The sequence below is a fragment of the Oncorhynchus mykiss genome, chromosome 9 (genome assembly GCF_057628025.1).
Source record: "Oncorhynchus mykiss isolate SJ-2025 chromosome 9, ASM5762802v1, whole genome shotgun sequence".
Lineage (NCBI taxonomy): Eukaryota > Metazoa > Chordata > Actinopteri > Salmoniformes > Salmonidae > Oncorhynchus > Oncorhynchus mykiss.
Genome location: NC_143030.1, coordinates 60,490,838 through 60,562,305, shown reverse-complemented (window position 1 = coordinate 60,562,305; position 71,468 = coordinate 60,490,838). Strand labels below are relative to the sequence as shown.

The window sequence follows — 71,468 nt, the reverse complement described above, 5'->3', positions numbered from 1 at the left end:
GACTTGCTGCACCCTCGACAACTACTGTGATTATTATTATTTGACCATGCTGGTCATTTATGAACATTTGAACATCTTGGCCATGTTCTGTTATAATCTCCACCCGGCACAGCCAGAAGAGGACTGGCCACCCCTCATAGCCTGGTTCCTCTCTAGGTTTCTTCCTAGGTTTTGGCCTTTCTATGGAGTTTTTCCTAGCCACCGTGCTTCTACACCTACATTGCTTGCTGTTTGGGGTTTTAGGCTGGGTTTTAGGCTGTACAGCACTTTGAGATATCAGCTGATTTATGGAGGGCTATATAAATCAATTTGATTTGATTTTGATTTGATCTGAAAAGGGGGCAGTGATTCCATCTTATGTCCTGGCCATTTTCACATTGATGAAGATTCCATAAATATTTTGTTCAGGGATGCCTGGAGACTTCTGACCAGGCCGCTCAGGAAATGGACTTGAGGCTTCCGCTACTCCAGGTGGTGATTCAGGGACAGGACCGAGGGAACAACAGAACTGATTGTGACTATTTTCTCCCCCTGTGTCATACCTCTTGCTTCTCCAACTCCTTCAACTTATTCTACTCCCGTACTGTGAACAACAACTCCTTGTGCCCAGCTTTTTCTAGAACATGACTGAGCTTTCGAGGGTCACATGGGATAACTGCCTTCACTTGTCTCAGTGTGGAGTTCCATGTTGTGTTGACAGCAGCAGGGATGCCTCTTTCCCCAAATTCAGCCTCAAACACCTCTTTCAATGTTGTGCTTATATGCAGCAGTGAGCTGATTTTTGATAACTTTGAAAGAGAAGGAGTCATCACTTTTGTTTCTTTCAAGCCATCTCCCACCACCAGCTGGAGAATGTGGGCAAAACACTTGTAAGCGCTGTTTTTTTGCAATAGCAGCATCCACTGTTTGCTGGTCTTCCAGGGTTTGGCCATTCCAGAGCTCTGGGTCATCAAGGTGATCTTCGTCATGTACTTCATCTTCTTGTTCTTGTTCACACTGTGAATGCTTTTCTCATGTTTGCAGCATTGTCACTAATGATATAGTCCAATTCATCTTTAATGCTGTACTCACCACATATGGCCTCAAATTGCTCACAGATTATTTTGGCCTTGTGTGGGCATTTGAAGCGGTCACAGGCCAAGAGATTGGACTTGCGCTGTATCCTCTCTCCATCTTTCTCCATACAGTGCACAGTGACACCAAGGAACCCCCTCATCTTTCGGTTGGTTCCAAATGTCCACTGTGACTGAAACATGGTCTGTGTTGCTCAACTGAGTTTTCGGTTTTCAACGTCTCTCTGTAGCGAGGTTCTCTACTTTTGATGTCAATGTTCTACGACACACTGGGCTGTACTTACTGTCAACCACTAACAGAAAGGGACTAAAACTCTTGTTTTCCACAACAGACAGAGTTGCAATCGATAACCAGGTCGGACAGTATTGCATTGTTGATAGCTTTCTGCTGTGGATGTTTCATGCTGTACTGCCCTACACGGGTCTCCATGAACTGTGAGATTGGAGACTGTTGTGGTTCACTTGTGACACTTTTGTTCATCTGGTATTGTTCAAATCTGTAAGCATATAAAAAAAATAATTGAGCGGGGCAGTAGCACAATCTTGCCTGGTCTCAATCTTGGGTGTAATGATCACGTTCCTGCACTGACTGACTGTTTGGAGGCTCATTGATTTAACATTCTGTTAGCCTACATGCTATACTAGCAAAGTTATATATAGCTGTCGGCTATATTAGCCACGATTTACCGTTCTTTGTGCAGCTTCAACTGTCGAACAAAGTTGTAAGTTGTTGCGCCTCCATCTGTAATTTTCTTCCCTCATGTTTGGCAAGTTGCAATCTGTTTTTTTGTTGACTACAACATTGTCTGTATATCTGAAAATAATAATTTTGGGTATCATCTTTCCAATGGCTCAATCTGAATTCACCCGCCGACGTTCCTCTGCATTGCCACACACAACTTTTTCTCCGCTGGCACAATTTGATTGGCTGCTGTCCGATTCAAACTGTAATCCGTTAAATGAAGAGTTGATGCGCTGCACACTTTTTAATAGCATCATTTTTAATTTGGCCTTGGGGAGGGTATCAAGTCAGGTCGAGTCATAAGGTCCAAGTCAAGTCACGAGTCATTGGTGTTAAAGTCAAAGTCGAGTTGCAAGTCATCATATTTGTGATTCGAGTCTAACTTTAGTCCAAGTCAATTGACTCGAGTTCACTGGGATTTAGCATTATGCTATTTACACTGTCAGAACACATTTCCACCATCTACCATTTGTTGGTCACCAGTTTTTACTCATTATTTACTTACATAATTTACCATCTGATCGGTTGCTTCCCGCATTAGAATATATCCCTGAGTGGATTACCGTTTCTCTTAATCGCTTTGGAACCATTTTCACAAGTATGTGGTACATTTTCACAGCTCTTAGTACAAAACTTCAAACTGGTCACACTTGTATCGCAGCCAGTCTTTCATTCAAAACCTGTCATTGTGCATTCATTTCAATTGTAAACATCTCTCACCACACAACCACTGATTGAAAATATACACTACCGTTCAAAAGTTTGGGGTCACTTAGAAATATCCTTGTTTTTGAAAGAAAAGCAAATATTTTGTCCATTAAAATAACATCAAATGTATCCTAAATACAGTGTAGACATTGTTAATGTTGTAAATGACTATTGTAGCTGGAAATGGCAGATTTTTTTATGGAATATCTACATAGGTGTACATGGGTCCCATTATCAGCAATCATCGCTCCTGTGTTCCAATGGCACGTTGTGCTTGCGAATCAAAGTTTATCATTTTAAAAGGCTAATTGATCATTGGAAAACAATTTTTCAATTACGTTAGCACAGCTGAAAACTGTTGCAATAAGCAATAAAACTGGCCTTCTTTAGACTAGTTGAGTATCTGGAGCATCAGCATTTGTGGGTTGGATTACAGTCTTCTGAAACTCGTCAGTCTATTCTTGTTCTGAGAATGAAGGCTATTCCATGTGAGAAATTTCCAAGAAGCTGAAGATATTGTACAACGCTGTGTACTACTCCCTTCACAGAACAGCGCAAACTGGCACTAACCAGAATGGAAAGAGGAGTGGGAGGGCCCGGTGCACAACTGAGCAAGAGGACAAGGACATTAGAGTGTCTAGTTTGAGAAACAGACGCCTCACAAGTCCTTAACTGGCAGCTTCATTAAATAGTACCCGCAAAACACCCTTCTCAACGTCAATAGGCGAATCCGGGATGCTGGCCTTCTAGGTCGAGTTCCTCTGTCCAGTGTCTGTGTTATTTTTTTAACCTTTATTTAACTAGGCAGATCAGTTAGGAACAAATTCTTATTTACAGTCACAGCCTAGGAAAAGTGGGTTAATTGCCTTGTTCAGGGGTAGGACAGATTTTTACCTTGTCAGCTCGGGGATTCAATCTAGCAACCACTTGGTTCCTAGCCCAACGCTCTAACTACTAAGCTACCTTTTGCCTATCTTAATCTTCTCTTTTTATTGGCCAGTCTGAGATATGGCTATAAAAATGTAGATATTCCATGTAAAATCAGCCATTTCTAGCTACAATAGTCATTTACAACATTAACAATGTCTACACTGTATTTCCGATCAATTTTATGCTATTTTAATGGACAAAAAATGTTTTTCTTTCAAAAACAAGGACGTTTCTAAGTGACCCCAAACTTTTGAACGGTAGTGTACGTTTATTGTGAAATGTAATGAGAACATTAGTTTAATCACCAAAACACAATAATATATTTTCTAGGGGTGTACGTTTTTATCCCTTTTTCCCCCAATTGGTAGTTACAGTCTTGTCCCACTGCTGCAACACCCGTATGGCCTCAAGAGAGGCGAAGGTCGAGAGACACGCATCCTCCAAAACACAACCCTGCCAAACAGCACTGCTTCTTGACACACTAGTCGCTTAACCCAGAAGTCAGCCGCTCCAATGTGTTGGAGGAAACACTGCACAACTGGCGACCGAGTCAGCGTGCATACAACCGGCCCGCCACAGGAGTCGCTAGAGTGCATTGGGACAAGGACATCCCGGCCGGCCAAAGTCTTCCCTAACCTGGACGACACTGGGACAGTTGTGTGCTGTCTCATGGGTCTCCTGGACACAAGCCTGCGACACAGCTCAGGATCAAACCCAGATCTGTAGTGGCGCCTAAAGCACTGAAATGTAGAACCATGGACCACTGCGCCACTCGGGAGCCAATGATATTTTTTCTATTTAGCTCTTTTTTACCTTTTTTAAAAATGTGACCCCTTTTTCTCCCCAATTTCGTGGTATCCAATTGTTTAGTAGCTACTATCTTGTCTCATCGCTACAACTCCCGTACGGGCTCGGGAGAGACGAAGGTTGAAAGTCATGCGTCCTATGATACACAACCCAACCAAGCCGCACCGCTTCTTAACACAGCGCGCATCCAACCCGGAAGCCAGCCGCACCAATGTGTCGGAGGAAACACCGTGCACCTGGCAACCTTGGTTAACACGCACTGCGCCCGGCCCGTATTCTTGGGTATTCCTGTACCCAAGAATGCAAAGGTAACTGAACTAAATTACTATCGCCCCGTAGCACTCACTTCTGTCATCATGAAGTGCTTTGAGAGACTAGTCAAGGATATCACCTCCACCTTACCTGTCACTAGGCCTGGGCAAAGGTCGGCCCGGGGACCGTATGCGACCTGATTCAATACGGCCCGTGGAATCATGCTCAGATCACATAAAGAATTTGCGATAGTAAAGTTTTGAAAAAAGTATTTGTTATTCATATTAAAAGCCCAATGAATACTAGCCTTTGTATAATGATTTAACTCCCACCGCTTGTCGGACATTTATTTTGAAGGCACGTATAATTAACAACTGCAAGAGGACAGACAGTGACTGACACACACATCTCAGTTACAAATAGTAGCTAGCTAGAAATTGCGCAAAAATGTGTTTTTCAACAACAACAATAAATAAGGGAAAGTAGACAATGAATGTAGGGTGTTTTTTGGCCCTTTTGCACATCAGATGTACAGCCTTGTCAAAGCTTTCAAGGGAAAATGAATCCTCCTGACCCGCCAAGTAGAAGCCAACAATCTCACCCACCTTCCGACACTACAAGTCTGTTCCCTGTCAGATGACCAGCGGGAGAAGTATACATCGATGCTGCATGCTTTGAACGGTGAGTTTTCTAGTCATTTTGAGGATTTCAAAGTTTTGGAAAACGACATGCTGTTGATTTCCTCTCCTTTCACCTTTAATGTAGATAACGCTCCCACTGACCTGCAACTCGAACTTATCGATATTCAGTCTGATGCAGTGATTGGAGTACTATTGAAAACAATGTCACTGACGAGGTTCTATGCATCTCTCAATGAACAAAACTCTCCAAAGATTAGGAGTCATGCTCAGAAGATACGTGTATTTGTACTGTTTGGGTCAACCCATGTTCATCACAGACATTTTCAGTGATGAAATATAACAAGTCAAGGCATAGATCAACTCTTACTGACTCTCACCTCTCAACAGTCCTTCGCATAGCGACGTCAGAAACTATACCTGACTTCACAGCTATAGTCAATGCCCATCAGAGACTTCACTCCTCACACTGATTGAGTAATTTAAATGTGATGTTGAGCTCTTTCTCTTTCTTGTGTTTTTGTAAATACCCGTTAACAAGAGTTCTGTCCATGGTGTACTTTTCCCTCCGTGTAGTTCATTGCATGTTTAATAATGAAAATACCTACCAAAAGGAGAGCATGGATGTAGTTTATTTCTGTGCATGTTTAAAAAAATTAAAAAATAAATTGTAGCATATCTGGACTTGATTACAGTAGATATATCTGTCAACACAGTTCTGGCCCGCGATGGCAAAAATATTTTCTAATGTGGTCCTCCATGGAAAATAATTGCCCAGGCCTGCACTAGACCCACTTCAATTTGATTACTGCCCAAATAGGTCCACATACGATGCAATCACCATCACACTGTACACTGCCCGATCCCATCTGGACAAGAGGAATACCTATTTAAGAATGCTATTCAAGCGTCCCGGGTGGCGCAGTGGTTAAGGGTGCTGTACTGCAGCGCCAGTTGTGCCATCAGAGTCCCTGGGTTTGCGCCCAGGCTTTGTCGTAACCGGCCACGACCGGGAGGTCCGTGGGGCGACGCACAATTGGCCTAGTGTCGTCCGGGTTAGGGAGGGCTTGGTTGGTAGGGGTGTCCTTGTCTCATCGCGCACCAGCGACTCCTGTGGCGGGCCACAGTGTTTCCTCCGACACATTGGTGCGGCTGGCTTCCGGGTTGGATGCGGCAGGGCGGCTTGGTTAGGTTGTGTATATGAGGACACATGACTTTCAACCTTCGTCTCTCCCGAGCCCGTACAGGAGTTGTAGCGATGAGACAAGATAGTAGCTACTACAACAATTGGATACCATGAAATTGGGGAGAAAAAGGGGTCAAATTAAAAAAGAAAATTAAAAAAATAATAAAAAGAATGCTGTGTGACTGTTTGAGGTTGTGGACAGCTGTCTTTTATACTGATAACAAGTTCAAACAGGTGCCATTAATACAGGTAACGAGTGGAGGACAGAGGAGCCTCTTAAAGAAGAAGTTACAGGTCTGTGAGAGCCAGAAATCTTGCTTGTTTGTAGGTGACCAAATACTTATTTTCCACCATCATTTGCAAATAAATTCATTAAAAATCCTACAATTTGATTTTCTGGATTTTCTTTCTCATTTTGTCTGTCATAGTTGAAGTGTACCTATGATGAAAATTACAGGCCTCTCTCATCTTTTTAAGTGGGAGAACTTGCACAATTGGTGGCTGACAATACTTTTTTGCCCCACTGTATATACTGTATTCTATACTATCTTTTGCATCTTAGCCTATGCCGCTCTGTCATTGCTCATCCATATATTTATATTTAGATATTCTTATTCCATTCCTTTACTTAGATTTGTGTGTATTGGGTATTTGTTGTGGAATTGTTAGATATTACTTGTTAGATATTGCTGCACTGTCGGAACTAGAAGCGCAAGCATTTCGCTACACTCGCAATAACATCTGCTAACTATGTGTATGTGACCAATAATATTTGATTTGATTTGACTTCATTAGACACAACAATTCCCTGCCGAATGCCTCCATCTATGATGTCCACCTCTTTGACAGGGCCCATACCCACCTCTTTGATGGGGCTCATACCCACCTCTTTTACCACCTTGATGGGGCCCATGCCCACCTCTCTGATGGGCCCCTTGTCCACGAGCTCTTTGATTTCTTCCTCTTCCTTGCTGTCTATCCTGTTTCAATGTTCACACATACCCTTATATGGTGACCAATTGTGGCCACGACTATGTGAAATCAATTAGCGATAACGAGTAGTCATTATGTATGGTTATCATATATGATACATGTCATTTAGATGTTTATACTTTACAAACACACATATTATTTTTGTATTTCCCAAAATCCATATATAGTAGACAAGCCAGTTTAAAATCTATAGGTTTACCAAAACAGTTATGTGATTAAGCATTAAGCACAGTTTAATTAAGTGATGGTCAAGTGTATTTAAGCAAATGAGAAGATAATCATATGAAAAGTAGTATGAGCATTACATTGTAAAAGGCAATTTCTTTATATGAATGGTATTTCTATCTGAATTTGATTAGGTTTGGTGAAAAAAATGACTGTGTAATTTGGTGTGTTGTACCTAGTCAATTGAAAATGTGCTTAGAGTTGTGAAAAAAATGACCTTTTTGATTATCTGTTTAGAGTTTTGTGCTGCATTTTACCACATACAGTACATGTGAAAATAGTACCAAAGCATTAAAAAAAGGTCAAACGGTAAGCCCGTTAGAGGGAGCTACACTTTCCCTATAACCTATTACAACCAACACCAGAACTGTCCAGGTATGAGAAAATTAGTCATTTGCTTGACGAGCTCAGCTAAATATTATCCATCCTTTTCTATTTCCATTACATATCTTCCATCCCTCCAATGGTCCCCCACTGTACTGCTTTTTCTCTGTTCCTTGCCAGCTGTTGCTGTCCGTATCTCTCCACTAGGACTGCCCCTGTGCAACAAGTTATAAATAAAATGCCAAGAAGTGCATCCCAGTAAGACATTCAGCCGTTGTGTTGTTTAAGCAGCTGCACACTGTCAGTCCAATCGTTCTATTAGAGAAGGAGGAGAACAGCTAGGGGTGGGGGAGAGGAGAGAAGGAGGCCAGGGTGAGTCAGGGAGGAGACCTGCCCTGGCAGCCTCCACAGAGTGCATGCTGGGAGAGCCAGACAATGAATGTGTGTGGGGATGAGACCACCAGCAGGGTTGGCAGTCTATATGATCCATGGGTCATATTAGATTTAGTTTCGGGTACATGAGGAGGGTTGGGGTCACAGTGACGCCTTATTACCAGCAGACTCTCCATGCTGTTAAAATGTGATTGGGTTGTCCATGGGTGAGTCATAATAGGGAGGGCATCATTAGAGATACCCTGGAGGACATGTATGAGTCAAAAACAAGGCTCCATGTCAATTAGCCTGAAGGAAGACAGTGATGACTCATAGTTACCTTGAAGTAAATTGTCTTCTAATTCAACATGGATTCTTCATTCATCAGTAACCCCTGTATAGATAAAGGGTTATTGTCATGTTGTGTCTTGTCTCTGTCCTTTCCCTTCACCCTGTCTCCCTCTGCTGGTCGTTGTTATGTTACCTTTTCTCCCCCGCTTTCCCCCAGCTGTCCCTTGTCTCCTCTAACTACCCGTTCCCCACCTGTTCCCTGTTTCCCTCTGATTAGGTCCCTATATCTCTCTCTGTTTCTGCTCCTGTCCTTGTCGGATTCTTGTTTGTTTGTGTTTCATGCCTGAGCCAGACTATCGTCATGTTTGCTGTAACCTTGTCCTGTCCTGTCGGAATCTGCCGGTCTATCTGAGCTTACCTAAGTTTGGTTATTAAAGAAGCTCTGTTTAAGTTAGTTCGCTTTTGGGTCCTCATTCACTCACCTTAACAGAAGAATCCGACCAAGAATGGACCCAGCGACTTCGGATCCTCTCCACTCAGCCGTCGGAATCCAGGGAGCGATGCTAGGCAGACACGAGCAGGAAGTGTCTGCTGCTCGACATGCCGTTGAGACCCTGGCCACCCAAGTCTCCAACCTCACAGAACAGGTTCACCATCTCCGCCTCGATCCACCGGCCACTTCCAGGGCTTTCGAATCTCCGGAGCCCAGAATCAATAACCCGCCGTGTTACTCTGGGGAGCCCACTGAATGCCGCTCGTTCCTCACCCAGTGTGATATTGTGTTTTCTCTCCAGCCCAACACTTACTCCAGGAGCACTGCTCGTGTCGCCTACGTCATATCTCTCCTTATTGGACGGGCTCGTGAGTGGGGCACGGCAATCTGGGAGGCAAGGGCTGAGTGTACTAACCAGTATCAGGACTTTAAGGAGGAGATGATACGGGTTTTTGATCGATCTGTTTTTGGGGAGGAGGCTTCCAGGGCCCTGTCTTCCCTATGTCAAGGTAATCGATCCATAACAGACTACTTTATTGAGTTTCGCACTCTTGCTGCCTCCAGTGGCTGGAACGAGCCGGCTTTGCTCGCTCGTTTTCTGGAGGGTCTCCGCGCAGAGGTAAAGGATGAGATTCTCTCCCGGGAGGTCCCTTCCAGCGTGGATTCCCTGATTGAACTCGCTATTCGCATTGAGCGACGGGTTGATCTGCGTCACCGAGCTCGTGGAAAGGAGCTCGCGTTCTCCGTTGCTCCCCTCTCCGCATCACTACCATCTTCCTCTGCCGGCTCGGGAGCTGAGCCTATGCAGCTGGGAGGTATCCGCATCTCGACTAAGGAGAGGGAACGGAGAATCACCAACCGCCTCTGTCTCTATTGCGGTTCTGCTGGTCATTTTGTCACTTCATGTCCAGTAAAAGCCAGAGCTCATCAGTAAGCGGAGGGCTACTGGTGAGCGCTACTACTCCTGTCTCTCCTTCAAGATCCTGCACTACCTTGTCGGTCCATCTACGCTGGACCGGTTCGTCAGCTTCCTGCAGTGCCTTAATAGACTCTGGGGCGGAGGGCTGTTTTATGGACGAGACCTGGGCTCGGGAACATGACATTCCTCTCAGACAGTTAAGGGAGTCCACGGCCTTGTTCGCCCTGGATGGTAGTCCTCTCCCCAGGATTCAGCGTGAGACGCTACCTTTAACCCTCACTGTTTCTGGTAATCATAGCGAAACCATTTCTTTTTTGATTTTTCGTTCACCTTTTACACCTGTTGTTTTGGGCCATCCCTGGCTAGTTTGTCATAATCCTTCCATTAATTGGTCTAGTAATTCTATCCTCTCCTGGAACGTCTCTTGTCATGTGAAATGTTTAATGTCTGCTATCCCTCCTGTTTCCTCTGTCTCTTCTTCACAGGAGGAGCCTGGTGATTTGACAGGGGTGCCGGAGGAATATCACGATCTGCGCACGGTGTTCAGTCGGTCCAGGGCCACCTCTCTTCCTCCACACCGGTCGTATGATTGTAGTATTGATCTCCTTCCGGGAACCACTCCCCCCCGGGGTAGACTATACTCTCTGTCGGCTCCCGAACGTAAGGCTCTCGAGGATTATTTGTCTGTAGCTCTTGACGCCGGTACCATAGTCCCCTCCTCCTCTCCCGCCGGAGCGGGGTTTTTTTTTGTCAAGAAGAAGGACGGGTCTCTGCGCCCCTGCATAGATTATCGAGGGCTGAATGACATAACAGTTAAGAATCGTTATCCGCTTCCTCTTATGTCTTCAGCCTTCGAGATCCTGCAGGGAGCCAGGTTTTTCACTAAGTTGGACCTTCGTAACGCTTACCATCTCGTGCGCATCAGGGAGGGGGACGAGTGGAAGACGGCGTTTAACACTCCGTTAGGGCACTTTGAATACCGGGTTCTTCCTTTCGGCCTCGCTAACGCTCCAGCTGTCTTTCAGGCATTAGTCAATGATGTCCTGAGAGACATGCTGAACATCTTTGTTTTCGTTTACCTTGACGATATCCTGATTTTTTCACCGTCACTCCAGATTCATGTTCAGCACGTTCGACGTGTCCTCCAGCGCCTTTTAGAGAATTGTCTTTTTGTGAAGGCTGAGAAGTGCACTTTTCATGCCTCCTCCGTCACATTTCTCGTTTCTGTTATTTCCGCTGAAGGCATTAAGATGGATCCCGCTAAAGTCCAAGCTGTCATTGATTGGCCCGTCCCTAAGTCACGCGTCGAGCTGCAGCGCTTTCTCGGCTTCGCGAACTTCTATCGTCGTTTCATCCGTAATTTCGGTCAGGTGGCCGCTCCTCTCACAGCCCTTACTTCTGTCAAGACGTGCTTTAAGTGGTCCGTTTCCGCCCAGGGAGCTTTTGATCTCCTCAAGAATCGTTTTACATCCGCTCCTATCCTTGTTACACCTGACGTCTCTAGACAGTTCGTTGTCGAGGTTGACGCGTCAGAGGTGGGCGTGGGAGCCATTCTTTCTCAGCGCTCCCTCTCTGACGACAAGGTCCACCCATGCGCGTATTTTTCTCATCGCCTGTCGCCGTCGGAACGTAACTATGATGTGGGTAACCGCGAACTGCTCGCCATCCGGTTAGCCCTAGGCGAATGGCGACAGTGGTTGGAGGGGGCGACCGTTCCTTTTGTCGTTTGGACTGACCATAGGAACCTTGAGTACATCCGTTCTGCCAAACGACTTAATGCGCGTCAGGCGCGTTGGGCGCTGTTTTTCGCTCGTTTCGAGTTCGTTATTTCTTATCGTCCGGGCTCTAAGAACACCAAGCCTGATGCTTTGTCTCGTCTCTTCAGTTCTTCAGTAGCCTCCACTGACCCCGAGGGGATTCTCCCTGAGGGGCGTGTTGTCGGGTTGACTGTCTGGGGAATTGAGAGGCAGGTAAAACAAGCGCTCACTCACACTCCGTCGCCGCGCGCTTGTCCTAGGAACCTTCTTTTCGTTCCCGTTCCTACTCGTCTGGCCGTTCTTCAGTGGGCTCACTCTGCCAAGTTAGCCGGCCACCCTGGCGTTCGGGGTACGCTTGCTTCCATTCGCCAGCGTTTTTGGTGGCCCACCCGGGAGCATGACACGCGTCGTTTCGTGGCTGCTTGTTCGGTCTGCGCGCAGACTAAGTCCGGTAACTCTCCTCCTGCCGGCCGTCTCAGGCCGCTTCCTATTCCCTCTCGACCGTGGTCTCACATCGCCTTAGATTTTGTCACCGGACTGCCTTCGTCAGCGGGGAAGACTGTTATTCTTACGGTTGTCGATAGGTTCTCTAAGGCGGCCCATTTCATTCCCCTTGCTAAGCTTCCTTCTGCTAAAGAGACGGCACAAATCATCATCGAGAATGTTTTCAGAATTCATGGCCTTCCGTCAGACGTCGTTTCGGACAGAGGTCCGCAATTCACGTCTCAATTTTGGAGGGAGTTTTGCCGTTTGATTGGGGCTTCCGTCAGTCTCTCTTCCGGCTTTCACCCCCAGTCTAACGGTCAAGCAGAACGGGCCAATCAGACTATTGGTCGCATCTTACGCAGTCTTTCTTTTCGCAACCCTGCGTCTTGGTCAGAACAGCTCCCCTGGGCAGAATACGCCCACAACTCGCTTCCTTCGTCTGCGACCGGGCTATCTCCTTTTCAGAGTAGCCTCGGGTACCAGCCTCCGCTGTTCTCATCTCAGTTCGCCGAGTCCAGCGTCCCCTCCGCTCAGGCTTTTGTCCAACGTTGCGAGCGCACCTGGAAGAGGGTCAGGTCTGCACTTTGCCGTTATAGGACGCAGACTGTGAGGGCTGCTAATAAGCGTAGAACTAAGAGTCCTAGATATTGTCGCGGTCAGAGAGTTTGGCTCTCCACTCAGAACCTTCCCCTTAAGACGGCTTCTCGCAAGTTGACCCCGCGGTTCATTGGTCCGTTCCGTATTTCTCGGGTCATTAATCCTGTCGCAGTTCGACTTCTTCTTCCGCGATACCTTCGTCGCGTCCACCCGGTCTTCCATGTCTCCTGTATTAAGCCCGTTCTTCGCGCCCCCGCTCGTCTTCCCCCCCCCCCCCCCATCCTTGTCGAGGGCGCACCCATCTACAGGGTCCGCAGGATTTTGGACATGCGTCCACGGGGCCGTGGTCACCAGTACCTTGTCGATTGGGAGGGGTACGGTCCTGAGGAGAGGAGTTGGGTTCCCTCTCGGGACGTGCTGGACCGTGCGCTGATCGAGGATTTCCTCCGTTGCCGCCAGGTTTCCTCCTCGAGTGCGCCAGGAGGCGCTCGGTGAGTGGGGGGGTACTGTCATGTTGTGTCTTGTCTCTGTCCTTTCCCTTCACCCTGTCTCCCTCTGCTGGTCGTTGTTATGTTACCTTTTCTCCCCCGCTTTCCCCCAGCTGTCCCTTGTCTCCTCTAACTACCCGTTCCCCACCTGTTCCCTGTTTCCCTCTGATTAGGTCCCTATATCTCTCTCTGTTTCTGCTCCTGTCCTTGTCGGATTCTTGTTTGTTTGTGTTTCATGCCTGAGCCAGACTATCGTCATGTTTGCTGTAACCTTGTCCTGTCCTGTCGGAATCTGCCGGTCTATCTGAGCTTACCTAAGTTTGGTTATTAAAGAAGCTCTGTTTAAGTTAGTTCGCTTTTGGGTCCTCATTCACTCACCTTAACAGTTATGGTTATATTCAGCATTTCAGCTGGATATTTAGAGTGAGTGAAGATTGCCCAATGCCTCCCCCTTCCTCCGTACTTAGCACGTCTAACTTGTCTTGTAACTCACTATCATTACATTCCTAGCCATCAGTTTTGTCATTTATTGTGTCATCTAGAGTTCTGTGGTCTCTGAGGTTTTTTCCAGGCGGTTCTCTCTGATGCCTCAACTACCAACTGTCTGGATGCAGCTGGACGTGACAGTTTAACAAACATTTCTTATCAAGTGGCTGAACTCCCCTCTATGTTGTTCCAGACCAGACACAGGTCAGTTAAAAAAAACAAAAGTACATGCACAGCAATGTGAAAGCTTAAAAAAGGGATGCAGCTGCTTTTCAAGCCAGACCTTTTGAATCAAACCAAACAGGCGGGTGATTTACAGTGACAGGGTCAGAGTTCAGCCTAAGAGGCTGGGTCAGGGTTTCACACAGCCAGTTAGATGAATGCCAAAATAGACCTCTCCCACTGAGTCTATCTATCTCACTCATCATATCTGTCATAGAAAAACAAATGTAAATGTTAAAGTGCTTTGAGTTTCCTAATTAGGCCTCTATTGTAAATAATACGATCAGCCACTGATTGCTTATTCAAGGTATTTCGTCTCATATGTTAACTGCTTTGTTAAATGACAATGTCGCGTTAGCTGCTTTAGCCAAGTGTTTGGTTCATACATGCCATAAGTTCAATGGATTCTCAAGTCAAAAATAGTGTGGAGGTGCGAGGTCAGTTTGTTTCCGAAGGACCAGCATTAACAACACTATGACCATAAACAGTCCATTCCACAGTGCTACTGTTATGGACACCTGCAGACTACTAGCAGTGTTCTTTGTGTAGACTGTCTGTGACTGTCGACTCCTGTGGGTCACAGTGGAACTGTGGTCACCCGTGGGATATCAGGTCAATGATACAAGGTCAACCAAGACTTGGCTAACTAATGCATAAACCAGGGACAACTCCCCTGGCCATAACATGCTGGTCCAAATGCCAGAAATATGGCAGGACATTCTTCATGTTGCCCATGGGCCTAGCCGGAGATGATGTAGGGAGAGAGTGAATGTTTTTATGCCCAGTATGTGTTAGTCAGAGCAATGCACTGCCTTCTAGCATGAGCAAACAAGCAAAGGCCAAGGAAAAGTGAGTAACGTACTTATTACACACGTATTACAGACAACAGGAAAGCCTGGTCACTAGGACACATTGGCTGGTGACCGTCACAAGGTAGCCTGCTGAAATGCAACCATAATGGGAGTATAAAATTGATCATATCATCCTCACCATGGATTAAGATATCTCTCTGATGGCCATGGGGGTCAACATTTACTTCATCATCCCGTTGCCAGTCTCTGGATTGTTTGATAGGATAATGGATAATTACTATATGCTTTGTATAGTACTAAGTCAGGTAATAATTAATAACTGCTCATTTCATTTTTGTGAAAGAATGATTTTGCTATTACACTGAATAAGCTGTGGCAAACACTTAAACATTGTCCACAAGGGAGAAGCTGACTTCTTTAATGTGTTTAGATATTAGCGCATTATAAGGCCTGTGGAATGAACCTGCGAAAACTGGGAAACGTGTAGATATCTATCCCTTACATATACTGTAACCACACACAGACACAAACACACTTCCTGTCCTTTGGATGAACTGAGCAGTGCTGTAAGCGGTAGAGGAATGTGCCGGTTGGGTCTTCTCTCCCACGGTCAGGGTCAGATTCAATGCTCTCCCCTCCCTGGCTGGCTCTCCAACTACTCTCTCTGGCCAGGTTTTCTTATTCAGCCGTACGGACCAGATACATGTTCCACTTCCTTTAGAACAGTTACTCTCAACTGCTGTGAGTTATTAGGTATTTCATCACACACCCCTCTCTGTTTGTACAGTTCCACCCTTTAGACCACAGAGTTAGGACAAGTAAATGGACTGATGACTTTCTCCACTCCTCCCCAGTGTGGCTTCCTGTCTGGAGTCTCTACGTACATATTCTGTAAAGGATTGGCCAGAAAGCGCTCCTGGTATTCTAAACAAGATCTATCCACACAATGAAAATGTACATTTACCGCAGGGAAAAGGGGTCCAATCAGTGCACACTAAGCAGAGAGAGAGGGATGGTGGCTCTGTTAGAATGTAGTCTTAGAGGGTTATCTTGTTTCTTCAAAGGACTAGAATTTATCTCTCAACACACTGTCATTAAGTGCAGGATGTCTGGGTATAAATTAGAGATCTCTCTCCCTGTGTGCTCTGCAAGAGCTGGTCCATGGGAGAGTGTGTTTGCACACAGCTCTCTATACAGAGATAGTATAGGGTCGCTGGGAGGGCAACAATGACTCTCCAAATCCACATACAGTGGCAAGAAAAAGTATGTGAACCTGGATTTCTGCATAAATTAATCATAAAATTTGATCTGATCTTCATCTAGGTGACAACAATAGACAAACACAGTCTGCTTAAACTAATAACACACAAACAATTATACGTTTTCATGTCTTTATTGAACATACCATGTAAACATTCACAGTGCAGGGTGGGAAAAGGAGGATTGACCCTCCTTTGGCAGCAATGACCTCAACCAAACTTTTTCTGTAATTGCGGATCAGACCTGCACAACGGTCAGGAGGAATTTTGGACCATTCCTCTTTACAAGACTGTTTCAGTTCAGCAATATTCTTGGGATGTCTGGTGTTCTCTTGAGGTCAGCATCTCAAACAGGTTGAGGTCAGGACTCTGACTGGGCCACTCCAGAAGGAGCATTTTCTTCTGTTGAAGCCATTCTGTTGTTGATTTACTTCTGTGTTTTGGGTCGTTGTCCTGTTGCATCACCCAACTTCTGTTGAGCTTCAATTGGCAGACAGATAGCCTTACATTCTCCTGCAAAATGTCTTGATAAACTTGGGAATTATTTATTTTTGTCGATGATAGCAAGCTGTCCAGGCCCTGAGGCAGCAAAGCAGCCCCAAACCTCGATGCTCCATCCACCATACTTTACAGTTGGGATGAGGTTTTGATGTTGGTGTGCTGTGCCTTTTATTCTCCTCCATACATATTGTTGTGTGTTCCTTCCTTCCAAACAACTCAACTGTAGTTTAATCTGTCCACAGAATATTTTTTCCAGTAGCGCTGTGGAACATCCAATGCATTTTTGCAAACTTCAGACCTGCAGCAATGTTTTTTTTAGACAGCAGTGGCTTCTTCCGTGGTGTCCTATCATGTTTTACGTATCATAGACTCTTCAACAGAGATGTTTGCACGTTCCAGAGATTTCTGTAAGTCTTTAGCTGACACTCTAGGATTCTTCTTAACTTCATTGAGCATTCTGCACTGTGCTCTTGCAGTCATCTTTGCAGGACGGCCACTCCTAGGAAGAGTAGCAACAGTGCTGACATTTCTCCATTTATAGATAATTTGTCTTACCGTGAACCGATGAACATCAAGGCTTTTCAAGATACTTTTGACTTTTGTAAACCTTTCCATCTTTATGCAAGTCAACAATTCTTAATCTTAGGTCTTCTGAGATCTCTTTTGAGGCATGGTTCACATCAGGCAATGTTTCTTGTGAATAGCAAACCCAAATTTTGTGAGTGTTTTTTTATAGGGAAAGGCAGCTCTAACCAACATCTCCAATCTTGTCTCATTGATTGGTCTTCAGGTTAGCTGACTCCTGACCCCAATTAGCTTTTGGAGAAGTCATTAGCCTAGGGGTTCACATACTTTTTCCAACCTGCACTGTGAATAATTAAATGATGTATTCAATTAAGACAAGAAAAAAAAAAATAATAATGTAATAATAATAACAATAATGTGTGTGTTATTAGTTTAAGCACACTGTTTGTCTATTGTTGCAACTTAGATGAAGATCAGATCAAATTTGATGACCAATTTATGCAGAAATCCAGGTAATTCCAAAAGGTTCACATACTTTTTTCTGCCACTGCAGATGCCATGTATCATTTTAGTCTTTGTCTGGACCTGCAAGTGCTTATCCACAGTAAGGATACCCAGTCCAGTGGCAGGACATCAATGACAGCAAAGTTCATCAGTGGCTACATTGTTTGTCTGTCTCACTCTTAATGGTGAAATTAGTATAGTTTCTGGTTGTTTCTCTCTCACCTCACAGCTGTGATAAGAAAACCTGGTCATATATTGTCCATGAGTTTAATGTGCAAGGTAATGTGAGCTTGAGAAAGCTGGTTAGAATGCCAATATGAATAAATAAAAAGAATAAACCACAGCTAGGCCTCCTGAGTGAAATCACCTGTATCTACAGTATATCCACCCTGTTCACATTCTCTATGCTCATAGTGCCATACCAACAAGCAAATTTAGTTAATATGCAGACACCCAAAAGAAGACAGGAATGTGGAATGGGATGAGAGCCAAGGAATGGAAAAGTGGAAAGGTGCATGTGTGAGAGAGTGAGAGAAAGAGACAAGAGGATAGGTAGCGATAAAGAGAGAGAGAAGGAGAGGGAGAGGTGAGATGGAGGTTAAGAGTAACGGCAAAGAAAAGTAAGAAAGAATCTTGAGGCGATTTCCTTCTCCCCTCCCCTCCCCTCCCCTCACTCTCTCTCTCTCTCTCTCTCTCTCTCTCTCTCTCTCTCTCTCTCTCTCTCTCTCTCTCTCTCTCTCTCTCTCTCTCTCTCTCTCTCTCTCTCTCTCTCTCTCTCTCTCTCTCTCTCTCTCTCTCTCTCTCTCTCTCTCTCTCTCTCTCTCTCCCTTACTCCTACATGCTTTTTCTCATACTCTGCATGGGTCATGCTGCCTCCTCTCAAACTGTGGGCAGACAAACATAGCACCAGGGAGAGCTATTAGCAGCAGCAGAAGATCACCCAGGAGCTCTAAGATGTTTATTTATTAGAGTCTTCCTGTTGCTTAAAGTCCTGACCTCCTCACTAAGCAATTTGGAGTCAATGTGGACAGAATGGCGAATAGTGTGATCAGTTTGTCAACTTCTGAGACCCGTCGGTCTAATGATTATTCTCCTGACTGGACTCCGTACTCACAGTCGTCTCTGCTTAACTGGACAACCAACACACTGTAGGAAACATGGTAATGTAACTGTTGCTAAACATGGCCTACTTTGACTTTATGCCATTCCATTTCATATGTGTTTATTGTCAGTATTTGCTGTTTTGATATGATTTTCATCATTGTCCATCATGTTTTTACATATTTTACATTTACATTTACATTCAAATGTCTAAATTGGCCCTATAATCTCTGTCATTACAAACACACGTGTAGGTTTGATGCTCTTGTGCTCCCACTTAACATAGCTAGCTACACAGCAAAATGTTTTGACTCAAGGTGAGGGTTTCAAATTACTGTGCATTCCCAGTGATTTCACAAAACACTCGCTGTATTGGTTGGCCTGCATCTCCCCTTTTAAAAGCAAGGCATGAGTCTAGCACACAGAATTACAAGAAGGATCCATTTGGGAAAAAATTACTGAATTAATGTTTTGCTGTTTCAAGTGCTACTCAGACTCTGGAGAGGGGATGGCTATATGTTTATATTCTTTATAGCTCTGGATGAGAGTACATTGGAGAGGTAGGCTTAGGAACTGAAGTGACCATCATACCAGTATGTTTCCACTGAATCAACACATGAAAACAAAAGTTCTTTCTTCAGCAGTAAAAATGATGTACTGTCTTGCCTGGTTACCTCAGTAAGCTCTCAAACACTGAGGTCACTCATGGAACGTCATACAATTCAGGCTTTAAGTTAATGCTCTCGGTGTACTTGTTATATCTGTGATCATGGGAGAGAGGGAAAACGGGCAGTTTGAACAACACTATGTTCAGCTGTGACTTAATTACAGGTAGGACGATGTGCAACTGATCCCCCACTTTTAATATAATGAAGTGTTTTTAAGATCACTGCTACTGCTGGACTACTGGTTTGCCACCAACTTCAAGCCTTTCTGCTGCTCAAGGCATCATAATTAGCATTTGCACGCAAGAAAGGCCACATTTGCAAAGCAAACGGAATATAACATCTGCTTTTTTTAGTGGCTAAGTGATGGTTTAGAGTAGAGCCACAAGATTAGGCCTGTGTTTATTTTCTCTCATGTCAATAGGCGTGTTCTCATGGAGGGTGTTAGCACGTTCTAACCTGAGGTGGTTAACTAAGATGTTTAGGAAATCTGCTATGCAATTAAATGCCTGTCTGTACATGTTGCTGTGTAATGCAAGATACTTGCCCTCAGCATGTTATGCACCCCTGGCCAATTTACTTCAGGTAACATGTAGCATGACTTTGTTCCGGTATTATCAAGGAGAAGTTATCTTTAAATTCTACCCTCTATTTAATAATATAGCTAGTTCCATTATTATGGGGACAAGCACAGTTTTCAAGGAGCCAATTTACCTGGAGAGTTGAATTAGTGTGTAAAAGTGCAGCAGTCAGTCTGCCCCCCTCAGGGTAACCATTTATGGAACCCAAAAGACACTAAACCTAGACCGCTCCTGATTAAGTGTCTGTAATGATTCGGCAGTGTATCTTTAGTGCAGTTGGGCTGAGTTTCGTTTCAAATTATGCAATGAGATCATTCTGTTAACTGGCCCGTAAATTAAAACAATGTTACAGCAATATTGATTTATTTAGATCACAGATATGAATGTCACGGCACGCCAGTACATTTAAATAGTCAAAATCTGGGCACAAAACCCAAACAGCACAGATGATTGAGCTTACAAAGAAAACTTGTTAATTAAGTACTGTGTTAGTTTGCATTGTTTGCCTTAAGACTAAAGCACATAAGACTAAAGCACATCATCAACACAGGGACCGTAAAATGAACGCCAGTGTGCTTTTCTTACTGATTCACTCCCATATTTTATTGAAAGAGGTTCCTTCTAAATACAAGCGCCGTGGCTTTATGTTAAGGTCTTATACTTTGGATACATGGTAGGTGCTTCTCAGCTTCTCAACTGAACAGATGTATAGCATCTTGGTTGGTTATTGACAGGCAGCTCATCCCAACTAAACAATACACACTTTTGTTCTCATCTCCAGTGTGAAGCATTCCTAAAAAGCTAGTATGTGTTGGTTGCTTAGTGGTTGCCACAGCAGGCTATAATTTGATTCAAAAGCAGTCACACAGAACTGACCCACGTGCTAAAATGTTGAATAGAAACGTGAATAATGTACCAGAATGTAGGATATCAGAGATACACAGGGACGGATGCTATAGCAACCCTCTATTGGTCAAGCTGCTATTCCAGTTCACCATTCATTTTGTGTGTTTGTGCCTGTCTGCCCTGGAGAATCACTGAGAAGGATGTGTGGTATTTGGACGGTCATCCTGGGGGTGGCTGACAGGACAGTGTTATCTCCTGATGACCATTAGAGAGCTGTTGCTCAGACATCACAAAGTTAGTTGGTCTGGTCTGGGAGAACCCGCATCCGATTTGTTGAACTTTTAAAAAAACAGACAACACAGGAAATGTAGCTTTTGAAGTTATATTGGTGTCAGAAATGGCTCACATGCTTTGCTAAATTACATAATCCATGGGCTCGCTATTATACATAGTATTTCTCCCAGACATTATGTATACAAGATCATTTATACTGAAATACTTGAAGATACTTCAAAGTCCGCCACCGGCTTAGAAGGAGTTGTTTGAGTAAGCTGGTAAGTGAAGAGAAATGTTAAATATCAGAATGTACTCTACCCACACTGGGATATCCTAATGCAATAAACTGCAATCTGAGACAAGACATTTATTTTAGTGACCGAGTGTGAGGGATGTGTATTTATTTAGTCCCCAGTGTTTCTTCAGCAAAATGTCAGCACTCAGCAGCAGACCGTTAGGCAGGCTTGCTGTTTACACCCACAGGGTGCTCTCTTGTTGCTCAGACATAACAGTAACCATGAGTCATGAACCTGCTAGCCCTGCTAATGCCACTTTCCCACATTACAAACCCTTGGATGCGCTCATCTTTTTTCCATTTCAAACCAGCAGTGACCTGTCATGCTTTTCTTAGAGCTTGTCATCATGCCTTGATAAAATAGCACTGTAGGGCAGGTTACTTATGTGCAGAGATCAAGAAGCATTCAACCATAGTATGACATAACACAAGAGCTTTATTCAGAACCCCCTACAGGTGCTGGAAAAGTGTTTTCAGGTCAGTGGCATGTTCCAATGGGTCAGCCCAGGATATGATTTTCTATTGATCCATCATCAAGCTCCACCCTGCATCACATCCCACTTGGCACAGATGTCAGTTTAACGTCTTGTTTGGATTTACACTCGGTTGAGTTGTGAATTAATGTGAATTCAATGTGAAATCAACCAAAAATGTCTCCCCGTCATTGGATTTAGGTTAAAAGTTGGGTGAAAAAAAATACGAAAATTCCCTTACACTTATGACTTTCTGCAAATCCAATCAGTTTTCTGCGTTAATTCAACGTCATCACATAGAATTTTTGGGTTGAAATGACGTGGAAACAATGTTCAGACTATGAAGAACATAACAATCTTTCACAGAAACTCTCTGGACCCCGAAGCAGGTGTTTCTATCACCTTCAGGAGGAACACAGCTTTCCAAGACAATGATCCAAATATTTATAAAATGAAAATCTCACATGTACAGAATCTCCACCACATTCTGAATTCTAAATAATTATGAGCCCACCATCGGATACAGGGGACCCCAATCCAGTGTGATGTCCTACCTCCTCTACACTTTACTGGGGAACGGTCTGAACTGTGGTGACCCAGTCATGCCAGATGGTTGTTGTCTTTGGAGGTATCAAGAGGGAGTGTCCATGTTATTTGCAGAAATGGTCCTGAGATTTAGGAGAGGGTTTTAGAGGAGGACTAGTCTCTTGTTTCATAAAAGTGTACAAATTGAGTAGCCAGAATGCAGATTTGGTTACTGGGTGCACTGCAGGGATTTGTATTTATTATGGATCCCCATTAGCTGCTGCCAAGCCAGCAGCTACTCTTCCTGGGGTCCGGCAAAATTAAGGCAGTTATACAATTTTAAAACATTACAATACATTCATAACAGATTTCACAACACATGAAGTGTGTGCATTCAGGTCCCTACTCCACTACCACATATTTGCAACAAAAATCCAGGTCTGCGTGTGTGTACAGTGCGTATGTTGTATTAAGACTGCCCAAATGTGCTTAATTGGTTTATTAATACATTTTCAAGTTCATAATTGTGCGCTCTTCTCAAACAATAGCCTGGTATTCTTTCATTGTAATAGCTACTGTAAATTGGACAGTGCAGTTAGATTAACAATAATTTAAGCTTTCTGCCCATATCAGATATGTCTGTGTCCTGGGATTTTTGTTGTTGTTATTTACAACCTCATGCTAATCACATTAGCCTACGTTAGCTCATCCGTTCCGTGGGAACGACACCAATCCCGTAGAGGTTAAGCGTTGCAGTCATTTCAGTCTCTGTAGTAGCTGACGTGTATAGTGTTTAGTCATCCGCCTTTACTCAAAGCCAGTGGCATGTCGTTAGTAAAGATTGAAAAAATTAAGGGGCCTAGACAGCTGCCCTAGGGAATTAGACAGGTAACTTTTTATCCACAATATAGCAGGGGGTGTAAAGCCATAACACATACTTTTTTCCAGCTGCAGACTCTGATCGATAATGTCAAAAATCACACTGAAGTCTAACAAAACAGCTCCCACAATCTTTTTATCATCATTTTCTCTCAGCCAATCATCACTAATTTGTGTAAGCTTGTTGAATGTCCTTCCCTATAAGCGTGCTGAAAGTCTGTGGTCAATTTGTTTACTGTATAATAGCATTGTATCTGGTCAAACACAATTTAAAAAAAAACTTTACTAAGGGTTGGTAACAGGCTGATTGGTCGGCTATTTGAGCCAGTAAAGGGGGCTTTACTATTCTTAGGTAGCGGAATGATTTTTGCTTCCCTCCAGGCCTGAGGGCACACACTTTCTAGTAAGCTTAAATGCAAAAAAAATAATAACAATAAATTAAAAAGGCAAATAGGAGTGGCAATATCGTCCGCTATTATTCTCAGTAATGATAAGCCAAGATAGTAGCTACTAAACAATTGGATACCACGAAATTGGGGAGGAAAAGGGGGGTAACAATTCAACAAACAAAAAAACACAAAAAAAAAGTTGTCAGGTGTTTTGTCATTATTGATAGACAACAATCATTTTTTCACCTCGTCTACACTCACTTTACAGAATTCAAAATTAAAATGTTTGTCTTTCATAATTTGGTCAAATATACTTGATATGTAGTGTCAGCATTTGTTGCTGGCAGTCATGCCTAAGTTTGCTAATCATGCCAATTAAGAAACAATTAAGTAGTTATATCAATATCAGTCGGTTTTGTGATGAATGAGCCATCTGATTCAATTAATGATAAAGCTGAGTTTGCCTTTTTTCCCAAAATGTAATTGAAGGTGCTCCAAAGCTTGTTACTATCATTCTTTGTCTTTTATCTTTGTTTCATAGTTTAGTTTCTTCTTCTTTTTATTCAGTTCAGTCACATGATTTCTCTGTATGTTTGCCAATCAGTTGTGCAGCCAGACTTATTTGCCATTTATTTTGCCTTATCCCTCTTAACCAACCAATTTTTCAATTCCTCATCAATCCACGGGGAGTTTTTACAGTCATTTTCTTAATGGGTGCATGCTTATTAGTAACTGGGATAAGCAATTTCATAATTGTGTCAAGTGCAACATCTGACTGCTCCTCATTACACACCATCAACAAATATTATTTACATCAACAACATAGGAATCACTACAAACCGTATTGTATGACCTCTTATACACTATATTAGAACCAGCTTTGGAGCTTTGGTTTTCCTAGATATGGCTACTATATTGTGATCGCTACATCCGATGGATCTGGATACTGCTTTCAAGCACATTGATATAGCATTAGTAAATATGTGATCAATACATGTTGATGATTTCATTCCTGTGCTGTTTGTAACTACCCTGGTAGGTTGACTGATAACCTGAACCAGGTTGCAGGCACTGGTTACTGTTTGAAGCTTTTTCTTGAGTATGAATGTCATACGTTACAAGCAAGTGATTAATTTCATGAACCTTGTTTCTTAAGCTACATATGTTAACGTGGGCAATTTTTTGCACTTTTCTGGGATGCTTGTTTGTTTTCATTGCTTTACTGGGAAGCTTAGTAGATATTGTCATGTTATTTATGTTAGTGCAGGGTGATCTGCACACAGTGGACTACCTACTAGGGCACACAGCCTCAGTGCTAACAGCATAAATCTGGTTCATAGGCACATGATTGCTGCATACAATAGCTGTAGGATCAGCAGAGGCATGCAGGGCAGTTAGAGGGACATAAGTTACATGTACATTTGCTAAAGCGTTATGATGACTCAGCGACACAATGGTAGGGATTAACTGAGCTGGGCTTGGGTCATTGATAAGTCATTGTCTCAACACAGCCTTATAAGGCTCTGAAAGGATCCAGGAACCCAAATGATTTGGGTGGATCCCATCCTCCTTATAAAACGTGTTGTTTCCAAAAGGTATCAAAATTGTCAACAAAAGTTACACCTATTGAGCTTCAATAATCACGTAGCCAGTTGTGAAGAAGAAACCTGCTAAAGTGTTCAATGCCACAATTCAGAGAGGGTATAGGGCCAGATATGATGGCTATTTTATTAGTGTCTAGCAGAGAGTCAATCAGCTCTTTGATATCCAGTTTCAACTGCTCAGAGCTGCCCTTCATAATGTCATTAAAACCCACATAGACTATGATAGAATCAATGTCCATGTCCTGACGTAGTACATTCTGGAGCAGCTTAGTAATGTAATTTACTCCAGCTCCAGGATAGGACATTGTTTTTGCACCAGGAACAGTCACATTCCTTACCATGGAGCTGCCCAAAATCAGGGCTGGCAAGAAAGACGAGGAAATCTGCCCACTCCCATGCTTCACAGGATTCTGAGAACCCTTTAAGGACAGACAAGAGGCAGGATAACTTGAGTCCGTTGTTCCCGGCACCTGGTGCAGGACTCCGACAGATGGAGAAGCCTCGCTCGATCCAGAGCAGGGACAGAAGGTTGCCGACGTCGATTTTGAAATCGTAAGGGAAGGAGTAGGAGTAAGCCGTGCGACCACAGACACAGGTACCCCCAGCGACCAATGTGCAGGAAGATCAGGGCGGTGAAACTATTTGTTGTTTGTATCCACTCCAGGCCTCTCTTGCTGTGTTCCTTCGACTCCGCTATTGGATGGGGGAAGAGAGGCAGGAGATGCCTCCCCTGGCGAACGAACTCTGGGCAACACCGGCCAGCCTGATAACAACAAACGACAAAGGTTAGGTTTTTCTCCTTTCCAACATAGACTAGTAGATGGAGTAATAACGGAGAGCTTTAAAGGAAGTAGGCTAGTCAGCCAGACAAGGTCCAAAGGGATCATTCTGATCACGACCTGATATGCCCAGACTCTCCCTCCATCTCCACACCGGAGCTGGGATGCACTGAGTTCTGTGGAATGGTCTGTGGAATCATCACAGTGGTATTTCTCCATTCAAGGTGCATCTTCTTTGATGCACCTTATGTCTAAACTTCTTTACAGTGAAATTATCTTGATTGGTGATCTCAACTGGTGTTGGTTAAAGCCGGTGTCTGGTGAATGAAAAATGTTTTGTAATTCTATGAATCTTACCCAGTTGATTAACTCAACTATTCTGCGGTTGGTGTTTTTTGTAATGATTTAAGTGACCATTGTGCTGTTGTTGCTGTTAGAAATAATAATGTTCCAAAGACAAACCCACGTTTTATTCGTAAGAGAAATTTGAAGTGTTTTAATTAGCAGGCTTTTTTTGTTTCATGATTTGTTTTATTTTGACTGGGGCAAGATTGAGCTTATCCCTAATGTGTTTTTTTCCAAATAGTTAACAAACATGCCCTATTCTGCAGGTTCAGGGTTAAAGGGCGGTATAATCCATGGTTTTCTTCTGAGCTGTCTTGTATTATTCACGACTGTAATCTAGCCTGGACTAAAGCAAGGAAATAATGTTCTGATAGTGATTGGCTTATTTTTTGGCAGTTGCTAAATAAGTGTTATTTTCTTCTCAGGAAGGCCAAGTCTGAATATTTTATGTCTGTTACCACTGATAACCTGAATGACCCTAGAAAGATTTGGAAGGCTATTAAGTCTATGTCTGGTAACAGTAATGTTCATGAATTATCGTCATGTGTTTTGAAGGACTCTGTTGCTGTATATGACAAAACCGAAATGCTGAATTGTTTCAATGAGCACTTTGTATCGTCTGTTAGGCTGTTTGATTCAGTGTTCTCTGTCTCTGTACAACCCTGTGTGGATGAACCAGTGAGAGCTGGTCAAACTTTTAGCTTTTTGACATTCTCAGTGCAGGTGGTACATAAAGCCCTGAAATCCTTAGATCAGAGAAAGCCTTCAGGTCCTGATCTTTTGGATCCCTGCTTTTTAAATCTGGCAGCTGATTTCATAGATGAACCACTGACATATTTGTTCAAACTAACCCTGGAATGTAATGAAATTCCAAAAATCTGGAAATCAGCATTTGTGCTAACACTTTTAAAAGGGGGAGATCCAACTCTTTTAAATAATTATAGGCCAATCTCAAAGCTATCACTCCTGGTGAAAATACTTGAACCCCTTGTGAGTGAACAGCTAAAAGAGTTTTTATTTACTAACTCTATTTTATGAATGTACCAATCGGGCTTCAGGAAGAAGCATAGCACAATTACAGCAGCCATGAAGGTTTTAAATTATATCACTGAAGCCCTTGACAAAAAACAGCAGTCTCACTTTTTATTGATCTCTCTAAGGCTTTTGATACAGGAGATCATGCTATACTAAGGCAGAGATTGCCGAGTGTAGGTCTTTCAGAGCATGCAGTTGCATGGTTTGCTAACTATCTGTCTGATAGAACTCAGTGCACTCAATTTGATGGGCTTATGTCTGTTAAATTGTCTGTCTTTAATGGTGTGCCCCAAGGCTCTGTACTTGGTCCTCTCTTATTCACTATTTATATAAATGATTTAGACAAAAATGTCCAAAATGCGCAACTTCATTTTTATGCTGATGATACTGTTATTTACTGTTGTGCCTCGTCTCTTACAAAAGCTTTCCAGAACTTGCAAACTGCTTTTGATACTGTTCAACATACCTTGTGTCAATTGAAGCTTATCCTCAATACTGACAAAACAAAACTAATGGTGTTTTCTAAAGCAAGAAATAGACCTCTGAACCTTTCACCTATTACTACCTGTCAGGGCAAGGAGATTGAGGTTGTAACCTCTTATAAATATCTTGTAATTTTAATTGGTGACGGCCTCTCTTTTAAATTGCATATTCAACAACTTACAAAAAAATTGAAGCTGAAATTGGGATTTTATTTTAGGAATAAGGCCTGTTTTTCTTTTGAAACCAGAAGGAGGCTAGTATCAGCTACATTTATGCCTTTACTTGACTATGGGGATATTTTATATATGAATGCTTTCGCTCAGTGTTTGAGATCAATTGACACTCTTTACCATGGCACTTTGAGATTTATTTTAAACTGCAAAACCCTTACGCACCACTGCATTTTGTATACCCGGGTTGGCTGGCCTTCTCTAGTCACTCGTAGGCTCAGGCACGGGTATACTTTCATTTACAAAGCCATTTTGGGTTTACTACCTTTTTATTTTGGCATTTTTATTGTTCAGAAATGCGGTGGGTACTCTCTTCGTTCGCTGGACTTTATCCTGCTAACTGTTCCAAATGTCCGAACGGAATTTGGTAAAAGGGCTTTTATGTACTCTGCGCCATCGTCTTGGAACTCCTTACAAAATACTTTTAAACTGGAAGAACTTGTCCCGATTAGTATTTTAAATCACTGATGAATGATCTTGAGACTGATTCCCTGACCTGTCAATGTTTTTAATTAGCTGTTTTTGATTTTGTTATACTCTTGTGAATTCTATGGTTTTTACTAGCATACTTTTAGTTTTTCATGTTGTTTGTCTGTAATTTTTGTAATGACTTGGTGCTGCCTATCTTGGCCAGGACGCTCTTGAAAAATAGATTTTAAATCTCAATGAGCCCTTCCTAGTTAAATAAAGGTTAAATAAAAAATAAAAACAAATAAAAAACAATGAGTCACTATGAGCAAGTAGGCAACATATTTTCCCATTGAATCAAATCAAATCAAATCAAATTGTATTTGTCACATACACATGGTTAGCAGATGTTAATGCGAGTGTAGCGAAATGCTTGTGCTTCTAGTTCCGACAATGCAGTAATAACAAGTACTCTAACTAACAATTCCAAAACTACTGTCTTGTACACAGTGTAAGGGGATAAAGAATATGTACATAAGGATATATGAATAAGTGATGGTACAGAGCAGCATAGGCAAGATACAGCAGATGGTATTGAGTACAGTATGTACAAATGAGATGAGTATGTAAACAGTGGCATAGTTTAAAGTGGCTAGTGATACATGTATTACATAAGGATACAGTCGATGATATAGAGTACAGTATATACGTACGCATATGAGATGAATAATGTAGGGTAAGTAACATTATATAAGGTAGCATTGTTTAAAGTGGCTAGTGATATATTTACATCATTTCCCATCAATTCCCATTATTAAAGTGGCTGGAGTTGAGTCAGTGTCAGTGTGTTGGCAGCAGCCACTCAGTGTTAGTGATGGCTGTTTAACAGTCTGATGGCCTTGAGATAGAAGCTGTTTTTCAGTCTCTCGGTCCCAGCTTTGATGCACCTGTACTGACCTCGCCTTCTGGATGATAGCGGGGTGAACAGGCAGTGGCTCGGGTGGTTGATGTCCTTGATGATCTTTATGGCCTTCCTGTGACATCGGGTGGTGTAGGTGAAGGAAAATGTGTATTGTTGATAAAAATGGCTTCATAACTCTATTGTGTAAATGTATTCTAATTCACAATCTGTTGAAATATAATTGAACAATAAAGAGGGTGGTGTCTAGTAACATTTGCCAGTCATAATATCCCTACAATTATATTGAAATCAGTCTACGTAGCTTGGCAAGGCATGGTAACCACATTGCACCAGGGACCATAAGAACCATGTTTCCTCCTACAGAGACTCTCCATTGAGACAAGAAACATCCACATATACATTTACCTCCCACAGCAGATGCATGGCTTTCACAAAGCTAAATTAAGCAGGGCCTAAAAGTGGTTGATGGGCCACCATGGAGGTCAGAGAGAATGTGAAACCATAAACCAGGCCTCTCCTCTAGCAGAGACCCCCAGTCTGTTTATGGATGCTTGGTATCTGCCGAAATGCTGCTTATGCTGCTCAAATATCTCATGTGATACTGTAGCCACCCTGACATCCACAGCAACTTTGTCCTTGTCAACGTCTCTGGTGAATGGTTATGGATTGTTCTGTGTGAAGGAAGAAGGAAAAAGGTCTGAGGTCTTACTGGAATCATACTAAGGGATGCCAGGAACAAAGGATAGCAGACAATGGTGTTTGTGTGTTTTATGACCTTCAATTAAGCTTTTCTTTAAAGGGATGCAGAACTGCTTTTAGATGTTCAAAATTCGATATGTGATACAAATGTACCGCAGCCTATGTATGTGAAAAACAACTCCTGTCTGTTCCTAATCTTTATCTCCATCTTTTCTTAGGCCAAAAAAAAACGTTTGAATATTTTAACTTATGTTTGTGCTGACCTCAGGCCTGTCTCTTATGTTAATAGAACCCTGAGTCTCTGGACAGGTCCATCCAGAACACCCTCTCAGACCTCTACCCTCCCTTCGAGGCCACAGCCCCCACTGTCCTGAGCCAGCTCTTCCAGGTCATAGAGGAACGTTACCAAGGAGACGCACTCAAGTGTCTGCTGGACTTCCTCATTACAGCCAAACACATCCTTGAGAGTGTTCAGCAGGCTGCCTGTGTGAGTCAACAGCCTCCGAGTTATACACATCAACACAGATGCTATACAAAAAATATATAACAGTTCACCATACACATTATATACAGGCATTTAGGCTCAAATAAAGACCACCTACACAAAACAAAGTTACCTCAATTACAAAGCTTGCAAAGTCATGCTAAGAGTAAAGACAAATGAAATGGTAAAGAAATGTCTGTCATTTTTCCTGTCAGGCCCAGTACTCTGATGTGGTGTTCCGCTGTGAGGGCTGGCCTCTGTGTCTGCATGAGAAGGTGGTGATCCAGCTTGCCTCCATCAACCCCCTATTGCTGCGCCCAGGGGACTTCTACCTGCAGGTGACACCCTTTTCTGAACAGTCCGCCCGCATTGTGGTCCGGAGCCTGCTGGGGGAGGAGGAGGGACAGGGTCGGGAGGTAGAGGAGACACCCATCCCTGAGACCTCCTACCCCTGCATCTTCACTGAGGACTGGCTGGGGGAGCTCAACCATGGCCGCCATGGCACCCTTCTCAGCCACTGTATCCTCTCCACAGACCAGGGCATGGTGAAGGTGCCATGGGCACAGGTGGCTCTACCTGAGTTTGTGGATAAACCCAGAACTATGGCCTTGTCATCTCCTAACCCTGCTGCTACTCAACAGGAGAAAGTGGCAAGGCCAGTGCCCTCGTTAGAGCTGCCTCCCCCTGCCTCTGGGTACTCTGTGGAGACTAGGATCTCTCCTGCTAAACATGGCATTGCGGTGTCGCTGTGTCTGGTGGACAGTAACTGCTCCAGGCTGGTTAAGGTGGATCAGGATAGGCCTGTGGCTAAGCCCATCGGCTGGGTGTCTCCCAACACATGGGACAGCCGCAGCAACAACACCTCTGAAGTTGAGGGGGAATACATAGACTTGGTGGAGTTCACTAAGCAGAAAGAAGCGTTGCTCAGTGGGGCTCACAGTCACACACACCCCAGAGCACCCATATTTAGGCCTGTTACCCTCAACAGGCCTGGTGTTCCTTCGGCTCCAGCCCTGCCCCCGCCCCCGGCCTTGGCTCCTGCCCCCCACCGGCCCCTCAGGGAACCGTTACACTGTGGCCGGACCGTCCGATTCCCCGAAGACCCCCCCTGCACCCCTTGCATGAGGAGGAGAATGGGCCAGGTGTCCAAAGCACAGGAGATCAGGTGCCGGTACAGAGAGTCTTACCATTCAGCACTGCAGAACCCTGTTACCTTTGAGCGAGACAATAAACTGAATACACTGGCGGTTCTGGAGGAGGCTAGTCTATGTGAGGGGAGACTGGGACCAGAGGGTAAAGAATCATGTCCTGGTCCCTCCCAGCAGTGCTACTATCCAGACCCAGGTCACCATAACCAGACTCCCCCTGTTAGCACGGTTCCCTGTTGGAAGTCTGGAGAAAGTAACACTATATCCAGTGGAATTTTACAAGGCCTGAATGACACCATAGAGGATGATGGGAGATGTCCCTCCTCTCTGTCGACCACTATTGTGGACATATCAGAGAAGTGTGAAGTTGTGATACAAGGAAGAAAAAGTAGGGACATTGACTTCAATACAAAGATGATTCCCAGCTTACATGTAGTGAAATGTAAAAACACGACAGCTTTTGGACTGGTTTCCCCAAAGATGAACAGGCGGAGACTGCCCAACCAAGGTAAGAGGTCTACAGAATGGCATGTTGTTGTTATTCTGTAGTATATTAAATATATCACATACCTCTGTATGATCCCTCTTTCCTAAAGATGTCTCCCAGGCTGGCCAACCCTTCATACCCGTTACAAACGGACACCAGACCCCTCCAATTGAAATTACCCAGCAGCCCCTGGGTCACTATGCTGTGCCCAGTTCTAAGGTCCTGTTACCAGCCTCAGCAGAACACAGCACTCACCATCTCCAGATGGGAGTCGCATGTCTAACTGGTATGGAAAACCCCCTTACATGGTTTGCCATAGAGACAGAGGTGTATGATATCTGTCCAGGGAAAGTGTATCAGATCCTCATGTTCCCCTCTCGCATATTCAGGTGGCAGAGACAGGACAGGTCGGTTGGTGGTTGAGGTGCACGGAGACAAGGAAGGATGGAGATCTCCTTTCGTGTCAAGTCTGGAACTCAGCAAACTTCTGCTCTACCTCCACTCTGTAATCAAGTATGTATGATACCCCCTGGGCTGGTCCCTCTCTTATGTAGCCATTGGATTGTATTCTTAATTCATTGTTTTCATCTTCATAATTTATAGGCGAGAACTAAGAGAACTTGGAATGACACTAGTTATTGATGCTCGGAAGACTCCACCTCCACCACAGTTCAATAAGGCCTTGTTGGTGGTTCAGGTAAGAAGACTTGGCATCTTCCTTGTCATTTTGGAATCATCACTACACAACATCAACACAAGAGGGTAGCAACTATCTAAAGAAGTATTCCCTTGTAATGTCGAGATCACAATTTATTTATCTCAGTTGTTATGTCGAGATCACAAGATAATGAAAAGTACCACGCATCATCCATTCATTTGTTCAGATGCACAATAACCACTTCATCAAGGAGCCTTGTGGCTGCATTGATCGCAATGCACTCCTGGGGTATGTCTCCCAGGCTCCGTGCTGGCCCCCAAGACCACAGCCAATTGCATGAAAGGAACAACACAGCTAAATTGGCTAGTCTGGTGAGCTAGCTAGTTAGCTAGGTAGTCTTGTTAGCTAGCTAGCATGTTATCTATGCTGGTTGTTAGCTTGCATAACAGATATGTTTAAAATTATAAGAGACACTTGTTTTGTGGATAATATTTACATTTACTGTGGGTGAGCTCCATTCAAGACAGGCTGATCAGATTCAATTTCAGCCTCTAAGGCTGAAAAGTCAGGATGCTGCGTTGTAGGCTGTTTTATAATTAAGGCTCCTTGCAGGCAGATTAACTGTCTAAATGCTTTATAGGCAGATGCATGTAATCCAGAATGGGTGAGCTCAATTCCTGGCAGGTTGATCAGATTCAATAGTTGCCCCAGAGGCTGATCAATCATAATTGTGCCTTTGCTGACAGATTCCAAGGCTGAAATTATCAGCCTCTGAGGCTGAAATTTAATCTGATCAACCTGTCAGGAATGGATACAGCCACTCTGTAAATGTAAATATAATCCATAAAACATTAAGTGTCACTTACAATTATACACATACTGTATGAGTTATGCAAGCCAACAACCAGAATAGTTAACAAGCTAGTCTAGCTAACAGAACTCCCTAGCTAACTAGCTAGCTCGTACTCAGTCACTCATTCACTCACAAGTCTAGCCAAGTTAGCTGTGTTGTTGCTTGGGGGTGGCAAACAGGCTTTGCCTGCCAGACATCGTTCAGGGGTTAAACGCCTCAGGTAAGGTAAGGGACATTTAACTTGCTAACATTCTAAGTTATACACTGATAATGAGCGCCAAACACAAATGAAAGTGTGATGTTAGCATGAAATGTACCATCCCTTAGTGTAGCAATCAATATAAACGTATGCGCTGATCCACCATGGGCTCTGCTGCCTCAGCCATACTGTCAATCTGTCATCAATACATCCACAATATGTCCACTCCTATTTTGCTATGTCGTGATCATGAGAAAATTATTGTGATCTCGACAAAATAACTTTCGTTATGTAGTGATCATGAGATAAATAAATTGTGATCTTGACATAATGAGGTAATTATTTTATTCCTACCCGGACTCTGGACTTTTCCCTCTGTTTATTCTTGTCTTTACTCCCCAGATTGTGCTCAGTTTTACCTGCAGTTATAGGCTACTGTATTTACTCATACCTATTTATTACTGTGAGGTCTCCTATTTGGATTATGTTACAGGAGCAGATTCCCCATGCAATACACAGTGTCTTAATCCTAGTGGAGAAGGAGAGCTGCCATCGCACAGAGAAATGTCCTAGACTACAGGTCAGATCTGAATCAAGGGTTTCCTCTAATGATTTCCATCAAGCTTAGAATTTTAGAAATAGTTAATGCATTCATTCTGGGTGGCTTGCTCTCTGATGTCACTGACTGTGCCATTCTCTATCTATAAGTAGATTGCTGTGGTGACCTCACTGAAGGGGTTGCACAAGCTGGTGGAGGGGAGTCAGCTGACCTCAGGCCTAGAGGGTACCCTTCCCTACAACCACATTGACTGGCTGCAGCTCCATCAGGTAGGCCCCTAGAGGACACCATGTCCTAAAGCCACCAGGACTGGCTGCAGCTCCATCATGTAGGCCCCTAGAGGACACCCTGTCCTAAATCCACCAGGATTGGCTGCAGCTCCATCATGTAGGCCCCTAGAGGACACCCTGTCCTAAAGCCACCAGGACTGGCTGCAGCTCCATCATGTAGGCCCCTAGAGGACACCCTGTCCTAAAGCCACTAGGACTTGCTGCAGCTCCATCATGTAGGCCCCTAGAGGACACCCTGTCCTAAATCCACCAGGACTGGCTGCAGCTCCATCATGTAGACCCCTAGAGGACACCCTGTCCTAAAGCCACTAGGACTGGCTGCAGCTCCATCATGTAGGCCCCTAGAGGGCACCCTGTCCTAAAGCTACCAGGACTGGCTGCAGCTCCATCATGTAGGCCCCTAGAGGGCACCCTGTCCTAAAGCTACCAGGACCGGCTGCAGATCCATCAGGTAGGCCCCTAGAGGACACCCTGTCCTAAATCCACCAGGACTGGCTGCAGCTCCATCATGTAGACCCCTAGAGGACACCCTGTCCTAAAGCCACTAGGACTGGCTGTAGCTCCATCATGTAGGCCCCTAGAGGACACCCTGTCCTAAAGCCACAAGGACTGGCTGCAGCTCCATCATGTAGGCCCCTAGAGGACACCCTGTCCTAAAGCTACCAGGACTGGCTGCAGCTCCATCATGTAGGCCCCTAGAGGGCACCCTGTCCTAAAGCTACCAGGACTGGCTGCAGCTCCATCATGTAGGCCCCTAGAGGACACCCTGTCCTAAATCCACCAGGACTGGCTGCAGCTCCATCATGTAGACCCCTAGAGGACACCCTGTCCTAAAGCCACTAGGACTGGCTGTAGCTCCATCATGTAGGCCCCTAGAGGACACCCTGTCCTAAAGCCACTAGGACTGACTGCAGCTCCATCATGTAAGCCCCTAGAGGACACCCTGTCCTAAAGCTACCAGGACTGGCTGTAGCTCCATCATGTAGGCCCCTAGAGGACACCCTGTCCTAAATCCACTAGGAATGGCTGCAGCTCCATCATGTAGGCCCCTATAGAGCACCCTGTCCTAAAGCTACCAGGATTGGCTGCAGCTCCATCATGTAGGCCCCTAGAGGACACCCTGTCCTAAAGCCACTAGGACTGGCTGCAGCTCCATCATGTAGGCCCCTAGAGGACACCCTGTCCTAAAGCCACTAGGACTTGCTGCAGCTCCATCATGTAGGCCCCTAGAGGACACCCTGTCCTAAATCCACTAGGACTGGCTGCAGCTCCATCATGTAGGCCCCTAGAGGACACCCTGTCCTAAAGCCACTAGGACTGGCTGCAGCTCCATCATGTAGACCCCTAGAGGACACCCTGTCCTAAATCCACCAGGACTGGCTGCAGCTCCATCATGTAGACCCCTAGAGGACACCCTGTCCTAAAGCCACTAGGACTGGCTGTAGCTCCATCATGTAGGCCCCTAGAGGACACCCTGTCCTAAAGCCACTAGGACTGGCTGCAGCTCCATCATGTAGGCCCCTAGAGGACACCCTGTCCTAAAGCTACCAGGACTGGCTGTAGCTCCATCATGTAGGCCCCTATATAGCACCCTGTCCTAAAGCTACCAGGACTGGCTGCAGCTCCATCATGTAGGCCCCTAGAGGACACCCTGTCCTAAAGCCACTAGGACTGGCTGCAGCTCCATCATGTAGGCCCCTAGAGGGCACCCTGTCCTAAAGCTACCAGGACTGGCTGCAGCTCCATCATGTAGGCCCCTAGAGGGCACCCTGTCCTAAAGCCACCAGGACTGGCTGCAGCTCCATCAGGTAGGCCCCTATAGGACACCCTGTCCTAAATCCACCAGGACTGGCTGCAGCGCCATCATGTAGACCCCTAGAGGACACCCTGTCCTAAAGCCACTAGGACTGGCTGTAGCTCCATCATGTAGGCCCCTAGAGGACACCCTGTCCTAAAGCCACTAGGACTGGCTGCAGCTCCATCATGTAGGCCCCTAGAGGACACCCTGTCCTAAAGCTACCAGGACTGGCTGTAGCTCCATCATGTAGGCCCCTAGAGGACACCCTGTCCTAAATCCACTAGGACTGGCTGCAGCTCCATCATGTAGGCCCCTATAGAGCACCCTGTCCTAAAGCCACTAGGACTGGCTGCAGCTCCATCATGTAGGCCCCTAGAGGGCACCCTGTCCTAAAGCTACCAGGACTGGCTGCAACTCCATCATGTAGGCCCCTAGAGGGCACCCTGTCCTAAAGCTACCAGGACTGGCTGCAGCTCCATCAGGTAGGCCCCTAGAGGACACCCTGTCCTAAAGCCACTAGGACTGGCTCCATCAGGTAGGACAGTCAGAGCATCAAAGCAACCTCAGACTAGGTTCTGTTTGCTCCTAGCAGAACTCGTCTAGGCTTTAGCGCACGACTGTGATTGCATACTCCCTTAGAGACCTTCCCTTGAAAAATGACCAGTTGATCAATCACCGACAAAGGGGGCTGATAGGTTATAAATTTGACTAAAGTATACTTCGCCTACCAAACGTCAACTTGCCTTGAGAAAGTAAATTGTGTGCGCCGAAGAGCAACAAAAAAACCACCAAAACGAACAAAACTGGCACAACATTTAGTCACGGTTCGACTGGATATTATGCCACGGCCTTTTAACAGACACTACAGACCTCTTGTTTGTTCTGCTTTGACGTCTGATGTTCAGAACATTTATCTTTCAGAAACTTCATCCCTTTATGTCAGATCTCCAGGAGGCCTCAGGTTTGCTACTAACAGCCATCAGGAAACTAGAGGAAGGCCGCAAGATTGACACAGTGCAGGTATTGGATTTAACCTTGACGACACTGTATTATTGAAAACATGTTGGAATGGACTAGGGGTTCTTATTATCCCCAAACCCTTCTCTCCCTGTGTGGCAGGATGTACAGAGGTGTATTCTAGAACAGAGAACTCTGATGAAGGATGTTCTGGAGGACAGAAAGTTGGTCGTTTTGCAAAGGGAGGGGGGAGCCATGCTGGCTAGACTGAGAAGGGAGAGTGACCTCAGATACTCTCACTGTGAGGATTACAGGTATACTACCTCTCACTGTTTATTATGAGCAGGATAATTGTGGGCCTTCTTCAAAGGATGCTTATCAATGTGTTATTCCCTTGACCTATGACCGCTTTGTGCAGTGATGCAGTGGATTCTGTGACCTGCATGTACAACGATGTAGAGGAGCAGGCCCATGTGCTGGTGCACAGATCCAACATGTCCCTGGAGCACCTTGAATACCTGCTCCAACTCAGAGAAATGGAGGGCCATTTCTCTAAGGTACATTCAGAGGCTCCTCATATGGTATACATACTTTATATCCATTAGGTAAACACTTAGGATATTTAGTAAGCCTCCTCCCTTCTGTAGATCAGGGAATGGTTTGATGCAGAAGGGGAACGGCGGTTGTTGGAGGCAGAATCCGTGGAGGACTCTAGAAAAAGAGTGGAGCAGACTCTCCTTAGTTTCAGTGCATTCCTCACTAAAGCCAATGTAAGTCAGTCTATCTCCACTCACCCAATGACGCAAAGTGGTGACACTGTTTCATGCAGAAATGGAAGTGCCCATGAAAGTCCATGTTTCAATTGAATCACATATTTACTGTAACTGTCCATTAGGAGCAGAAGCACACGGCTATGGCCCTGGTGATGGAGGCAGAGAAGATCCAGGGCCCATCCCCATACCCTGAGACTGAGGTGTTCAGGACCATGGTCTGCACCTTCAAATCTGGCCTGGCTGACTTCCTCTCCCGGGCAGAGAGGTGCTGTAGTGAGCTGGAGACTATGGTCACTGTGTGCAACTTCTGTGAGCAGGTTGGTGTCTATTCTGAAAACTGGATTGGTTGTTGTTCCACGTTGTTTAGTAAACATTTCAGTCAACTCTGTTGTCTCTTTCAAGGTTTTTGAATAGGCTGAGGCTGCGGATCTGACATTTCTGGACCTGAATTTTGGCCACATGAAAGAAAAATGTGACCATTTGATCTCAATTATCCTAAAATCTTATAAGAAATTAGGTGGTGTTTTTGTCTTACAGTAGCAAGGTTATGCTATTATATTCGGTCCTGCTATGTAGAATACTATCATTGTGTGATCTTGCAGACGTTGATTCAGCTTTGATCTAACTTAAAGGGATACTTCTGGAGGCCCCTTGTCTATTACCCCAGAGTCAGATGAACTCGCGGATACCATTTTTATGTCTCTGCTTGCAGTTTGAAGGAAGTTGCTAACTAGCTCTTGTACAATTGCTGGACACAGGGGAAAAAAAACATGTTATCTACAAGTTCATCTCACTCTGGGAAGTAGATAAATGGGCTCATTGCCAAAATCACAAAGGTTCCCTTTAAACAAGCACCATTCACCAGAGTAGCCTGTTCTCTACGAGTAGAGCAGAGACTGTGCGTAAAGTAGAGAATCACACAGACACTTCGGTAACTTTAGCTGTCGGGAAGAAAGTTCCAGAAAAGTCGGATCCACAGCCACTCCATTTGGATAAGTATTTTGCCTTTCTTCCAGGCTACTGAGCTGGCCAAAGACTGCAGACAATACCTGGACCAGGTTGTCAGACGCCCAGAGACGGATGATGTCTCTACACTCCAGATGTACCAGGAGAGCTTTGTCCAGTTCTCCCCAGAGCTCTTCCAGGAGGTGAAGGGCCAGGCGTGTGCTCTGAGGGGCTCCAGGGGCATGCGGGTGTGGAACGTAGCGTGGCTAAAGTGTCAGGAGGTTAGGCAGCAGCTAGAGGAGAGACTACAGAATGTGGAGAGGGCCTTGCGGAACACAGGCCCCTGGCATGAACAACTTAGAGCTGGTGAGGATGAGGCCTTGGTTCATACAGTGACTCATCATGATGGAGCTCTGGTACTGCCCAGACCTGGTCCACCACACTGGTACAATCCCCCATCAGGCTCTATGATGGGAAGGTATCACGGGGCCTTGGAGAGCAGGAACAACTCTGTGACCTGCTGTAATATAAACTTCAAGCCTGAGAATAACAGACCTTATAAACGGTCAAAGACCACCACAATGCCAGCCTCTCCCCATATCAGATCCATTAGGAGAGCGGAGAGAGAGCCCAGTGGGAGAGAGGCCTGCCGAGGGAGGAGCACAGAGGCCGCCACCCTTGCCAACTTGCACACAGTGGGCTGTGAGTGGTTCCCGTGGCAACGCGGGGGCCTGGGCCGGTCCATGAGCGAGGACTCGTGTGCGACCGCCACGTCCAGTCAGTCTGAGTCTTGCGTCCAGACGCCTTCCTGCTCCCACGGGAAACCCTCCTGTCGGATCCTGCAGGCCGCTCAGAAGTTCCAGATCTCACGGCATGGCAGCTTCTGCTCAGAGGAATCCTGTAGTGTCCGAGAGGGGACAGAGAGGACCTCTTCAAGGAATACTAGCCCATCAGTGAGGAGGTGTGAGGGAACAACATCATTGGCAAGTTCAGAGGAGAAGGCTGGCAATATTATGTGAGTTCCTAATGGAGCAAGACCTTCACCTTAGATTGACTCAATGTGTTTTTACTTTTGCTCCATCTACTCTAAGCTTGCACTATCTTGACAAAGGTACATTTCAATGATTCATTTTCTATTATTTCCAGAGGACTGAAAATGTGTGTTTGGTGTAACTTTATCTGTAGAAAGCTGCAGCGGATCATGGCGGAGCTACTGTTAACAGAGAGGGAGTATGTGCGCTCCCTGGGTTACATCCTGACTCATTACCTCCCCCTGCTGGAGAGGCCTGACGTGCCACAAGACCTGCGGGGCAAACGTGGAGTCATCTTTGGGAACCTGGAAAAGCTGTATGACTTCCACGGCCATTTCTTCCTCAGAGAGCTGGATGCCTGTCAGACAGAGCCTTTACAAGTGGCTCGCTGCTTCCTGAGACACGTGAGTTACATGTCTGTGTCCTATAACTCTGTTGTTTAGCTGAATTTGCTACTGAAGTTGAATACATTTAATATTCCTGTTGTGACTGTAAACTCTTCCTCCTATATGTAGAGAGACAGTTTAGGCCTCTATGCTCTCTACAGCAAGAACAAGCCTCAATCGGATGCCTTAATCCTTCACCATCGCCCTGACATCTTCAAGGTGAGGTACTCCCATCAATGCTCAATGTCAAAGATCAATGCTCACTTCGTATCAATGCTCTCGCCATCCCTACTGTGACCAATCCTCTGTCTCCTCTCCTTCCACCCCAGAGGAAGCAGCAGGAGCTGGGGGATCATATGGACCTGTCCTCCTACCTGCTGAGGCCCATCCAGAGGATCAGTAAGTACAGCCTGCTTCTGCAGGACATGCTGGGGATGTGTGGGCCTCAGAGAGACAGGGAAGAGCTCCAGGCTGCAGCCGAAGTGGTTCGCTTCCAGATGCGTCATGGCAACGACCTCCTCACCATGGACGCCATCCAGGACTGTGACGTAAGTTTACCATTCAAATCATCACAACCTCCAAAATGTGTCACTTAAATGTGGGCATATAAGTGGGAAATGATCACCCATTATTGAATGAACAGTATGAAGGATTTTCAGGAATAAACATGGATGTATTTGTCTCCACTCCTCCCTCCGCCACCAGGTGAATCTGAAGGAGCAGGGCCAGCTGATTCGCCAGGATGAGTTCATCGTGTTCTTCAGAAAGAAGAAATGCTCCCGCCGTATTTTCCTCTTCCAGGATCTCATCCTCTTCAGCAAGACCAAGAAGACCAATGTGGGCAATGATGTGTACATCTACAAACAGTCTTTCAAGGTGTGTATACCATATTATAAAAAATTTAAAAACGAACATAAGACCCAATTTACAGAATGGATTTTGCAGCATTGTAATTATTGTTCAACAAAAATAATGCTATCTTAACTGCCTTTATGTTTGCTATACAAAGACCAAGTCATCCAGCCCTTATGTTGACATTGGTAACAGCAAGCATTCTTTATTTAGTATTTATTTCACTTCTGTTTCTGTCTAGACATCTGATATCGGGATGACACATAACTCTGGAGAGAGTGGTTTCTGTTTTGAGATCTGGTTCCGGCGGAGGAAGTTCCAGGACACGTACACTCTGAAGGCTGACAGGGCGGAGGTGAAAAGGGCCTGGACCAGAGACCTGGAGCAGATCCTCTGGGAACAAGCTGCCTACAGCAGAGGTGAATCCTCATTTTTGGGGGGGGAACTCAGTCTGGCTTTCAACTTAATCTTGAAAGTTGTAATAGTAGAATCACAAGGTGCTATTTCTAAATTGGGTCGTGCATCATCAGTTCCTCTTGTCATGTTAGTCATTACATACCTTAGAGAGATATTTATAACTTGTTATAAATGTCCAGATCAACTAGCCCATGTCAGCTAATGTTCTGTAGCTAGGTTTTTTAGCCCATCGATTTTCTTGTAATGTTTGAGTCACTCAAATATCACACGAATAAACATTAGACATGGAAAAATGTATAGAAGTGCAAGAAAATGTGCTTAAAACTGCACTATTTTCTCTGCACACCATGACAGAATGTGTAGAATTGCAGGAAATAAGCTTTAAACCTACAAATTTTTCTCTCCGCCTACAAGAGGGGTGTGAACAGTGTGTCATGAACAGTGATTGTGTCCATAGAAATAGATGTGGTGCCACGTTGGGGATTTTCCCCAATGCTGGAATGGGAGCCCGAGTGAAAAGATTTGGGAACCCCTGTGGGGGTGCAATTGTGAAGAAATGCTATATCAGACATTAAATACATCCAATTGATGTTTTGGTTGAGTAAGTTTGAGCATTAAGACTGGTGTTGTGTTTGGTGTGTTGTAGAACTGAGGATACAGGAGAGAGTGTTCATGGGCACGGGGAGGAACCCTTTCATGGACATACAGCCTAACGAGGCAGCCATCTGTGACAGTGCCACCAACTGTGTCCTGCTAGGAAGAGGTAACAAGTCCACAGCCAAGTCCCATACCCAGGAACTGACAACACAAACGTGTAATGTACTCACTGACTGAATTGTCTCTTTGCTTTGTCAGCTCCTGTGCCGTCTTTTCCACAAACAGATCTTGAATGTCTCCGGCCCAACTCCATTGGTTCAGGCAGTAGTGCCTCTACCTCCTGCAGCCACTCATCTTCCTCCTCTGGACGAGGTTCTTTACCTCCTGTAGGTTACCCTGGTAACCAGATACAAGGTGGGGAAACCAATCACATTGTCTATTCCTCCCCGGAGACTGTGACTGAAGATGACCCCAATAACCATCACAATCACCAGAAACAAAACCTTCATCTTCTCAGTGAGTTTTCTTGTTCTTTCATTAGGGCCCTGTGTTTTGGCTAATCGTGCCAAATTACCTGAATTTTAACCTTTGCTTTAAGTCTTTTCTAGAAATGAGAATTAGACCAAAGTAAGTAAGTAATTGTCTGAGGATGGTGCTGGACCATCTGACATAAAAAGAAAGGGGACAGTGATGAAAAATCTTTAAATAAAAGGTTGAAATCCAGGTAATGTGACATGATTAACCAAAACACAGGGCCCTATGCATGGTGCATGACTGCAGACTAACACAAACAGACATACAGAACATGACACTTGATATGTGCAAGCATGTGACTAAACATGGGTGATGCCATATCTACTTACCTTTCTGTTGATTCCAGTGGACAGCATGGAGTCGTCAGGTGAGAGTGGCAGTGTGTTCAGCAGCTCGGAGTGCAGCTGCCTCTCTGCCATTGGTGGAGAGGTGGAGGACTCGTCATCTGTCCTGTCCCAGAGCTCCCAGTCCCGTGTCACCCAGAGAACAGCAGCACCCAATCTCAGGAAGAACAGCTCCCCTGCTACGATCAGGAAGAAGCCCTCCATTGCTCCCAAACCACCAGTGCTAGCTGCTCCTCAGAGTCTGCAAAAGGTGTGGTTAAATGATGTAATCATGCCAGTAATTGGACCTAATAGTAAACCTTCATAATAATTACACTGTACATTTTCAAATGGATCATTTTAGTTACATATTTTATATAAAATCTCTATAATGATCAAAGAAAACTTACAGCCAATAATTTCTTCACAGGGCAAAAAAATGGTTGCTATAGGAAAATCAACAGAAGTTTAACCAGTGGATTTAATGGGTGAGTTGAGACCAAATACAGTACTTTTTATTACCATACAAGGTGCATACATGTGCAATGTAGTTGTTTAACATATTATGGGATTGATTTCCTTCTAGATGGTTCATCCTGTGGATCTCTGAGCAGTGATGATGGAGAGCAATACGGCTGACAGTCAATTAAAAACTATGATAACAGACTGAATGGACCCCTAGTTGACAGGCACTGAAGAGAAAGTGACTTTTTGTCTTTGAAGTACTAATGTATCTGGAATATTCTAGCTGAAATATCATGAAAAGGAACACATGATGTATTGTGGTCAGTTTTTAAAGTGCTTATGGACAACATAATAATACTTCTTAAGCAACCACTTCTTTATCAGATACTGCTTTAACTGAATGGCTATTGTTTTGCTGTCATTGGTTCATAGAACATACTTTTTTTGTCTTTGTAACACTAGTAGTATTTCAGCTGTTAACTTTTACAAGGGATTTCTTTGGAATTTACACATCATTCTCACCATGTCATGTTGACTCTCTTGATGACCCCATATTGATGACCCCATCTCTTGATGACCCCATATTCCCATGAAATGTCAAATATGGGTTAATGTTTTTTTCTTCAAATTACACACATTTAACACTGTTTATAATGTACCGGTACACATGTCAAACTCAAACAACTGACTATAGAAACAGTTGTTCCCATCAGTATTCTCTGCAGGCTCAGGACAACTTGTCAGTGGCACTCTGACATAATTTCCTGCCCAGATGTATAGATAAATTAGGGATCAACTATTGATGTCCAGGTGGGATAGCAGAGGAGCAGCAAGTTACTTAATAATTTTTTCCCATTTTTCCCCAGCTTTGTACTGTATTGCTGTGAAAAATGTCTGGAAAGGGAGAAAACCACTAAATTGGAATAATTTAAGGGGTCCATCTGGCATTTTCCACTCATCAGAAACCAGTGTCTTCAGATTTCTCCAGTTGTTCTAATAGTCAACATATTAATTTACAATATTCATTACAAACCATGTATATTATTGAGATCTTTCTTTTCTGTGAAAACTGAATGAGCAATTTTGCTTAGGGCTAGGTTCTATAAGAACTGCGGTAAACAACATCTGCATAGCGGTTGTTTTGGTGATGCTGTTTTTGGGGGGGGGGGGGGGGGGGGGGCCTTCATGATGAGTTCAGATTTTTGTGGCCCCCACCCCCATCAAAGTTGCCCATCCCTGTTCTAGGCTATTGTCTACACTTCAAACAGGCTATAAATACCCCCATTCAAATGAACATTGATAGCGCCTACACTTTCTATCGCCGTTTTGAACACACGAGCAGCCGTTCTCCAATTTGTCAACTCATACTGCAGTTACGGCCAACGCAGGTTAACTCTTGATCTGATTGAATCACAGTCTATCTTTTTAACATGTCAATATGGTGAGACTTTCTTTGAAACCACTGTCATCAATGTTAGTTTTGTTCATTGTCCACACTTTTGGGGTTATATTTTGTTTTTTATATAAAACCCAATGTATATAATTCTCACAGAAAAGCTATTTATTATAGGATCAGTGCCATTTTTGTAGAGAATTTTGTACTTTTTCCTGTATTTCTCCAGCAGCTGGTTTGAACATCAACTCACACTGATGTTGTGCAATCAGAAGAAATGGGAACAACCTCCTTCAATGGAATGTGAATCCTGACACAGAGGTCACAGGCCATGACTAAACATTGTGACCTGACTGACCAAGCGTAGCCCTTTTGGTCAGCACATAGCCATCGGTTAAGCATCAGATAACATTGTTGTGTAGGTCACCCTGTTGAACTGAACGCTCCTCTACCATAGCCCCCCTCCGCTGTCCTGAACAGTTTGTGTCACAAATGGATTACATACAATATCAGTAAACAAATTACTCATTGAGATATTCTTTATTTACATTTGGGTAGTCAGTTAATTATAACCTCTGTGTTTATTCATGCATGTGACATAAAACAATAAAAGGTTAATGAATTTTTTAAAAGTTAGTTATTCTTTTTGGGAAGTTTAAAAACAAGTTGTTGTAAAGTATATGCAGACCTGCATGCAGGTGTGAAGTTTAGATGTGAGTCTTTAAGATTTGAGATTCTTCAAAGTAGCCACCCTTTGCCTTGACGACAGCTTTGCACACTCTTGGCATTCTCTCACCCATCTCCACCGGGAATGCTTTTCCAACAGTCTTGAAGGAGTTGCCACATATGCTGAGCACTTGTTGGCTGCTTTTCCTTCACTCTGCGGTCCAACTCATCCCAAACCATCTCAATTGAATTGAGGTCGGGTAATTGTGGAGGCCAGGTCATCTGATGCAGCACTCTATCACTTTCCTTCTTGGTCAAATGGCCCATACACAGCCTGGATGTGTGTTGGGTCATTGTCCTGTTGAAAAACAAATGATAGTCCCACTAAGCGCAAACCAGATGGGATGGCGTATTGCTGCAGAATGCTGTAGAAGCCATGCTGGTTGACTGTGCCTTGAATTCTAAATAAATCACAGACAGTGTCACCAGCAAAGCACCCCCACACCATCAGACCTAATCAATGCTTCACGGTGGGAACCACACATGCGGAGATCATCCGTTCACCTACTCTGCGTCTCACAAAGACACGGCGTTTGGAACAAAAAATCTCCAATTTGGATTCATCAGACCAAAGGACAGATTTCCACCGGTCTAATGTTCATTGCTCATGTTTCTTGGCCCAAGCAAGTCTCTTCTTCTTATTGGTGTCCCTTAGTAGTGTTTTCTTTGCAGCAAATCGACAATGAAGGCCTGATTCACGCAGTCTCCTCTGAACTGTTGATATTGAAATGTGTCTGTTACTTGAACTCTGTGAAGCATTTATTTGGGCTGTAATTTCTGAGGCTGGTAACTCTAATGAACATATCCTCTGCAGCAGAGGTAACTCTGGGTCTTCCTTTCCTGAGGCGTTCCTCATGAGAGACAGTTTCATCTTAGAGCTTGATGGTTTTTTGACTGCACTTGTAGAAATGTTCACGTCTTAAAGTAATGATGGACTGTCGTTTCTCTTTTCTTATTTGAGCATTTCTTGCCATAATGTGAAATTCCACAAATGAACTTTTAACAAGGCACACCTGTTAATTGAAATGCATTCCAGGTGACTACCTCGTGAAGCTGGTTGCGAGAAGGTCAAGAGTGTGAAAAGCTGTCATTAAGAGAAAGGGTGGCTACTTTGAAGAATATCAAATATATTTTGATTTCTTTGACACTTTTTTGGTTACTACATGATTCCATATATGTTATTTTAAAGTTTTGATGTCTTCTACAATGTAGAAAATAGTGAAAACAAAGAAAAACGCTTGAACGAGTAGGTGTGTCCAAACTTTTGACTGGTATTGTATAGTAAGTGGTATAGCTTTACAATACAAACTTACGTTTCACTATGGCATCTTTATGTGATGAAAACCATTTGAACCATGTTGAGGAAGGAACTAACGTGACCAAAAAAAGCTTCAAGGAGGACGTGGCTTGACAGACAAAATGGTCATATTACAAATACTACAAGTATCCCTGGAGTAACATTGAAGCGAGGATATCATCAAGCACACTCTCTAGACCAGTAACACCAGACATTATTTAAACTATTGGATCAAGGTACAGACTTACTGCCACGCTCTGATCTGTTTCACTTGTCCTTGTGCTTGTCTCCACCCCTTCCAGGTGTCGCTCATCATCCCCGGTGCATTTATCCCTGTGTTTTCTGTCTCTCTGCCAGTTTGTCTTGTTTGCCAAGTCAACCAGCGTTTATCTCCTAGCTCCTGTTTTTCCCAGAAGCACGTTTTTCCTAGGCCTCCTGGTTTAGACCCTTGCCTGTCCTGGCCATTCTTCCTGCCCTGACCTCGAGATTGTCTAATGCCCTGTACTGTTTGGACTCTGACCTGGTTTATGGACTCTCGCTTGTACCCGACCTGCCTTTTGCCTACTCCTGGTGTTATAATAAATATTGGAGTTCAACCATCTGCCTCCTGTGTCTGCATATGGGTCTCGCCTTGTGTCCTTATACTTACAGTAGATAAAAACGTACTATGGTTCTACAAAGAAATGTCTGGTGTTTACTGATGAAAACACTCCAGGGTTGACACGTTAGTTGACAGGTTGTTAAACAATTGATGACTTATTTTGCAATGAAACACCATCAGCAGAAAAGAAAATGTACATTTTGGAAGTTGTTGCAGATGAAAATTGATGTCACTTGTTTAATCCACTTCAAATCAGTGTAGATGAAGGGGAGGAGACAGGTTAAAGAAGGATTTTAAGCCTTGAGCCAATTGAAACATGGATTGTGTATGTGTGCCGGTCAGAGGGTGAATGGCCAAGACAAAAGATTGAAGTGCCTTTGAACGAGGTATGGTAGTAGGGGCCAGGCGCACCGGTTTGAGTGTGTCAAGAACTGCAACGCTGCTGGGTTTTTCATGCTCAACAGTTCCCTGTGTATATCAAGGATGGGGGGGGGGGGGGGGTGCAACTCTATATTAGGAAGGTGTCCCTAATGTACATTACTACTTAAGAAAATGGTCTTCATACGATTGAAATGTTTTTTATTTGGCTTCTTTCACAGCCTTGGATATAGAACAATGCATTTCGAGAGTAAAATCAGCATGACTGCTCACCACACCGAACAGAATGGGTTTGACCAACTGATAGTGAGAAGAGGCCTGCCATTCACCATCACTTTGCACCTAAAATCTGGGAGTCACTTCCAAGCAGGCGTCAGCACCTTCAGGTTCATAGCAGAGACAAGTACAGTACTGTGGACACAATATGAAGACCTCATTAGTCGGGGAATCCTTGCTTGAACATTCAGTATTTAGACAGCAAGACTGTAGATATGACTTTACAGGTATGTACTTTTAGGTGTCTCCTTTCTGCATACGGTCCACTGATATGTCCTGAACACATCTGTCCTGTGTATCTTTCTACAGGGCTGTTGCTGAGAGATGAGTTAGGCACCAAGGCTACCTTCAGCCTGACTGACTCTGCATCAAAGACAGGCTGGAGTGCATTCGCTACTACTCCCTCTGGGAATGTCATCTCAGTATCTGTGTCCTCTCCTCCTGATGTCCCCATTGGACTGTACTTCTTGACTTTGGACCAGGGCCAGAAAGTCAAACTGTGGGAGTTTGTACTGCTGTTCAATCCATGGTGTGCCAGTAAATCATATTATTTTCAATCCCTGGTGTGCCTGTAAATCACAATATTTTGTTACAAAGTGCTATACAGAAACCCAGCCTAAAACCCCAAACAGCAAGCAATGCAGGTGTAGAAGCACGGTGGCTAGGAAAAACTCCCTAGAAAGGCAGGAACCTAGGAAGAAACCTAGAGAGGAACCAGGTTCTGAGGGGTGGCCAGTCCTCTTCTGGCTGTGCCGGATGGAGATTATAACAGATTATAACAGTACATGACCAAATGTTCATAGATGACCAACAGGGTCAAATAATAATAATCACAGTGGCTGTACTGTAGAAGGTGCAAAAGGTCAGCACCTCAGGAGTAAATGTCAGCAGGTGCGGTAGAGAGAGAGAGTCGAAAAGCAGGTCTGGTACAGGTAGCACTTCCGGTGAACAGGTCAGTGTTCCATAGCTGCAGGCAGAACAGTTGAAACTGGAGCAGCAGCATGACCAGGTGGAGTGGGGACAGCAAGGAGTCAGGTAGTCCTGAGGTAGCCCTGAGGTAGTACTGAGTAGTCCGAGGCATGGTCCTAGGGCTCAGGTTCTACGAGATAAGAGAGAAAGAGATAGAGATAAAGAGAGGAAGAGAATTAGAGGGAGCATACTTCAATTCACACAGAAGATAAGACAGGAGAAATACTCCAGATATAACAGACTAACCCTAGCCCCCCGACATAAACTATTGCAGCATAATTATTGGAAGCTGAGACAGGAGGGGTCGGGAGACACTGTGGTCCCGTCTGACGATACCCCCGGACAGGGCCAACCAGACAGGATATAACCCCACCCACTTTGCCAAAGCACAGCCCCCACACCACTAGAAGGATATCTTCAAACCACCAACTTACTACCCTGAGACAAGGCCAAGTATAGCCCACGAAGATCTCCCCCACGGCACGAACCCGAGGTGGGGCGCCAACCCGGATGGCATGCAAGAGCACCAGTAAGCAAGTGACTCAGCCCCCTTAATAGGGTTAGAGGCAGAGAATCCCAGTGGAGAGAGAGTGGAACCGGCCAGGCAGAGCAAGAATGGTTCGTCGCTCCAGTGCCTTTCCGTTCACCTTCACACCCCTGGGCCAGACTACACTCAATCATAGGACCTACTGAAGAGATGAGTCTTCAATAAAGACTTAAAGGTCGAGACTGAGTCTGCGTCTCTCACATGGATAGGCAGACCATTCCATAAAAATTGAGCTCTATAGGATAAAGCCCTGCCTCCAGCTGTTTGCTTAGAAATTCTCAATCAAATCAAATTTATTGGTCATATACACATGGTTAGCAGATGTTAAGGCGAGTGTAACTAAATGCTTGTGGTTCTAGTTCCGACAGTGCAGTAATATCTAACAAGTAATCTAACAATTCCCCAACAACTACCTAATACACACAAATCTAAAGGGATGAATGAGAATATGTACATACAGTGCCTTGCGAAAGTATTCGGCCCCCTTGAACTTTGCGACCTTTTGCCACATTTCAGGCTTCAAAACATAAAGATATAAAACTGTATTTTTTTGTGAAGAATCAACAACAAGTGGGACACAATCATGAAGTGGAACGACATTTATTGGATATTTCAAACTTTTTTAACAAATCAAAAACTGAAAAATTGGGCGTGCAAAATTATTCAGCCCCCTTAAGTTAATACTTTGTAGCGCCACCTTTTGCTGCGATTACAGCTGTAAGTCGCTTGGGGTATGTCTCTATCAGTCTTGCACATCGAGAGACTGACATTTTTTCCCATTCCTCCTTGCAAAACAGCTCGAGCTCAGTGAGGTTGGATGGAGAGCATTTGTGAACAGCAGTTTTCAGTTCTTTCAACAGATTCTCGATTGGATTCAGGTCTGGACTTTGACTTGGCCATTCTAACACCTGGATATGTTTATTTTTGAACCATTCCATTGTAGATTTTGCTTTATGTTTTGGATCATTGTCTTGTTGGAAGACAAATCTCCGTCCCAGTCTCAGGTCTTTTGCAGACTCCATCAGGTTTTCTTCCAGAATGGTCCTGTATTTGGCTCCATCCATCTTCCCATCAATTTTAACCATCTTCTCTGTCCCTGCTGAAGAAAAGCAGGCCCAAACCATGATGCTGCCACCACCATGTTTGACAGTGGGGATGGTGTGTTCAGTGTTGCCAAAAAGTTCAATTTTGGTTTCATCTGACCAGAGCACCTTCTTCCACGTGTTTGGTGTGTCTCCCAGGTGGCTTGTGGCAAACTTTAAACAACACTTTTTATGGATATCTTTAAGAAATGGCTTTCTTCTTGCCACTCTTCCATAAAGGCCAGATTTGTGCAATATACGACTGATTGTTGTCCTATGGACAGAGTCTCCCACCTCAGCTGTAGATCTCTGCAGTTCATCCAGAGTGATCATGGGCCTCTTGGCTGCATCTCTGATCAGTCTTCTCCTTGTATGAGCTGAAAGTTTAGAGGGACGACCAGGTCTTGGTAGATTTGCAGTGGTCTGATACTCCTTCCATTTCAATATTATTGCTTGCACAGTGCTCCTTGGGATGTTTAAAGCTTGGGAAATCTTTTTGTATCCAAATCCGGCTTTAAACTTCTTCACAACAGTATCTCGGACCTGCCTGGTGTGTTCCTTGTTCTTCATGATGCTCTCTGCACTTTTAACGGACCTCTGAGACTATCACAGTGCAGGTGCATTTATACGGAGACTTGATTACACACAGGTGGATTGTATTTATCATCATTAGTCATTTAGGTCAACATTGGATCATTCAGAGATCCTCACTGAACTTCTGGAGAGAGTTTGCTGCACTGAAAGTAAAGGGGCTGAATAATTTTGCACGCCCAATTTTTCAGTTTTTGATCTGTTAAAAAAGTTTGAAATATCCAATAAATGTCGTTCCACTTCATGATTGTGTCCCACTTGTTGTTGATTCTTCACAAAAAAATACAGTTTTATATCTTTATGTTTGAAGCCTGAAATGTGGCAAAAGGTCGCAAAGTTCAAGGGGGCCGAATACTTTCGCAAGGCACTGTACATGTGATATGAGTAATGTAAGATATGTAAACATTATTAAAGTGGCATTATTTAATGTGGCATTGTTTAAAGTGACTGGTGATCCATTTATTAGTGTCCAGTGATTGGATCTCAATGTAGGCAGCAGCCTCTCTGAGTTAGTGATGGCTGTTTAACAGTCTGATGGCCTTGAAGCTGTTTTCAATCTCTCGGTCCCAGCTTTGATGCACCTGTACTGACCTCACCTTCTGGATGAAAGCGGTGGGAGCAGGCAGTGCCTCGGGTAGTTATTGTCCTTGGTAATCTTTTTGGGTGCTGTAGGTGTCCTGGAGGGCAGGTAGTTTTCCTGATACTAAAGTGGAGATGTTGCTATTCTAATTTCCGCGACGCATAAAAGGCCCTCCCCCACCCTCCTTTCGGAAAAGCTGACCACGACTCCATTTTGTTGCTCCCTGCCTACAGACAGAAACTAAAACAAGAAGCTCCAGCGCTCAGGTCTGTTCAACGCTGGTCCGACCAATCTGATTCCACACTTCAAGACTGCTTCGATCACATGGACTGGGATATGTTCCGTATTGCTTCCAACAACAACATTGACGAATACGCTGATTCTGTGAGCGAGCTCATTAGAAAGTGCAAGATGTAGTTCCCATAGCAACGATTAAAACATTCCCAAACCAGAAACCGTGGATTGATGGCAGCATTCGTGTGAAACTGAAAGCGCAAACCACTGCTTTTAACCAGGGAAAGGTGACCGGAAACATGACCGAATACAAACAGTGTAGCTATTCCCTCCGCAAGGCAATCAAACAAGCTAAGCATCAGTATAGAGACAAAGTAGAGTCACAATTCAACGGCTCAGACACAAGAGGTATGTGGCAGGGTCTACAGTCAATCACGGATTACAAAAAGAAAACCAGCCCCGTCTCGGACGAGGATGTCTTGCTCCCAGGCAGACTAAATAACTTTTTTGCCGACTTTGAGGACAATACAGTGCCACTGACACTGCCCGCAACCAAAACCTGCGGACTCTCCTTCACTGCAGCTCACGTGAGTAAAACATTTAAACGTGTTAACCCTCGCAAGGCTGCAGGCCCAGACGGCATCAACCAGCCGCGGCCTCAGAGCATGCGCAGACCAGCTGGCTGGTGTGTTTACGGACATATTCAATCAATCCTTATCCCAGTCTGCTGAACCCACATGCTTCAAGAGGGTCACCATTGTCCCTGTTCCCAAGAAAGCTAAGGTAACTGAGCTAAACGACTACCGAACCGTAGCACTCACTTCAGTCATCATGAAGTGCTTTGAGAGACTAGTCAAGGACCATATCACCTCCACCCTACCTGACACCCTAGACCCACTCCAATTTGCTTACCGCCCAAATAGGTCCACAGACGATGCAATCTCAACCACACTGCCCTAACCCATCTGGACAAGAGGAATACCTATGTGAGAATGCTGTTCATCGACTACAGCTCAGCATTTAACACCATAGTACCCTCCAAACTCGTCATCAAGCTCGAGACCCTGGGTCTCGACCCCGCCCTGTGCAGCTGAGTACTGGACTTCCTGACGGGCCATCCCCCAGGTGGTGAGGGTAGGTAACAACATCTCCACCCCGCTGATCCTCAACACTGGGGCCCCACAAGGGTGCGTTCTGAGCCCTCTCCTGTACTCCCTGTTCACCCACGACTGCGTGGCCATGCACGCCTCCAACTCAATCATCAAGTTTGTGGACGACACTACAGTGGTAGGCTTGATTACCAACAACAACGAGACGGCCTACAGGGAGGAAGTGAGGGCCCTCGGAGTGTGGTGTCAGGAAAATAACCTCACACTCAACGTCAACAAAACAAAGGAGATGATTGTGGACTTCAGGAAACAGCAAAGGGAGCACCCCCCTATCCACATCGATGGGACAGTAGTGGAGAGGGTAGTAAGTTTTAAGTTCCTCGGAGTACACATCACGGACAAACTGAATTGGTCCACCCACACAGACAGCGTCGTGAAGAAGGCGCAGCAGCGCCTCTTCAACCTCAGGAGGCTGAAGAAATTTGGCTTGTCACCAGAAGCACTCACAAACTTCTACAGATGCACAATCGAGAGCATCCTGTCAGGCTGTATCACCGCCTGGTACGGCAACTGCTCCACCCACAACCGTAAGGTTCTCCAGAGGATAGTGAGGTCTGCACAACGCATCACCGGGGGCAAACTATCTGCCCTCCAGGACACCTACACCACCCGATGTCACAGGAAGGCCATAAAGATCATCAAGGACAACAACCACCTGAGCCACTGCCTGTTCACCCCGCTATCATCCAGAAGGCGAGGTCAGTACAGGTGCATCAAAGCTGGGGCCGAGAGACTGAAAAACAGCTTTTACCTCAAGGCCATCAGACTGTTAAACAGCCACCACTAACATTGAGTGGCTGCTGCCAACACACTGACTCAACTCCAGCCACTTTAATAATGGGAATTGATGGAAATTGATGTAAAATATATCACTAGCCACTTTAAACAATGCTACTTAATATAATGTTTACATACCCTACATTACTCATCTCATATGTATATGTATATACTGTACTCTATATCATCTACTGCATATTTATGTAATACATGTATCACTAGCCACTTTAAACTATGCCACTTTGTTTACATACCCTACATTACTCATCTCATATGTATATACTGTACTCGATACCATCTACTGCATCTTGCCTATGCTGTTCTGTACCAGCACTCATTCATATATCTTTATGTACATATTCTTTATCCCTTTACACTTGTGTGTATAAGGTAGTAGTTTTGGAATTGTTAGGTTAGATTACTTGTTGGTTATTACTGCATTGCCGGAACTAGAAGCACAAGCATTTCGCCACACTCGCATTAACATCTGCTAACCATGTGTATGTGACAAATACATTTGATCTGATTTGATTTGTTTCATACCTTCACCACCTGAGGGCAGCCCGTCAGAAAGTCCAGGACCCAGTTGCACAGGGCGGGGTTAAGACCCAGGGCCTCCAGCTTGATGATGAGCTTGGAGGGTACTATGGTGTTGAATGCTGAGCTGTAGTCAATAAACAGCATTCCTACATAGTTATTATTTTTGTCCAGATGGGATAGGGCAGTGTGCAGTGTGATGGCGATTGCCGGTAAAGTGGCGCTGATATGATCCTTGACTAACCTCTCAAAGCACTTCATGATGACAGAAGTAAATGCTACTGGACCTGATTATTACACAATTACACTATTGCATACAGACTAATTGCATTAGTCTGTACAAAGTTAGAGGTGCGCTATTTGATAGATTCCCCTGCTCCCACTACCTCGGGCTTCCAGTAGGGAGACCTGAGGTCCACCTACCCCCGCCTCCTCCCCATCTCGTACTTCTGAGTGGGAGACCTTCCCAGGCAGTAGCCTGCCTAGCTCACAAACTAGAATCAGGGCAACAACTCTGACAAAGTTAATTGACCCACAGTCCCACACGCTGGAGAAATACGCAGATTTAAAGAGGAGCTCGTAACTTGCTTTCTAATGCTCATGATCTTTTCATCAAAGAAGTTCATGAATTTATCACTGCTGAGCTGACTACACTGACTGTGCTAGTGGCAGACTCCACTAAGCTGGCAGGCTGGCTAACAGCCTGCTGCCTGGCCTGCACCCTATCTCATTGTGGAGCTATGAGATGGTACAAAGTAAAAGTGTTTACTTTGCACCATCTGTCGCCATCATTAGACCAAGGAGCTGTGTAATGAATATGATCTGTAACCCAGATGTCTATTTTTCTTGGCTACAGAGGATGCAGTTTACACGGAGGAAGAGAGTGACAGGTAGTGTTATCCCAGGCTTGTCTCATCTACAAATTTACAACGAAACAAATCAAAGCCTCCCCGTGGATGTTTTGCTAGGTACAGGAGGTTGGTGGCACCAACCTGTAATTGGGGAGGACTGGCTCGTGGCAATGACTGGAGCGGAATCACTTGAATGGTATCAAATACATGGTTCCATGTGTTTGATGCCATTCAATTTGCTCCGTTCCAGGCATTATTATGAGCCTTCCTCCCCTCAACAGCCTTCTGTGGCACACATGGTGCTTCCATCGAAGATCGTTATGTGATAGATACAATAAATTCTGCACACATCATGGGGAATCAGAATGACGTACATTAGAAGACAAGCCATAGCAATCTTCCTATCATCCCTATGTCCTGGTTCTCCCTCTGCAGTTTGAGCATGGGATGTTGGATGTGTTCTCCTGGATAATGTCAGATGCCGATGCAGACTGTTCTGGAAGGAGAATGTGAGTTTATGTGAGTCAGTACCATGGTAGGTGTGAGCACTAAAGTACAAGGATTTGTATAAAATCCGTATATGAGGAAAAGGGAAAGGAGGATACCTAGTCATAGGCATCAATGACTGTGTAGCAGTGGTCAGAGTGCTGATAACAGCTTAGCTTCCTCTGCTGTCCGACTGCCCCATACCCAGATGAATCTGGTAATGAATAATGTAGCTCTTGAGAATGTAGAGGAGACTAAACTTATTGGTGTTGCCTTCATGGTCAATGCATATTGATTCTGTTGTTGGAAAGATGGAGAGAAGTCTGTCTGTGATAAAGAACATTTTAAACATCTCATTCAACCAAACAAGTCCCGCAGGCGGTGGTTTTTATCACATCTTGACTATTGCATGGTTATATAGTCAGGAGCTGCGCAAACAGACCGAGGAAAGCTCCGGTTGGCTAAGAACAGAGCAGCAAGTCTTGCCCTTCACTGTACACAGAGGGCTAATATCAACAGCATCCATGCCAGTCTTTCCTGGCTCAAAGTAGTAGAGAATTGACTGCATCATCTCTTGTAAGAAACATAAATGTCTTGAAAATTCCAAATAGTTTGAATAATCAACTTACATACAGCTCTGACACACATACTTACCCCACCAGACATGGCACCAGGGGTCTCTTCAGTCCCCAAATCCAGAATGCACTCAAGAGTACTCACAGTATTGTACCGAGCGATGGTCACATGGAACACTTCCAACTCGGGTCACTCAGGAAAGCAGCAAAACAAAGTGAGGCAACACCTCACGGCACAATGACTCTGACCTTGTACGACCTAAACAGTTGTGTGTACAGTATCTGCTGTACATGAATATGTTGTGTGTACAGTATATACTGTACCTGAATGTGTTGTGTGCACAGTATATACTGTACCTGAATATGTTGTGTGTACAGTATATGCTGTACATGAATATGTTGTGTGTACAGTATATGCTGTACTGTACATTAATATGTTGTGAGTACAGTATATACTGTACCTGAATATGTTGTGTGTACAGTATATGCTGTACCTGAATATGTTGTGTGTACAGTATATGCTGTACATGAATATGTTGTGTGTACAGTATATGCTGTACTGTACATGAATATGTTGTGTGTACAGTATATGCTGTACTGTACATGAATATGTTGTGTGTACAGTATATACTGTACCTGAATATGTTGTGTGTACAGTATATGCTGTACATGAATATGTTGTATGTGTAACACACACCGTCTCTTATGGCCGAAAATAGCTTCTGGCTATCAGAACAGAGATTGCTCACCTTGTACTGGACAAAGATTTGTCTTTAACGAGTCGGACACGAAGGATTTTCATACACCGACCAAAATCCCTGTCATTCGTATGAAGAAGAGACAGAGATATAGGGGACACAGGCCGTGGTGCCTTATGTTTCACAGAGTCGTGGCTGAAAGATGACATGGATAACATACAGCTGGCTGGGTTTACGCTGCATTGGCAAGATAGAACAGCTGCCTCCGGTAAGACTGGGGTGGCGGTCTGTGTCTATATGTCAATAACAGCTGGTGCACAAAATCTAATATTAAGGTTTTGCCTGCCTGATGTAGAGTATCTCATGATAAGCTGTAGACCACACTATTTACCAAGAGAGTATATTTTTCATAGCTGTCTATTTACCACCACAAACCAAACCTGGCACTAAGATTGTTCTCAACGAGCTGTATAAGGCCATAAGCCAATAAGAAAATGCTCATCCAGAGGCTGCGCTCCTAGTGGGCGGGGACTTTAATGCAGGGAAACTTAAATCCGTTTTACCTCATTTCTACCAGAATGTTACATGTGCAACCAGAGGAAGAAAAACTGTAGACCACCTTTAGTCCACAACACAGAGTCACATACAAAGCTCTCCTCGCCCTCCATTTGGCAAACCTGACCATAACTCAGAGATCTGGCAGTGTGGTGCCATGATAACAACCTCTCCCTCAATGTGAGCAAGACAAAGGAGATGATTGTGGACTACAGGAAAAGGAAGACCGAGCATGCCCCCATTCACATTGACGGGGCTGTAGCGGAGCAGGTTGAGAGTCTCAAGTTTCTTGGTGTCTACATCACCAACCAACTATCATGGTCCAAACATACCAAGACAGTTGTGAAGAGGGCACGACAAAACCTTTTCCCCCTCAGGAGACTGGAAAGATTTGGCATGGGTCCTCAGCTCCTCAAAAAGTTCTACAGCTGCACCATCGAGAGCACTCTGACCAGTTGCATCACCGTCTAGACTGTAATCTGCACCTACTTGTAATATATTCACTGCCTTCATGGGTCAAGCGATATGAAGCACACATTTAATATCTCTTTGAGCATGGTGAAGTTATTAATTACACTTTGGAGGGTGTATCAATACACCCAGTCACTACAAAGATACAGGCATCCTTTCTAATTCAATTGCCGGAGACAAAGGAAACCGCTCAGGGATTTCACCATGAGGCCAATGGTGGCTAAAAAACTGTTTCAGAGATTCAGAGTTTAATGTTTGTTATAGGGGAAAACTGAGGATAGATCAACAACATTGTAGTTACTCCATAATACTAACCTAAATGACAGAGTACAGGATACAATTATTCCAAAACATGTATCCTTTTTTACAATAAGGCACGCTTGTCATCGGTAAGGACTAGAAATAGAGCTAAGCACAGGCAAAATCCTATAGAAAAACCTGGTTCAGTCTGCTTTCCAACAGACACCGGGAGACAAATTCACCTTTCAGGAGTACAATAAGCTAAAACACAAGGCCAAATATAGTTGCTTACCAAAATTACATTGAATGTGTTAGTTTCGACTTAAAATCGACTTATAAACCTATGGCAAGACTTAAAAATTGCTGTCTAGCATTGATCAACAACCAATTTGACAGAGCTTTAAGAAATTTGAAAATAATATTGTTGTACAATCCAGGTGCGCAAAGCTCTTAGACTCACCCAGAAAGACTCACAGCTGCAATTGTTGTCAAAGGTTATTATAACATGTATTGACTCAGGGGTGTGAATACTTATGCATTTGTGAGCGCTACTTTCAAAACTACTGGTTGAAATATACAAAACCTATATAACACATCGTTAATAGAGTGCCACAGTATGAGTCATAATACCTATAAAACCTAGCGGCCAAACAGGGAAATGGTTCCAATCGTTTTTCCACCATTCATTTTTTCCCATAGGGGATTTCAGATTTTTTTAAAAAAGGGCTGTGTTTTGTGTAGGCTTACACTGGCGTGGGATTTTGATACCCTTGTAAATCTTCTCGGACAAGGTGACATTTATCAACGTTTGCCTGTACGCACTGCCAAATTCTCTAAAATGACTTTGAAGGCAGCTTATGGTAGAGAAATAAACATATTCTCTGGCAACAGTTCTGGTGGACAATCCTGCAGTCAGCATGCCAAATGCACACTCAAAATTTGAGACATATGTGGTATTGTGTTGTGACAAAACTGCACATTTTAGTGTGGCCTTTTATTATCCTCAGCACAAGGTGCCCCTGGCTAATGACCATGCTGTTTAATCAGCTTTTTGATTTGCCACACCTGTCAGGTGGATGGATTATCTTGGTAAAGGAGAAATGTTTACTAGCAGGGATGTAAACAAATTACTGGACAACATTTTAAGAGAAATAAGCTTTTTGTGCATATGGAACATTTCTGGGATCTTTTATTTCAGCTCATGAAACATGGGACCAACACTTAACATGTTGCATTTCTATTGTTGTTCAGTATATATATATATATTTATTTTTTTTCGTGAACGCTGTGAAAGTCCATCGTCTTCATGGATGAGTGACGCCACCTGTCGGAAGACGCTGGTGAAAGTCGATAGATGCCAAACGTCCACCCCAAAAAATGAACAGGTCCAGCGTATCAATGTCACATTACTCAGAGTATAAACCAGTCAGCACAGCTCTTTCCAAATGGTTCCATTTTATTTCTATCCATGGAATTATTTTATAAGTGAAATGACTGCTGTAGTAAAGTATCGGCAGAGAGAAATACATGCCACACAGGTCTACCATCTGTAGTAAAGCATCGGCAGAGAGAAATACATGCCACACAGGTCTACCATCTGTAGTAAAGCATCGGCAGAGAGAAATACATGCCACACAGGTCTACCATCTGTAGTAAAGCAACATTTCCATGGGCAGATGTCGTATTACTATTCTTCAACATGGGGAAACACTTATCTCTCAGGTCTGTGCCCATAATCCAAACTAGTGACAGAACAAACCATGTTAACTTTCTGCTACTCTTCAAAAAAGTCTGAATAATGCTGAATAAGTAGTGGCCGGGCCAAGTCCTGAAAAGCCTCTTAGTTTGACATTTGTACCAAGTGATACAATCATCTGTGACAAAGGATGACATCAGCAGAGCTCAGCAAAGACAGTGAGCATCTCAATCTGCCCCAAGTTTGCTCAAATAACTTCAATCAGTCACTTGTCTGAGGGCTAAACTATTTCACAATGGATTGAGAAACACCACTACATGGATGAAATGTTATTGACCGATGATTGGCCACTCAGTGCTATGTATGACAAACCTGAAAGGTAAGGATATTGTTGTGTGTTGAACTGGAATTACAGAGAATGGTAAATAATGACAACCTACATGGAAAAACAGGCCCCCTCCCTACATACACCCTAACAAAAAATCACCTGAAATTTCATCAACATTAAAAAGCAACCAACTTAAAGCCGTTAAAATAAATGTGACGTGTCTCTTCACAAAGCTGTCCCGACGATCTAGTGCAGGGGTGTCAAACTCATTCCATGGAGGGTTTTTGCTTTTCCCTAAGACACAGAAACAAGGTGAGGGGATTTCTTTACTAATTAGTGACCTTATTTCATCAATCAAGTACAAGGGAGGAGTGAAAACCCACAGACAGTTGACCCTCCGTGGAATGAGTTTGACACGTGATCTAGTGTGTGTGCGAGCCACCATCTCACCATATGAACACAAAAATGGAGATTGGCTAATGACCCAACATTTCTCTTCAACACAGAATCAGTTAGCTAGCGTTTGACTGGCGTTCAGAATAAAAATGTAAAGGAGATTTGTCCAAGCTGGTGGAACGGAATCTTCAACAACCATTGTCTCTCCCACCAGGGATGTCCCCAAGCTTCCAATGTCCCTCTCAGTCTCTCCCTAGGGTTCAGTAGCTAGTGAGCGGGTTCGACAGGGAGTGTGTGCCCTGGCGAGAGGCAGGGTGTGACAGGGAGCAGGAAGCTCAGTCGGTGGAGAACAGGTCTCCAGCAGAGGGTAGAGGGGCCAGGCCTCCCGTCACATTGGGCAGCAGAGAGAGGTCAGGCAGGCTCTGGATGTGAGACTTGAGCTCCTTGCGCACCTGCGTGACTCGTGCCAGCTTCTGTTTGTACTCCTGCAATACAAAGAACAGTACCCATGTCAGACGATACCCATGTCAACATCACTTAGAAATATCCTTGTTTTTGAAAGAAAAGCACATTTTGTCCATAAAAATAAAATTACATTAATCAGAAATACAGTGTAGACATAATGTTGTAAATTACTATTGTAGCTGGAAACTACATTTTTTAAATTTTTTTTTTTTACATAGGCCCATTATCAGCGACCATCACTCCTGTGTTCCAATGGCACGTTGTGTTAAAAAGGCTAGTTGATCATTAGAAAACCCTTTTGCAATTATGTTTGCACAACTGAAAACTGTTGTTCTGATTAAAGAAGCAATAAAACTGGCCTTCTTTAGACTAGATTAGCTAACACGTGTCATTGGAACACAGGAGTGATGGTTGCTGATAATGGGCCTCTGTACGCCTATGTAAATATTCCATTTAAAAAAAAATCTGCCGTTTCCAGCTACAATAGTCATTTACAACGTCTACACTGTATTTCTGGTCAATTTGATGTTATTTTTATGGACAAAATGTGTTTTTCTTTCAAAACAAGGACATTTCTAAGTGATCACAAACTTTTGAATGGTAGTGTACATTTTTCACATTCTAATTGCTTGTTTGTAACAACAAAACAATGATTTTGATGGTTTAGACTTGCTTCTAGTTTCTTCTCCCTCTCTGTGAGGGCTTCCTTCTGGCTACCGATGTACTCGGTCAGCATGCGCGCCAGCTGCCTCCTGTCCTCCAGCTCAGCAGCCAGACGTCCGTTATACTCAGCCAGCAGTAGACAGGCCTCATCCACTGTCTTGGAGAGTTTATCAGCTGCCTCTTTATCTATAGGGACAGGGTGAGTCAAGTCAAATAAGGTGGAGTTTTTACTTAGGCATAATATTGAAACAATTGAATAGAAACAACATTAAGTTTGAGAAAACACAATCCCTTAGGCCTACAATACACATTGAGGTTGGAGAAAGGTGGGGGTCAAGTTTCCTTGTGCTTCAGGTACCATGAAGGCTTCCTTACCTGTGATCTTCTCCAGCAGGGACACATCCTGCACCTCCTGTGGCAGAGAGGCAATCTTCTGGCGCACCGCAGCATCACCCGAGGCTGCATTCTCCAGGTCCTGCAGGGCTTTGACCAGCTCCTCCGTCTGAGGGGAGAGGGAGGGAAGGAGAGAAGGGTATGTGAAAGCGCTGGCCAACAATATCCAATTTTCAAGCTTGACCATTTTTCTAAACAACAATTCACAACCAGAGCACAAACTACAAGATATAATCTTCCAAATCAAGAGTCCATGGGACAATCTTTGTATCACTGACACCTAGAGGAGAGTTGGGAGATAACTTCAGCTGGTGTGAAAAGCTGTCACAAATTGCAGTGTAACAGACAAAGTACTGGTGAATGAGCTAAAGGCTTATGGAGTTGTGTTTGTTCAGCCTACCAGCTGTGGCCCTGAGAAGTCTGAATTCTGTGGGGACATGTTGCCCCTGTAGTCATCTTCTTCCTCTTCCTCCGGCTCTTGGATCATCTTCTGATAGGTCCGTTTAGGGGCCTTCTTCTCCTCTGCAAAAGAAACCACAGATTTAGAAAGAAAACACCCATATTCACAAAAACAACAAATTCAACGTGCATGTTTCTTGGAAATTCTGACATCCAAAATGCCTACATAAGAAACAAGCCTATGTAAAGCTGAACTGCTCCGTCAGTGGAGACCCAGGGGACTCTGACTGTACCTGTGGGTTGGTGTTGGGGGCTGTTTGAGTCTTCGATAGCGAGCTTCAGCTGCTGGATGAACTCTGCCTTGTAGAGGCTGCGCTCCTGCCAGATAGTGAGCAGCCTGTCGATGGGCCTTCTACAGCCATCATCTGCCTCTCTGGAGGGAGAGAAAGAGACAGAGATTCATCATGAAATTCAACTCTTCCTCACCGAGCAACTCAATAACTTATTTGATCCTCTTTGTTCTTGTCTTGTTATGCTGCTGTAGAAGACAGTAGCCGTGTAATCCATTTACCAATGTTTTGAAGCAGGTTAATGTCTAATCAGGGCCTACAGTTAACACCCCCAGGTAAATTTTGGCATTGTAAAATATTGTGTTCTATAGCTTGCAAACAAATGTGACTCTAGGTGACAACATAGGGCTGTTTTTTTCCAACACAAGGACTGTTTTCCTTAAGACATTAAGTCTGCTTGATGTTTTGTTTCCTTTTCTTCTTTACTTCCTAGTATCACGATATTGGTATCGTGACAACATTAATTAGCCATATACTATAAACCCCTGAGGTGACTTGATGCTATTATAAACTGCTTACCAACATAAATAGAACAGTAAACATGTATTTTTGCATCATACCCGTGGTATAGTGTCGGATACACACATGGCTGAAATGCTGTTGAAGCTAATCAGCATCCGGTACCCTAGCTCTCAAAAACTCTAGGTGACATTCTGCTTTCTCCCTACAGTTTTCAGCCATCATCTTTGCCCACGACTAACTCATGTGAACTACAATCCCGACGCTATGCTTTAACGTTTTGTAACGTCAATAATCATTGCTTGCGATACGGCTTTCGAAACATATGGTCCTTATCTTTCATCAGCGAGAAAGAATCCTTAAAAAAAATAATTTAAAAAAGGTACACTTACTGTAGCAGTTTTTCACAGATCCATACTGCTATGGGTTCCTTCATCCGATGACACTACACTTCCGAATGACTCTCACAAACAGGTGTTCGGAGCATGCCATGTACCTAATTGTATGTAAACTTTATTTAACGAGGCAAGTCAGTTAAGAACAAATTCTTATTTACAATGACGGCCTACACCGGCCAAACCCAGACAACGCTGGGGCAATTGTGCGCTGCCCTATGGGACTCCCAATCACGGCCGGTTGTGATACAGCCTGAATTCGAACCAGGGTGTCTATAGTGATGCCTCAGGCACTGAGATGCAGTGTCTTAGACCGCTGCGCCACTCGGGAGCCCCTAATTAGCACAGGTGCTCGCCTCATCTTCCATAAACAAGCCCTGTAACATGGAGATATGGCCATGTGAGAACACTAATCCTATCAGGGTGTATCAATTTAACCTTTTGATTTTTGAAACATTGTAGCTGATATGAAAGTCCTTATGCTTCCAAAACCGTACCGCACGCGATGGGTGTTAATGTTCAGATTGAGCATAGGGGCTCTTACCAAAACTCCCATGTACAGAAGATGCCTTCGTCTAATGACTTATGTGTATGGTAATGGAACTGAGAGTCCTGATCAATGGCTACAAGTACCCAAACTACCCAGTTTACAATAAAACATAGGCCTGCATCACAAACCTGCACATTTCAGTGCTAGACAAGTTTAGCCCTGAAACTGTATCATACCAGACCACATACCTTGCAACATGAGAGCAAGCGTCAACAAGGACTGTCTCAAAGTCTTTGGCGAACTCTGGACCTTTCTTCTTGCTGTTTTGAATCACGTCATTGGCAAGATACAGGAAAGTCAACTTCCTGCTGCTTTTTGCTGAAAGACAAATACAGAACGTAGACCGGGTAAATATGGTTTGGCATACTTCGTGTGACAACGTTTCAGTGTGTAAATAGCAGTTAAAGAATGCTGTCGAGGTGGCGACGTTCATAAGTTCTCACCTTTCTTCAGTTCTCTGTGCCATACTTTGACGATGAGCGGCGAGTGTTTGCGGTGATGAATGATCCACAGAGACAGCGTCTGTACGCTTTGCTGAGAGTTGCTGAGCTCAGAAAGCTTCTTCTCCAACGCAGACTCAGAAAAAGAAGACATGATGTGCCCAGAAAGTACTCTTTGATGTACCGTTACACACCCCACAACTTTGAGGTTAACTGAGGAAACCAACAATGTCCACAAAAACAAAGTTCCCGCCAGTTAAACACGCAACCTGCTGCATAAAACTGTCTAGCTACTCGTTAGTAGCTAATCGCCTGTCTATGCTTCTCTTCGCTAACAGGATAGCTACGAACCCGTGTAAAATATACATGAGCATTTACATTGATGAGTGTGTAAGCTTGTTTACCTAGCGAGACAACTATAATAGCTATCTGTTTACAAATGGCCAACTAGAAAGTCCTAGATAGGTAGCCTAGCAAGCTAGCTAATCTATCCACTTGCTTTGTTTACTAGCTAGCTACTACGATACTAGATGTAAGTTACTTACCAATACATCTATTTATAATTTAGTAATGTGCCGTTTGAATACATGTAGCTGTAACGTTTCTTCGTTAGCTACAGTACTAGTATAGTAGCTAGTTAACTAGCATTCTAGAAACCACCACAGCTCTCTGGGTCGCTTCAAAGATGGCCGCTTGACCTTTCACCCGACACACAGGGTTCAAAGTCTGTTCAAAACCCTTTGTGAATCTTGTGAAATTAGATCATGACTAGAAACATTATTCAAACGACTTAAAATGACATGCAAAGTTGCTAGCTAGATCAACCGACGTCGGTCAAGACTATGCTATTATGTTATTGACTGTACGTTTGTTTATGTGTAAATCTGTTGTTGTTTTTGTCGTACTGCTTTGCTTTATCTTGACCAGGTCGCAGTTGTAAATGAGAACTTGTTCTCAACTGGCCTACCTGGTTAAATAAATGTGACATTTACATTTTTTTTAAGACAAGTACAGTATCATCAGCAAAAATGTTGCGCTAGCTAGCTTACTGTTAGTAAGTTAGCGTAGCCAAAGAGTATCTCAGGCTACTCGCTTAGCTACCTGGGCGAAGTGAACTTTGATCTGAAAACCGTTGCAATATCTTTCTTTTAAAGTATGAAGTGCACCAAAGCTCGCTAACAAGCATGGGAAGCATACACAACTGTATGCGTCGCAGAATAGTGACGTCCTACAGGAATAGTGATGCTTGTGTGACGGACAGCAGGGACCATCAGTGGCTAGGACAGCTAGCCTGTCTTCATTTAGTTTCAGTGCTGTATCTCGAAATGAGTTCGTCTCAGATGTCCGTCACTAAATATATACTAGCAAAGGTAAGCTTATTTGAATCTTACTTTGTTAGGTTGTTCTAGCTTTGTCATTTTAAGCATTCCATTAGCTAACTAAGATAGTTCGATACTGTATATCTGACTAGCTAGCTAACTAGCTTTAACAATGATGGTAACTAGCTTTAGCAAGGGTGGTCAGGCAAAGTTCTGCTTTGGGTGATTAGCAGACCAAATTTGACTTATAAAATGAACGTTTAGGTAACAAAGATATACCTCTAAGCTATTATCCTGATAAAATTAATTTGCTAGAGTGCATTGAGCAGGCATACTGCTGAACAGCATCCTACTACTTTCCTAAAGAGTAAATGGTAGCTATGATTCTAATATCTTACTTTTCTGTTTCAGTGAGTAACATCTGTCTTCAAAGAATGGACCATCTGATTGACGACTCAAAGCTTGCTTTTGCTTACCTCCGTCCAGCCTGTGTGCTTCTGGCTCGTGAGCCCACGGTGGGCAATGTGGAGCACACAGCTGAGGCATGTAAATGATAGTCCTGCAGCTGCTGCAGGGTTCCATGTCCTTTTCACGCTCTGCTTCGCCCTCAAAAACCCGGGCCCCAAGCGGGATGGCTTGGTCCAGGCTGTGGCCGAGGCCATGGGCTTCGTCCTGGAGAACACCTGTGTACGGAGCTGGGAGACGCTGAGGGATCTCCTTTCTGAGCTTCTGCCTCTGCTCCCCCATGGACCCAAGGAAGCCAGCACCCGCCTCAGAGGTGCTGAAAGCTGCAGTACTGAGGTACATGGATGCTCTGCTGCATGCAGCCTACCGTGACGTGGTCTTCAAGCTGTTTGAGCCCGCCATGCTGCCTGGCCTAGTGGCCGCTATCTCTCTGCTGCTTGCCCTGGGAGAGCAGGAGAAGTCCCTCGCTGCACTGAAATGCCTGCAGGCCTTGACCCTCCAGTGTGACTGTTCTCTGGACCATGTGTCAGTGGGTCAGTAAGAGAGGCATATCCTAGGCAACACCGTGGCTTCTTTCTTACCTTGGATCGCTGTGAGCCATGTGATCACTGGGAATATTAGGCATGGACACACTGTTATTGTTAGGGCAATAAAGGTGTGGTTCAAGACAGTGGGACTGGTGATGGCTGACGACCAGCTACAGAACAACAGGGCTGGGAAGATACAGCCCTGGGAGCTGGGGAGAGTAGGGGAGCTAGTAGTGCAGAGGACTCGGGACTGGGTGAGAAACACCCCTGGGAGGCTAGCCTTAATGTTTAAACAAATTATAATATCCTGCACCTCAGCTCATCAGCACTGGAGAGTGAGGCTTGACATGGTCAAATTCTCAGACCACCAGCGGGTGTCTAAGTTCCTGATACAGGTGTTGGAGTTGAACGTGATGGATGTCCGCATCGTGGAGGAGAGGAACTCTTTGGTTACCATGGAGACAGGGCCCCACGGGGCACATGCTCAGAAGAAACATTTCCTCTACTTCAGAGACCAAAGGATCTTCTCAAGGAGATATGCAGGATGTTAGGTTACTATGGAAATGTGTATCTCCTAGGGGATCACTTGATGGATCTGTACAAGGAGTCGTCGGTCTACAGGAAGCAGGCTGCCATGGTGATGAATAAGATGGTCACAGGGACAGCGAGCATCGGGGTGGCAGGGGGCACGGACAAGCAGGGTGTGCCCAGTCAGGAGGACTTGAAAGCAGCATTGGATTCCATCATAGAGGAGTAAACCAGCCTGAGCCACTGGCACCTGTCAACCCTTATTAGTGAGGAGTCTGACAGAGGGGCACAGGAGCAGCTAAGTCAGTCTAGTCTCCTCTCCATTTCTAATGGGGTTGAAGGGAAAGGGAATCCCCTCCAGTTGGTCCTAGTAGTCCACAAGAGCTCCACAATCCACGAGCTGAACAGCAGCATCTGGCAGATATGCATCCAGTTGGAAGGGATAGGCTGCTTCACCCAGGCCTTGGGGATGGACTTCCATATAATTCTGATGACATCACCATACCCGGTTCTGGAGAAGGCCGGGGATGAGGTGCTGTTTATCAGCCAGGCAGCACTGAATGCCATGTGGGACATTAACCAGGCCTGTGGATACTCCTCCCTGAAGGATCTGATCAATGAGAACTCTGGCTACCTGCTGAACAATGTGTCTTTGAACCTCCAGAGGCTGGGCGTCCGCCCCCAGGGTCCTCACCGTCATGTTTAGCCACTCCGACCCCAGCCTGCTGCCTCTGGTGGGGGGACATCGTCCAGGATGTGTTTCTGGCTCTGGACATGAGTTACGACGAGATGTCCCCTCTGTTCTGCACTGTGCTGCACTCACTTATGAAGGCTCTAGGTAAAGTTTCCATAACTACTTAAATGTTTTTCCTAGTTTATAACGTTGTTAACACCATGTTATGCAATACTTTTTAATAGGAGAACTTAGAGGAAATTGAAACACAGGACAGAAAATGACAGCCTTTAGCTATAACACAGCCTAAGTAACACAATCTTAATCATGTTTCTTTTCAACCACAGCGAGATGGTTCCTCTCTAGTGTTTGGGGAACCAGTGAGAATAAAGGAACCAAGAAGGCGTGGCGTGAGCAGGACCAGCTGAATGTGCACCGGTTTCTCCTGGACTACCACAAACAGAAAGATCTGGTAGAGCAGTGCACAGAGCACCCAGGTTAGTTGGGGCTCTCTCTTTCTGGCTGCCACACTATTCCCCTGGGAGATCATTTCTCACACTAATGCACAACATTAATGCTATGCTTGGTGAAGCTTCTTAGTACTACTGCGCCATGTCAGACCTGAATAAGTTTCACTCATGCTGTTTTCCTCACAGCTGGGTCCCAAGTCAATGCTCTGCTTTTTAGGGATCGGCAGATTTTGTGTGGTGTACTTCTCCCAGTTCAAGTCGTGTTTCACAAATGTCTATTGAAAGCTGTTCTACAGAAATCAGAATCCATCAGTGTTATGACTCGTTCCTTGCACTGCATTGAAGTGTTCTGTGGTTATTATTTCAGAGATCCCACCTCCGGTGGATTTTGAAGAAGACATTGATGGTCCTGATGTGAAAGCTGAACTCCCAGCCCACATCGCCAAAGAAGCCATGGAACGCTGCATTCACCTGCCCACCGACCCCCGACTCAGCCTCAACATACAGTTGTAGAATGTTTAGCACTCAAACCTAAGGAGCTTGAAAACTGAAAATGCAACTAGTTTTGCCACCACATGTTGCTGTGTGTTTAGTGACACCAGAGCAGTTGGTCCCCATGTCCCAGGCTCTGTAGAGCTGACCCCGTGAGTGTATTGCAGGTCGTGGATGTGCTGGAGCTGTGTGTCTGTGTGCTGATTGAGAAGGAGAATGAGCTGCTCACCGCTGCTGGCCTGACCTCCTGCTCCGACTCACTGCTGATGAGCCGTTAGTTGCCCTCCAAGCCTTCAGGGTATCTCACTACTTCCACCACTCTGATTACTAGTACACTTCTATTTAACTCAGTGGAATAATTATAATTTCATGATTGTTTATATAGTTTAATAATTGATGACACCTGTGTCCAGAGGTCACCAACACACTCTCACTTCTTTATTCTGGGTCACACTCAGCTCTTTTTTTCATAATTGTATTGGGAATGTTAAAACTATTTAAACTCAGCAAAAAAATAAACATCATCTCACTGTCAACTGCGTTTATTTTCAGCAAACTTAACATGTGTAAATATTTGTATGAACATAACAAGATTCAACAACTGAGACATAAACTGAACAAGTTCCACAGACATGTGACTAACAGAAATGGAATAATGTGTCCCTGAACAAAGGGGGGTCAAAATCAAAAGTAACAGTCGGTATCTGGTGTGGCCACCAGCTGCTTTAAGTACTGCAGTGCATCTCCTCATGGACTGCACCAGATTTGCCAGTTCTTGCTGTGAGATGTTACCCATTCTTCCACCAAGGCACCTGCAAGTTCCTGGACATTTCTGTGAGGAATGGCCCTAGCCCTCACCTTCCGATCCAACAGGTCCCAGACGTGCTCAATGGGATTGAGATCCGGGCTCTTTGCTGACCATGGCAGAACACTGACATTCCTGCCTTGCAGAAACTCACGCACAGAACGAGCAGTATGGCTGTTGGCATTGTCATGCTGGAGGGTAATGTCAGGATGAGCCTGCAGGAAGGGTACCACATGAGGGAGGAGGATGTCTTCCTTGTAACGCACAGCGTTGAGATTGCCTGCAATGACACCAAGCTCAGTCCGACGATGCCACCTCCAAACCAATCCTGCTCTAGAGTACAGGCCTCGGTGTAACGCTCATTCCTTCGACGATAAACGCGAATCCGACCATCACCCCTGGTGAGACAAAACCGCAACTCGTCAGTGAAGAGCACCTTTTTCCAGTGCTGTCTGGTCCAGCGACGGTGTGTTTGTGCCCATAGACGACCTTGTTGCCGTTGATGTCTGGTGAGGACCTGCCTTACAATTGGCCTACAAGCCCTTTGTCCAGCGCCTCTCAGCCTATTGCGGACAGTCTGAGCACTGATGGAGGGATTGTGCATTCCTGGTGTAACTCGGGCAGTTGTTGTTGCCATCCTGTACCTGTCCCGCAGGTGTGATGTTGGGATGTACCGATCCTATGCAGGTGTTGTTACACGTGGTCTGCCACTGCGAGGATGATCAGCTGTCCGTCCTGTCT

The 71,468-nt window shown here is 44.4% G+C and overlaps 2 protein-coding genes and 2 pseudogenes across 7 annotated transcripts; 2 read left to right on the top strand and 2 right to left on the bottom strand.

The window, feature by feature from the left end:
- LOC110533022 (zinc finger BED domain-containing protein 4-like) overlaps positions 1–977 on the bottom strand; it is a 3,752-nt pseudogene extending 2,775 nt beyond the window's left edge.
- Positions 978–18,396: 17,419 nt separating this feature from the next.
- On the top strand, positions 18,397–47,893 carry LOC110532411 (pleckstrin homology domain-containing family G member 4B). 4 transcript variants are annotated; one of them, XM_090184794.1, is made up of 25 exons: positions 18,421–18,750; positions 25,889–26,009; positions 30,415–30,612; positions 30,825–32,265; positions 32,354–32,530; positions 32,634–32,757; positions 32,848–32,941; positions 34,448–34,534; positions 34,666–34,782; positions 37,523–37,621; positions 37,721–37,872; positions 37,977–38,115; positions 38,206–38,328; positions 38,454–38,648; positions 39,348–40,291; positions 40,462–40,711; positions 40,823–40,912; positions 41,023–41,241; positions 41,399–41,569; positions 41,787–41,964; positions 42,609–42,725; positions 42,845–43,075; positions 43,440–43,687; positions 43,847–43,904; positions 44,003–47,893. In XM_090184794.1, the coding sequence occupies exons 4-24, from the start codon at positions 31,152–31,154 to the stop codon at positions 43,886–43,888; spliced, it is 4,911 nt and encodes a 1,636-aa protein (XP_090040920.1). In that variant the 5' UTR covers positions 18,421–18,750; positions 25,889–26,009; positions 30,415–30,612; positions 30,825–31,151; the 3' UTR covers positions 43,889–43,904; positions 44,003–47,893. The 4 variants fall into 4 exon arrangements, with proteins under 4 accessions (XP_021471969.3, XP_021471968.3, XP_090040920.1 ...); XM_021616295.3 differs by having other exon boundaries at positions 42,818–43,075; XM_021616294.3 differs by lacking the exon at positions 25,889–26,009 and having other exon boundaries at positions 18,397–18,750.
- Positions 47,894–60,352: 12,459 nt separating this feature from the next.
- Positions 60,353–66,678, bottom strand: LOC110532410 (regulation of nuclear pre-mRNA domain-containing protein 1B). 2 transcript variants are annotated; one of them, XM_036988355.2, is made up of 8 exons: positions 65,994–66,155; positions 65,452–65,661; positions 65,197–65,326; positions 63,548–63,687; positions 63,256–63,377; positions 62,838–62,964; positions 62,473–62,648; positions 60,353–61,819 (listed from the first exon to the last, which is right to left on the bottom strand). In XM_036988355.2, exons 2-8 carry the CDS (start codon positions 65,600–65,602, stop codon positions 61,670–61,672), a joined length of 996 nt encoding a protein of 331 aa, XP_036844250.1. In that variant the 5' UTR covers positions 65,603–65,661; positions 65,994–66,155; the 3' UTR covers positions 60,353–61,669. The 2 variants fall into 2 exon arrangements, with proteins under 2 accessions (XP_036844250.1, XP_090040919.1); XM_090184793.1 differs by having other exon boundaries at positions 65,452–66,678.
- A 504-nt stretch (positions 66,679–67,182) lies between these two features.
- LOC110531208 (TELO2-interacting protein 1 homolog) lies at positions 67,183–70,458 on the top strand (annotated as a pseudogene). The gene is made up of 3 exons (XR_016483356.1): positions 67,183–69,125; positions 69,308–69,457; positions 69,798–70,458. The product of XR_016483356.1 is annotated as a TELO2-interacting protein 1 homolog (transcript).
- Positions 70,459–71,468: the final 1,010 nt, after the last annotated feature.

Excerpts from the sequence above, each read along its gene's own strand:
- LOC110532411 (XM_021616293.3), top strand. Across the intron at positions 40,292-40,461 it reads GAGAAGGCTGGCAATATTAT|AAAGCTGCAGCGGATCATGG; the intron begins GTGAGTTCCTAA and ends CTTTATCTGTAG. Across the intron at positions 43,076-43,439 it reads ACAAAACCTTCATCTTCTCA|TGGACAGCATGGAGTCGTCA; the intron begins GTGAGTTTTCTT and ends TGTTGATTCCAG.
- LOC110532410 (XM_090184793.1), bottom strand. The coding sequence starts at position 65,602 with ATGTCTTCTTTTTCTGAGTCTGCGTTGGAGAAGAAGCTTTCTGAGCTC. Across the intron at positions 63,378-63,547 it reads CCCCCAACACCAACCCACAG|AGGAGAAGAAGGCCCCTAAA; the intron begins GTACAGTCAGAG and ends TTTCTTTTGCAG. Across the intron at positions 62,965-63,255 it reads ACTTCTCAGGGCCACAGCTG|ACGGAGGAGCTGGTCAAAGC; the intron begins GTAGGCTGAACA and ends CTCTCCCCTCAG.